Below are 61,761 nucleotides of genomic sequence, written 5' to 3'. Positions count from 1 at the left end.
CCTCAAGCATATGTTTTCCTTCCTACTTTTCATGCAGCAACATATTCTTCAATGAGATCCTACTTTCCTTCTTTTAGCAGCACTTCAAAATGCATTCTCTAATTTCCTTTTCCTATTCATGGCCTTCACTCAGACTTACGACTGTTAGTCCTGGTCTAGTGTATGACACATGACGCAAAGAACCATATATGTCACTCCCTCTCAACCAAGAAGTACCTCTTTATCCGAACTCCCTTTTAATCTTAGGGAAATCTCTTTTATTCATGCTTCCTCTGGGAGATCTACTTCTTCTTTTCGACATCGGAGAATCTTTCATAGCTTCCAACCATTTCATCAGAGTTATCATCATCCTCATCATGGTTATCACATTAATGAACATCTTCACCAAGTTGAAAATTGTGTAGCTGCGGAACTTCAATAGATAGTACAACCAAATCTATAAAAGCATGATGTTAGCCATATCAAAAACACGGAAGCATTTCAACTTTATTCATATCAGATACCCAAACTCAATTATAAACAAGAGATATACTCTACAACATCTTGCGAGGGACTTTATCATAAACCTTAAACTACTTTCTAGGATTTCAATGTGTCTTCCAAAAGTATAACATACTTTACTACAACATATAGCAAAACCTAAAACCAGTTCAGACAAATAGATCTACAAAACATCTATCATCCTTTCAAAATACATATGCCAAACTTTTCACTAGGGATCCATACAACTCCTAGACTTCATAAAAGAATCAATCAAAGTCAATCACAACTTAGTCATTAATCTGACCAGTGTCCACTAGGGTTAGTTTGCAGACCCTAGATTTCTGAGCAATCATCAGATTCAATAAAAAAATTCAAATTTCAACAATCTTTCACAAATATTAAATTATCATATAATCAATACGCAACAGAGATTTCTCCTTCAATGAAGGTTCAACTCCAAAACCCTATAACTCACAAATTCACCAAAACTTTATACAAATATCAAATCATCATATTCTAGAGATTTTACTTTGACTAAGGTTTAATTCCAAAACCTTAGAATTCCATTTTCACAATCTCAACAATCATTACATACATATATCTCAGATTGTTACATTTAGACAATGTCACTATTACGATTTATCTGCTAAACCCTAGATTTTCATATATAATCATCCTAGAATCTTAGACAAGGACTTTCATTAAATCATAAAACTCATGACCATCAATGACAAGGTCAACACATATCTAGGAATTCATAACCATACATAAGCATATCATATGTCTGCCAACATTAATACATCTGGACTTAGACCAACCTAGGATTTCAACCAAAAGAACATATCTATATATCCCTAGATTTCATCATCATGGAAATATATTTCATATCATGTGTTAGTCAAACCCAACTTCACAACAATATCAAATAAGAGTTAGACACACAATCATTTTGATTACACTAGGGTTTGATTAGATAAAACACACACATACCAAGGAAAACATTTCAAAGTTAATATAAGGGTCTTGCTCACACATTCCACCAAACCCTAATGAGCTAGGGTTCCAATGTAGAACACACATTCTACCAAACCCTATATTACCAAAACTTCAAAGGTACCAGGATTTTAGACCTTATCACTCAACCCTAACAAGTTAGGATTTCCGGATCATACCAAAATCCTAAACATGACTTCATCAATAAGACTTCAACTAACATTTCACAATATCCCTAAGAAATTTAGGATTTCAGACATTCACATTAGCATACCCTTTGGTTAGGGTTTTCCAGAACTTGTCTAGGGTTCTTTGTTTCTTGACTAACCTTAACTTGAGAGATCCTCCTTCTTGCATATGTTTTTCCTAATCAAGACAACAGAGGGAGAAAGGTGATTAGTATTTGATATAATCAAAACTAAATGAGTACATGAACCCAAAACTGAAAAGACATGAGATACTTATCTTTGAGAGTTGTTGGGAGCTCCCTCCAAAGCTTGAGGGAAACCTACAAACTTAAAGCAATACAAAAATGTCTTTTCCAAAGATATGTTGAAAAACTATAAATTCTAAAAATATAAGAGAAATGACTTAATAGTGTAAGTCCTTAATATCAGATTCTTCAGGCTCGACTTTCTTTGAGTCTCCTTCTTCAACAAAGTTGGCTTGATCTCTTCCTCTCTTCTTATTCCTTGGATTTTCGGGACAATCACTCTTGTAGTGACCTTTCTTATGACATTGATAGCACTCTAACATAGACATGTCAACTTTCTTCCTTGGTCTCTTCAATCTATTTCCTTTATGATGAGCAACATAAGCATTTGAGACTCCTTTAGGATTTGCAACCATTGAGATCCTTAATTCTTCTTGACTACATGTGGTCCATAATTCTTCAAAGGTGGGAGCTACCTTCCAACTGTTGAGACCTAAAGCAAATGCACCCCAAGAGGGTGGAAATACTAATGTCACATTGATCACCAATTCTTTATCCAGAACAATCTCATCGATGGCCAAAAGATCATCCCTAAGTTTCACTATCTTCACAAAGAAGGTTGCAACAATATTTTCTTTAGTCATTTTCGTAAGTTCCTAATGTCAGATTCTTCAGGCTTGAGTTTCTTTGAGTCTCCTTCTTCAGCAAAGTTGGCTTGATCTCTTCCTCTCTTCCTATTCCTTGGATTCTTGGGACAGTCACTCTTGTAGTGACCTTTCTTATGACATTGATAGCACTCTAACTTAGAAATGTCAACTTTTTTCCTTGGTCCCTTCGATCTCTTTCCTTTATGATGAGAAACATAAGAATTTGATACTCCTTCAGGATTTGCAACCATTGAGATCCTTAATTCTTCTTGACTACATGCGGTCCATAATTCTTCAAAGGTGGGAGCTACCTTCCAACTGTTGAGACCTGAAGAAAATGCACCCCAAGAGGGTGGAAATCCTAATATAGCAGTGATCACCAATTCTTTATCCGGAATAATCTCATCGATGGCCAAAAGATCATCCCTGAGTCTAGCTATCTTCACAAAGAAGGTTGCAACAATATCTTCTTTAGTCATTTTCGTATTCCTCAGCTCATTCTTCAAACTTGCTACTTGACCAATGTTCTTAATAGTGAACAACTTCGAAAAGGCTTCATACATCTTTTGAGCATGATCGATGTTAGCAATGAATGGGACAAGATTGTCTTTTATCCCGTCTACCATTAGAGTCATAGCCACCAATTCTAAATCCTTGAATTTCTCTTTGTCGGCATCACTAGCTTCTTCTGTAGGCTTCTTTACATTTCCTTTTACCAAATCCAACACCTTGTTCTTCTCGAGGATTAGGTCAATCCTCTTCTTCCAGGTTCTAAAGTTAGAAGCTCCTTCAAGCTTGTTCTCGCCCTTGATTGAGTTATACATCTTCCTTGAAAATAATATACTCTTTCCTTAAGATAGTGCCTATCAATGGATGTGTCTTTTTCTTATTTCTTCACTAAAGCTTTGATACCATGTTGGAAAATCAGAAAGGCAGTAAAGATTTTCTTCATCTTGATAATTACTTGTGATGTTCTTATTATTACGATTCTTTATATCTTCTTTCTTTAGTTCATTAAGCAATTAGCAAAAGCAGCAACACATAAAACAATGAACACAAGATGTAGGCACATGCCAAGGAAAAGCCCCCCTCGAGGGGAAAACCTAGTCAAAGTAATTCTTCATTTCAATAGTATTCTTTGAGACTCTTCACCCTAGACCAGGACCAAACCTTCCCTCCACAGCGAGTCAGCCTCCAGAAGATTTACCTCTTCCCAATAACTTAGACTATGCAACAACTTGCAACAGCTAACAACTTTCGGTAGCAGTCCAACTTGGAAGACTTCAATCTTTCAATCCAGAGCACGAAACAAAGAGAGACCACCACCAAAATTTTGATTTTCCTTGACTCCTTAGACTCACCCAAACTCGCATTCACTTTGGCTTCCCGGAAACAGACTTTTCCAGCGACCCACTTTGCAATTCTGCCCCGTAGAGAGAATTTGAACTTGATGAGAAGTGATATTCTAAATGAATTCAATTTCCTTCCTTTTATAGGCTTCTTATGGGGTAGAATAGGGTCTTAGGCCGACTTGATCTTCCCTTAGGCCAACATGGTGTGGAGGTTCCATAATTCATATTTGACTCAATATTAAAAAAATTTACATGATTCAAAAGCCCAAGAAGGGTCTATTTAAATGTACAATAATTCTTTAGACTCATAATACATCTTAGAAGTCCTCAATGGGGACTTTGACTTAAAACAAGGTGACCCAAGCATGAAACCCATGCGTTAGTAAGTACATTATTGAAGACCGAACATAGTTACTTTTTCCAACAATAGAAAAGATGTAGTATACAAAATTGACATTTTGCTAGAGAAGTATCATTCAAAATGCCTATCATGTTTGTTTAGATATGCTTATCTTTAGTATTTTCCAATACAACATTTTGCAAAATTTTCTAGATGTAAAGAAACAATATAAAACATCTAAAATTTTAATTACTAAGTAAAACGTATTTGGGTGTGGATATCACTAATTGCATTCTTGCTTTCTCCAATTTCTTTTCCGATCTTGATTAATGAGGGCTAGTTTAAGTTAACCAATGATTGAGGACACTGATGAGAGCTTGTTTGTAACAACCCTTTTTGCTAATTCCCATGTAAAAATCACCTAGTGTATTTGTTTATGTAAATACATGTGAAAATTTAAATATCGTTGATTTGGAGGAGTGGACATAGTTTTAGAGGTTTGAGGAGTTGTTTGTGCTTTGTGTAAACCCAAACCCAACCCACTTCATTTATTTTTCCCCACCTATTGCCCCTGACAAATTAATGCTCTGTTGGTGCAAGCATTGAAGTTGTGTATGGAGCCTTGAATGAAGAACAAGCTCCATAGTGTCCCTGTTCTTGGGGGGCATGTTGGGAAAATCAACGCGCAAAGAGAAGGAACAAGGGAGTGAGTAGAGGTAGAGAACACAAATAGACAAAGAGAACGCGCATAGTAAGCAAACCCGAGAAAACACAAAAAAATATGCATAACGAGAGGATAATGCGAAAGCGAAAGAACACTTAGGAGCAACAGAAGAGAAGACAAGATGTTGTTCCCTATAAATTTTGGTGTGGCTAGCGTTGTTTATGGGTTTATGATGGGTCGGTGAAGACTTGGTGGAGAAAGAGACTCATTAGTGCTTCTTGTCTCAACTGAAAAAACGCATGGTTACCTTGGGGCTGATAAACCACTTAGAGCTTGTTGAATGGGTTGATAAACTATTATGGTGCTTGTTGCAAGGTCGATAAACCACTTGATAAGTGGAGACACTTGGGTGCTTGTTATCTTAGCCACTAAACCTTTAGGTGCTTTTCTTGGGGATGATAAACCACCTAGAGCTTGTCGAATGGGCTAATAAATCATGTGGATAGTGTGCTTTCGATCCCTGTAGTGCTTGCTTTGAAAATCAAGCGATAACCCACCCTTAGTGTGAGATCATACTCTTGGACCGAGTAAAACTTCACTGAGTCTTGGGTGAATCCCTGTGATCCTTTACAAAGTGGTGTCAGTTACTGTGGAGCTTACTACGTGAGGAAATTGATAAACCACTTGGATAGTGCACCCCCTCTCTAATCTGGTTTACTTGAGTAAATAACTCCTCAAAGTTTGAATCTGTCTTGGATTTGGTCAGTTGTAAGAAAGACTGCAATGTAGCTGACCTATGGTTGGGTGGAGAGTTGAAGTCCTTCTCTTAGTTTCTAGCCATTCGTGTTAATTAGATAGTTGTATCTACTCATGTAGTTACGTGTACCATGAATGGTTAATAATGTCTAAGGTGTAATATGAGAGTGCATGGGTTAATGCTAGCCATAGAGGAATGCTAATATTTTTGTGTGCTTACGATGAATGCTTGCTTATTTGTTCACATAGTTATGTTTGTTTCATAGAACTATGTGTTGTTGTCATGGTTTAAGCCATAGTGTAGTCTACATGAATTGGCTAGAATGTCTAATTGATGTTGTTCACTGATTTTTCTCATGACTAGAATATGAATTTGCGTGGTTATGTTCATTAAGACATGAATTCTGTGATGTGAATCTGGGATTTGTGTCTCAGTGTTTTATTTTGGATGAGTTATAAATTATGTGTGATCTTAGCCAATTGCTGCTGCAGATTCTTTGAATGAGTTTCATAGTAGATCATGATAGTTTCAATATCTGGCATATTTCTTCATTGAGTCATGAATGTTGTGTGATTTGCTATTGGGGAATATTACCGCTTATTCTTGTCTCTGAATCCATTGTCTTAGAGGGTTATGAGGTGCTTGCTCTGTTGATGTTGATTGTTCACCATTAGTGACCTTTCGAGCTTAGGCCCTTGTGCCTAAAGCCAGAGATTTGAAATTTAGCTTGTTGCCTCTTCATGATCGTTGTGCGTAAATGAAGTTGATTGTTTTGCGGGCATGCAGCCTCGAAGACTGCAAGTCAATTTGGATATGGGGCGTGGTTTAGAATCAGTCGGGGTTGGGACGATGTAATCGTGGCTTCGAGGATTTCATTTCAAATGAAATATGCAGATAGAGGAGCTAGGGCAAGATGACATGTGCACGCCCCAAACTCTCAACGCTAAGTTCTAGAAAGGTGTAGTTGAAAATACTCGCAATCAAGATGATGTACGCATGGGTGGAACCCACAAGGCTATTTTCCTTGTGGTTTGGTGGAAGATATTAATTAAAGCATGCAGTTGGGATTAGTCTTAATCCTCCATTGCACAACCTCGGGTGTGTTAAGCGTTTAATTTTTTGAATGGATCGGGGACCCGGGACAGTGATGGCGTGACTATGTGGATTAAGATTAGTGGAGAATGGACATAGATGCAATGGGGTCAAGCTAGTGGAGCTCACACTCCTAAGTCCACATGGAGGATGCTTATGGTAGTAGATGATGTTTATGTGGATGCCACACAACAACTGTGAGAGGTGTTGGACGACCATGGGTGACATAGCAAGTCAACTTGGGTCACATATGGGTGCCACGTGGTGGTTATTTGCTGATGTGGCACACTCTGGTTGGTCAAACTTTAAAAGGGTATAACTTTTGATCCAAGAGTGGGATTGAGATAAAAATTATATTGTTGGTCAATTATTGACGAGTTAAATATGATGGTGACATTAGAAGTTAATTTCTGCAAGCTTCGAAGAAAGAGGATTTTTGTGTGACCCCATGATAAAAACCACAAGGATCGAATTAATTCAAAATAACACTTCCCTCAACCCGAGAAGAGAAAGGGGGAGGGGGGAGAGTTACGAAGTGGTATCAGAGCATAGTTCAATACTCAGATTGATTGGGCCTAGAGAGATAACATTAGAAGCTTTGTTTGGAATTTCTAGAAGTAGTATTTAGATTGATAGTCAATTGTGTGTGTATATGTGTGTTGATTTCGTAACGATATCTGTTGTGATTTCTAGCATGATAAATTGCTTATATGTTAATTTGCTTTCTAACTAGCATTACTAATATGATATTGGATGTCTCAGTTTTCTCCACGTATATGTTCTTAGTGAAAACATCCCAAGGGGATGGATAAATATATATATTTGTATTTGTTTCGATTAACATACATGTGTATGACAACACATAAGAAGACATTGAGATACAACAAGAAAATAAAGAAATGAGCAGCAGGATGGTGCAATACAACACTAATAGATCCCCACATTGTTAGAAAGAGTCAGTTGGGAAAAGGAGAGAGGAGGACTCCCATGATTGGATGGATACCCTTAGAAGTTGTTGTAGCGGCTACAACCACCCTCCAAAATTTTCCCTTAGCTTCGTTTTAGAGCCTCCCTACCAACCATCCTAACAGCATGTCTTGCACTATCAATTACATAGGCTTCATTGATTTTTCAGTAGCTTGCCAGCCTATGCATGTCAGTTTGCTTCACTCCCCTCACAGGTTGCCACTCCGGACTTGGGCTAGTTGTTCGCTGAGCAACTCCCTCAAAAAATTGTGAAATTCTAGAGGGGAACCAACCTTCCCTCTAAAAATTGCGTAAATCTGTTGGGAAGCTTGATGGGCTTAGAAATTGTGCAATCTGTCCCAACATTGCAACTCAACTCAGAAATTGCGAAAATCAGTTGGTCAGACTGCTGAGCTCCAAAATTGCGCAGAGAAGTCAAACAGGCTTCCTTGGAAAAACTATGCAATTTGGCTAGCACTGCAACTCAGCCTAGAAATTGCACAATTCTGGGCAGCAGCCACCTGCTCCTCCCAGAAATTGCACAATCCCTCTGGGACATCCAACCTAGCTCCTCCCAGAAATTGCGCAATTTTGGGCAGCAATCACTTGCTCCTCCCAAAAATTGCGCAATCCCTCTGGGACAGCCAGCCCACTTCCTCTCAGAATTGCACAAATCCCTCTCTTAGTCAAGCAGGTTATTGCATGTGCCTTCAAGTTGATTGGTTCCCTCTAGGACCAAGCAAAACTGATTTGCATGCATGGGCTGCTCTTCCCGAAATAGAAAAAGGCAGCATGCAAAAGGCATCCCTAGATCTAGGGATCTATTCTTAGTAGCTGGAGGTTACATGCAAAGCTCATTTTAGGAACCTCTTTCCAAGTGTTGTTTTTTCCTAAATTTGTGGCATGTGCATCATAACCTCGATCTTATCAAAACTCATCAATCGGACATTGCAGAGCTCATTCCTCACATCGATCTTACAACTCTGACATCCCACATTTCATCCAAGAGTCTTCAGCACTTTCAGCTTAGTTGTTTCAGGATAAGTCTGCTTTTCATGTCTTGCGTTGCGCTTCTGTCGCTTTTTGTGTTTCGTTTTGTGTGAGTGTTGGCTGCTTGATTTCAATGAGCGCTTGCTGTCATTTCAATGTATGTTAGCTTGTAGAAGCACCATTTCAGTTTTCATTTGCATCTCACTATTGTCGCATGCATGACATTGTTTTTGCACCGACGGTCGCCGTTACAACGACTCGCATCACACACATGCATGCTTTCCCGTTTTCTTGAATCCTTCACTTGTTGTTTGCATGCACAATCATTCACTCTTGTTTAAACTTAGTATCACCATGCATTTAGACTTCTCATGTTTTCAGTCGCCCGTCGGCGGGTCTAGGCTGCCTTGGCCCGAATCTTGCCTTGCCTGGCTAGCATTGCACATTTCTAGAAGTGAAGGCTCTACCTTCCCTCCATAAATTGCGCAAGTATGGCCCAAAACTGATCTCCAGGCTTGCATTGCACAATTCTGGGAGGCAGTGCCTTGCTGGCCCTAGAAATTGCGCAATGTAGTTTGTTGGTTTGCATGTCACTACTGAATGAAATTGTGAATTACGTAGTTTTAGTCCTCAGTAAGCCAGGTTGGATTGTGCATTGCACAGTTCCAACAATCTGTCAGCCTCTCGACAGCTTGGATTGTGCCTTGCGCAGTTTTAGCAGTTAGTCTCCTAGCCTCTCGATGAGAATTGTGCAATCTTCACAGACAGACACACAAGTATGTTACAAGTCAGTCCTCCAGTTTGTTTTGGTTTTTGACTGACAGATTGCTTGTCATGAGTGTTTTTATGTCTCCAAGTATCACAAGTGTTCATCTGCCTCTCAGAAACACAGGTACAATGGCTTCCAGGTGAGCAAAGTCGATGACACCGTTTAGAGCACAACTAGGGATGCAGTCGATCAAGTGTCTATGAACTTGCTTATCTATGAAGACATCAAGTTGGTCATGGACAAGGATATGAAGATGAAATGGTAGTGGCATCACAGCGAGCAACACCATCAGCAGCAGCAGAAGGTAGCACATGTGCATGCGACAAATGCAAGAGGAATGTTGTTGATAGTGCAGAGGCAGAACAAAGTTGCAAGCTCAAGCAGATCCACTTGTGATGAAAGCAGCTTCGAAGATTGAAGCTATGAGGCGAAGTCGCGTTGAGAAGATCGCACGAAGGCAAAGAGAGAAATAGAGAAGTAGTTGTAGGTGCTGAAGCGATAACTCAAAGAAGAATAGGAGTTGCACCAACAAGAGAAGGAGTTGCAGCGGGAACATGCACAAAAGGAGGCGCAACATGCACAGACTAATGAAACTGTGCACATACAGGTTATGGATCCATCCAACAGCTGGCACGAAGCAAACAAGGTGAGCAGTGCTGTCGATCGCATGAAAGGGTATTCAAGAGCATGGATGTCATTATGTGCACGCATGCGATCCCACCTGTTTGGCACACTCACCAAGGCGAAGACAAGAAGCAAGTCCGACTAGAGCTAAACATGTATTATAACAAGTTGATGTGCATGTTCACCAACACACACTTGGAGATCAGCACAAACACTATGCATTAGTATGTTGTTGGTACAACTGCACTCAAGACATGATGTGCATGTTATCAGACGAGTTGGACAGAGGAGCTATATCTGTGTACCCAAATGCAATGGAGGCAAGAGTTCGCTTTCAGCAGGATGTCACCTTTGAGCGCACGATGACCAAGCTTGGCATTAGTCTGCCATCGTCGATCATCGCAAGGATGTCGAAGAGTTTGTCTTCCCACAAGTGTTCGAGTCTTAGTGATGTCTTACATGGATTGCTCAAGCCTATTTTGTCTCGAATGGGTACATGTGTATATTGTATGTAACATCTTATCAAGTGGAAGTTCAAGTGTCAATAGCTGAATGTAACAGTCATAGAGTAGTTGAAGAGTCATGAGGGTAGATGAACAATCAACAAAGGGGAATGTCAAGGATCACCCCACCCTTTTCTATATATAGTACCTCATAACTCATTGTAGATGATTTTGTTCAACCAAGTTTCCGTTAGGAGCATTTTAGAGAAATCTTGGAGAGTATTGTAACGAACCTTGGCTTCTCCACAATGTAGAGCTAGTATATCTCTTTGGAGGAGCAGGCGGCAGTGATTGTAATGTTCCGTTATCGGGACTAGTGGTTGGTCATGGTTGTACTATATGATTTGAAATTTAACTTCTTAATATAACAGAGCTAGCATGTTTCATGCATATGTTATTATTGTATTTCAGCTATCTTGGTTACTCTAATGATATATGTATATGTTTGCTTACGCATGCATGTATGGACTCTTTTTGTATAAGTATGTATGAATCTTACTTAAATGTGTTGTTGGTTTAACCATCACTTTGGATTATTAGCTTACTTTCTTTCCAGTTTGTGATGCATCTTCACTCGTGTGTTCCCTTCCAAGCCGCGTGCTTCCACAGGTTTCCAAACGACGCACTCACCTCACTTTTTGTGCGTTATAATCGTTCATACATCTTCCTTGGCTTGTTGCACATGTCACACCCTTTCTACCAACATGGACATTTTACTTGCCTCTGCGCACAACCGCGGTCAAGGCGATACCATATGACCCACGGCTGGGACTCCTACACCAAACGGTCTGAGGTCTAGTTGGGACTTCTTACCGGGGAGATCCCCTGACATGTTGGCGGGTCCAACACCATCAACAGAAGTTAAAGGGTTGAGTTGAGAGAAGTTGTAAGGTCGATAATGAAAAGATTGTTAGAGCTTAGGGGAAGTAAATGCAGCAATATTACAGAACCTATCAAACTTTCAAAGAAAGAAGCAGCATGAGCTAGGTTCCAGCGACCTAGGAAAACATAAATCCAAGCAGATCCCATCTGAACTTTGGGGACATGAATTAGAGGCTAATAGAGTAGAAGGTAGCAAATCTAAGAAGAGACATAGGTAGGCAAGTGAAAATACAGTGAGAGGAGAAACTCCACTTAGTACTCTAGAGAGAAGGGCAAATAGTCATGAGAAACTATCTAGCGCTACAACTAAGAGACATCACCAGTAGAGGAGGAATGAGGGAAACTTAATGTCAGAGGAATTTAAGAAGGAAAACCCCATACCTTTGATAGAGAAGTCAAGAAAGCCGAAGAGGCAAAAGCATGGTTACTGGGAATGAAGTACTTCATAGTACATGACTACTCTGAGAATATGAAGGCAAGGGTAGCCATTTTTGGCTTGAAAGAAGAAGTTGATATCTGGTGGGAAGACATGAGGAATGTCAAAGACTAGCGAGAAAGGGTTGTCCTAAAGGATGTTTGAGAGATATTTCCAGGAGAAGTACCTATTTGAAAGGTATTGTGATGACAAGGTTAAAGATTTTCATGAGCACACATTAGGGCAACTCATAGCTAATGAGTACACTAATAGATTCTTGGAGTTGTTGAACTATGTGCCTTATATCAAGGATGAGAAAGTACAGATTCAGAGGTACCTCAGTGGATTTCCAGAGGCTTACATGGATAGAATTGATTTTGATGAACCAAAAACATTAGAAGACACAATCTGAGAAACAAGGCATTGCTATGAATAGTCCAAGCATAAGACTGAAATTCGAGTTGATTGGAAAGCAAGAGGTAGACTAAATTTTAGGAGAAAAGGGTAGAAATATTCAAGACAACAATTAGGAGGAAAGAATGTGAATTTCACTACCACTGTCAAGTATGAATTTTGGTAAACATCTGCTAATACCAATCGAGATTAGTTCTCTAAGCCAACAAGAGAGGAAATCAATGGCTTCAGAAGAGGACTCATATAGCGTTGGACATGTTGAGAAAGAAACAAAGAATGACATGGCTTAGGACATGCCACGAATCTATGTTGCATTGGACAAAAAATAGATCGATCATCAATATTTCATGATCGAGATAGAAGGTATGGTCATTAACCAATTTGTTTCAATTCTCATTGACCTAGGTTCTAATTTCATTTATGTTAATCTGAATTTCATTGAGAAGTGTGCATTGTAGAATAAATCCCATGTCAAATCTTGGTTGGTTTAGTTAGCTACTAGAACCAAAAAGCGAGTTGCGGACATGGTGGAATCATGCTAAGTGGTGATAAACGACATGCCCGCATTGGTCAATTTGAATTTGTTGCCATTGGGCTCATATGATGTGCTATTTGGCATGGACTGGCTAGCAGCCCACAAGACAAAGATCGACTGCTACAACAAATTGATAGAATACCTCAATGATGGGGGAGGAAGAGTGATGCTGCAACGGATAAGAAAGCATCTGGTTGTCATACAAATATAAAAACTACAAATGAAAAGATGTAGCCAAAAGGGATGTGCATTATATGTAGTCCAAGTAACCATCTGAGTCAGAAGATGGCAGGGACATGATGGAAGAACATCCAATATTAAGACAGTTCAATGATGTATTTATTGAGAAAATAATAGGATTGCTGCTAAGAAGAGAAATCAATTTCTCAATCGAATTATTACCAATATCAGCGCCAGTGTCAAAAGCTCCATATCGCATGAGCATGCCATAATTGGTGCAACTAAAATTACAATCGAAGGAACTGCTGGAAAAAGGGTACATCAAACCCAACGTGTCGCCTCGAGGAACCCCAACATTGTTCGTGAAGAAAAAGGATGGCATATTGTGACTGTGCATTGACTACAAACATTTAAATAAGGCCATAATAAAGAACAAGTATCTTGCCCAGGATTGATGATTTGTTTGATGAGCTGAGAGGAGCTACGATACTTTCAAAAATAGACTTAAGGTCTGGGTATCACTAAGTCTAGATTAAATATGAGGATGTCAACAAAACAACTTTTAGAACCAGGTATGGGCATTATGAGTTTGTGGTGGTGTCATTTGGGCTCACAAATGCTCCAACCAAATTTATGTCTAATGAACAATGTCCTTATCCCATATTTGGGCAAGTTTGTGTTGGTATTCATAGAATATATCTTGGTTTACTCTAAAACCAAGGAGGAAAATGAAGAGTATTTGAGAGCAGTGTTGCAAGTACTAAGAGAGCATAAACTCTATACTAAGCTCAACAAATGTGATTTCTTCCAATCACAAGTTTAGTAATTGGGACATATCGTCTCCAAGGAAGGAGTGGTAGTAGATCCAGAGAAGATTAAGGCCATCAAGGAGTGGAATATTTAGAATGTTATATAAGTTAGATCTTTTATGGGGTTGGCAAGATATTACCGAAGGTTCATTCAAAATTTCTCAAGTATTGGGCATCCAATTACAATCTCGCAGAAGAAAGGATTTAAGTTCCAATGGACATCAGAATGTGCAACGAGTTTTGAGCAGCTAAAACACCTGCTCACACATGCACCAATATTGATAATAGTTGTCTCGGAAAAAGATTTGGTGGTTTGCACAGATGCTTGCAAGGAAGGAATCATTGAAGTCATAATGCAAGAAGGACATATGGTTAGATACGAGTCAAGAAAAATAAATGAGCATGAGAGAAATTATGTCATTCATGACTTGGAGCTTGCAACAATAGTGTATGCATTGAAAATGTGGAGGCACTACCTATTTGGAAGGAAATTTATTTTAACGTCAGATTTTGGAGGGTTGAGATATTTATTCAACCATCCCATGTTGAATGCAAGACAAACTATATGGATAGTCTTGATTAGCGAGTTCGATTTTGAAATAAAGTATATTAAAGATAGAGAAAACAAAGAAGCAGATGCACTTAGCAAAAGGGTACAAGTGGCTCATGTGGAAACCATAAGAACTTGTGAATTTTATATTGAAGAGAGGATCAGAGAGGCCTTGCTTTAGGATGAGCATTATTAGCATGTGAAGGAATGCTTGTAGCAAGAACCAAAAGGATAATTGAGTAAAAATTACACACTTGCTAGAGATGCTATGTTGAAATTCAAGGGTAGATGATATGTGCATTACATGGGAGACTTGAAGAAGCTCATCTTGAACGAATCCATAGAATACATAGTTTAGGTCATCATGCTTATCAAAAAATGATAACATATATGAAGAAAATATATTATTGGCCATGCATGAAAAATAAGTCGTTGATTATATTTCCAGGTGCCTGGAAATGTATTAAGTTAAATTAGAATGTAGGCACCGAACCAAACTACTACATCCAATTTCAATTCCTAAATGGAAGTGGGAAGTCATTTCTATGGACTTCATCACAATACTTCCAAAGACGTCTAGACAACATAATGCTATAATGATAGTAGTGGACAAGTTGAGCAAGGCAACTCTTTTCATAGTTGTCAAGTCCACCCACAAGGTGAGTGACATAGCCTAGATTTTCATGAAGGAAGTGTTTATATTGCATGGTATACCCAAGAATGTCATTTTGAATCAAGATGCCAAATTCACCTCAAAGTTTTAGAGAGCATTGTTTGTTGGTTTTGGGATAGAGTTCGGATTTAGCATAATGTATCAACCTCAAAAGGTTGGACAAACTGAAAGAGTAAATAGAGTTCTAAAAGACATGCTAATTATGTATGTCATGCATCAACCTAAGAAGTGGGAAGAGTTCCTACCCTTAGTTGAATTTCCCTATAACAATGGGTATCAAGAGTCACTGAAAATGAGCCCTTTTGAGGCTCTATATGGTAAAAAATGTAACACACCCATCAACTGGAATGATCCAATGAATAGGGTAATTATTGGACCCAATATGTTGTAGGAAATGGAGAAGGAAGTAATTACTATTAGGCATAAATTGAAAGCAATCGAAGACAAGAAAAAAAAGTTATGCAAATCAGCAAAGAATGCATAAAAAAAATTCCAAGCAGGAGAGCATGTATATCTCCACATCAAACCAAGAAAGAGTTCACTGATAATAGAATCTTGTGCTAAGTTGGAACCAAAATTTTGTGGACCATATCATATTTTGGAAAGAGTGGGACCAATGGCTTACAGATTAGCCTTGCCACCCATAGTGAAAACACGATGTTTTCCATAGTTCTTTACTTAAAATGTATGTACATCATGCTAATCATATTGTTGATTGGTTTGTGATACAAGTGGAATACGAGAGAGAAATCCAACCAGAACCATAGTGCATTCTGGAACAGAAGTAGATCACACTCTGGAGTTGAGTAATAGAGCATTTCAAGGTGCAATAGAAGCACTTTGGGCCAGACGAAGCCACCTAGGAAATGGCAGATCAAATGAGGGTATCTTACAATTTTTGTTTACTATGTAAATAAATGTAAATAATTGCATTTATATCGAGCTCACAAATGTACTGTGTTCCATGTATAAAACATCAAGGACTATGTTCCTTTAAGTGGGTGGGGTATGTAACAACCCTTTTTTCTACCTCCCATGTAAAAGTCTCCAGGTGTATTTGTTTATGTAAATAAATTTGAAAATGTAAATATGGCTAAGCTAGAGGAGTGGACATGGATTCAGAGCTCTGAGGAGGAGTTTCTTGTCTTATCCGTAAACCCAAACCCAAACCACTTCATTTATTTTCCCCCACTTATCTCCCTAACAAATTAATGTATACTAATGCAAGCATTGAAGTTATGTATGAGTAGTGTGGAACAAAGGATGAGCCGTATATAGTACCTGTTCTTGGGGGATTTGTTGGAAAAATCAACATGCAAATAGAAGGAACAAGGGAGTGGCCGGAGGTAGAGAACACAAACAAACAAAGAGAACATACAAAGTAAGAAACGTGAGAGAACACAAAAGTATGCAGAATGAGAGGAGAATGTGAAAATGAAGGAGCTCTTAGGAGAAACAAAATAGAAGAGAGTAGAATATCAGACATCATTCCCTGTAAATTCTGGTGGGGCCAATGTCATTTATCAGTTTGTGATGGGCTAGTGAAGACTTAGTGGAGAAAGTGACTCACTAGTGCTTGTTGTCTCATTTGATAAACCTCCAAATGCTTTCCTTAGGGATAATAAACCACTTAAAGCTTGTTGAATGGGTTGATAAACTATTAGGGTGCTTGTTGGAAGGATGATAAACCACTTGGTAGGTGGAGACACTTGGGTGATTTTTGTCTCGGCTAATAAACCTCTAGTTCTTGGCTTGGCACTGATAAAGCACCTAGAGCTTATTGAATGAGCTAATAAACCACTTGGATAATGTGATTTGGATTCCTATAGTGCTTGCCTTGAAAATCCAGTTGATAAACCACCCTTAGAGTGAGATCATACTCTTGGACTGAGAAAAACTTCATTGATCCTTGGGTGAATCCCTCTGATCCTTTACAGAGTGGTGTTAATCACTATGGTTCTTACTGCGTGTGGCAGTTGATAAACCACTTGGACAGTGTACTCCCTTTCTATTTTGGTTGACTTGTCATTAGTGTGAAAATTCTTGAGTAAATAACTCCTCAAACATTGAATCTAACTCGGGGTTGGTTAGTTGTAAGAAAGACTACAATGTAGCTGGCCTATGGTTGGGTAGAGATTTGAAGTACCTCCCTTAGTTTCCAACTATTCAAGTTAATAAGGTAAGAGTATATACTCGTGTATTTACTTGTACATGAATGATTAATATTGTTTATTGTGTAACATGAGAGTGCACGGGTTAATGTTAGCCATTGAGGAATGTTAATAATTTGGTGTGCTTACGATGAATGCTTTCTTATATGTTCTCATGGTTATGTTGGTTTCATAGAACTTTGTGTTGCTATCATGGTTTGAGCCATAGTGTGGGCTACATGAATATGCTGGAATGTCTAAATGATGTTGTTCACTGATTTTTCTCATGACTGAAATATGAATATACGTGGCTATGTTCATTGAGACATGAATTCTGTGTGATGTGAAACTGGGTTGCATGGCTCAACATTTTATTTTGGATGACCTATAAATTATGTGTGATCTTAGCTAATTACTAATGGGGATTCTTTGAATGAGTTTACTAGTAGACTAGGATGGTTTGAATAATTTGTGTATATCTTTACTAAGTTATGAATTTTGTGTGAATTGGTATTGGGGATTCTTTCCCCTTAATATTGTCTCTAAATCTAATGTCTTTGAGGTTTATGAGGTGCTCACTCTACTGACGTTAATCGTTCACCATCAACAACCTTTTGAGCTTAGTCCCTAGTGCCTTAAGCCAAATATTTGAATGTTAGGTTGTTGCCCCTCTTTCCAGAGTTTGCCATCCTCTAAATCTACTGCTTCCCTCACAGTTATGGGATCATCAATGTGATCGTTGTAGGTAAATGGAGTTAAATTTTTTGCAGACCTATGGTACTGAGAACTCTAATTCAATTTGGAGATGGTGTGTAGTTCATAATGAGTTGGGGATGGGTAGATGTAATCATGGCCCTAGGGATTTCATTTCAAATGAAATAGATGGAGAGAGAGAGAGAGAGGAGTCAGGGTGGGATGATGTGTGTGCTCCCTAGGCTCCCAAGGTTAAGTTTGTGAAAGGCGTAGCTAAAAATACTTGTGGACGGGATGACGTAAGTGCGGGTGGGACATCGCTGAGATGATGTATGCATGGGGAGGACCCATAGGGTTCTTTTATTTGTGGTTTGTTGGAAAAGCTTAATTAAAGTGTGTGGTTGGGATTAGTCTTAATCCCTGGTTGCACAACCTCATGTGCGTGAGGCATTAAATTTCTTGAATGGACTGGGGACTCAGGACCTTTATGACATGGCTATGTGGATCGGTCTTAGTAGAGAATCATTGTAGATGTAGTGGGGTCAAGTTGGTGGAGCCCACACTCCTAAGTCCACATGGAATGTGCTGATGATAGTAGAGTATGTATGCGTGGATGTTGTGCAAGAACCATGAGAGGTGTTTGATGGCTAGGGATGACATGGCAAGTCCATGTGGATCACCTGTGGGTGCCACATGGCGGTTCTTTGTTGATGTGGCACACTCTGGTTGATCAAAATTTAAAGGGGCAGAGCCTTTGATCCGAGAGTTGGATTGAGTTAAAAATTATATCTCTAGAAATCTCTTGAGGAGCTAAATATGATGGCGACATCATAAGCTAATTTATGCAAGCTTTGAAGAAAGATTATTTTTGTGTAACCCCATCTTCATAACGAACCATGGGGGTTATGTTAATTAAAAGTAACACTTCCCACAACCCGAGAAGAGCAAGGGGGTGGGGGGAGAGTTACATTGCCCTTTTCTTGAATGGTGATCAATTGGAGAAGTCATGGATGGAGAAGTTCCCTAATATGTAGTAGGTTGTTGCTACTATTTATAGAGCATATTTACTACCAATTCTAGAGTGTCAAGCTATTTTTTTGGCTACAGTAAGATTCTCATAATAATTTCCACTTTAAAATTGTTATTGGTGTTTTGTTGGCCATTTTTTTGGAGGTACTAAAAGGCGAGCTCTAAGTTGCAAATGGACACCTCATACCTCTATAAAGCTTGACAAGTTTCACATAGTTCATTTTAGTTCATGTAGTCATGGTGAGGGGTCAAGGATTACAAGTGTATGTTGCTTAGGGCAGGGAGAACATATTCAAATTTCCAAGGTAAGACATGAGATAAATTAAACCCATGAAATCTGACACCTATGTTCTCTAGGCTTGTCCCAAAATCAACTTGAAGCTAAATAGCATCCAAGATAATGATTGAGAATGAAGCTAACAAAGCCAATTTAGAGCATTGACCAATACATGTAGTCAACTAATTGTTCCCAAAGATGAAGTCTAGGTCTATAATGCCTAACACTAGAATAAAAGGCAAGGAAATTACCGAGATTGCATCCTTGTGTGGAAGGAAAGCAATTGTTAAGATTGAGAATTGCTCATTTGAATCACAGAGTAGAGTGTTAGGAGCTATATTCCATAAATCTATTACAAGATCACCTTGATTTCGGATAGAACCTAACAATTGGAGGATGTGTCCTGAGAAAAATAAGGTCTGCATAATCCCATTATGATGCTTGGACATGAGAGTTGGGTACTCATTAGGCTCCATGGGAGATATATTAAGGAGAGTTCAAAAGTGGGGGGAGTCTTATCATAGGTGTCCCTGCTACATGGGGATTGAAAGCCATTCAATTCACCACGCGCTAATTTGATGTGTGCTTATTTGGTGTTGGCATTGGATTTTGGTATTGATTGGATATAAGTTTTGTTTTTATTTTGTTGGTTAACAAAATGGGGATTTGAACTGGTGACCTATCTCAAGGAGTGCTTTAACAGTGCACCCATTCACTATTAATCAAAATCCCTATAGGAAAATATAAGTCTTGTTGTTAATGCTTAAAGCCCCACAATTTTTCTCAATGCCAAAATTGGCTTGATGATCCGCCATCGAATTATTTTCTCTCAAGACTTGAAACCATTACATCCTATCAAAGGTTCATATCAAAGGTTCCTATCAAAGGTTTGATGAGAATGTTCGATTCTTTCTAGAATATAATCTAAACGGAAATTAGATGAAGGAAAATCCATGTGCATATGATTGATGATTTTTTTGATAATCTTCAATCATGATGAGATTATATAGATTCCTTCTTTTGGCTAAGTTTAAACCTTGAAGTAAGGCATAGCCTTCTGCCATGTTATTGGTCATAACACCTAGGCTCCATGTGTAGGAATATACAATTGTCCCTATATGGCTATAGATAGTCCCCCTCTCACTATAGTGTGTTGAAGAAGAACCATATTCCTTTTTGCAACTATTGCAAGCATAATAGACTTTCTATGTATGAAGGTTGGACATTGCATCAAGAGAAGCACTAGAAGTCATCCAAATGGAGTAGGAAGAGGAGATAATTATGTACTTGATGTTGCAAAGGAACATCTTTCATGATAATCCAACATCGTTTAGCATAGTGTGAGACTATCTTCTATTAAGATCCAAATGAAAGGGAGTCTAAGTTCATAATGTATGACACTAACAATCAACATGATCCTATATTTAAAAGCAACAGTGATAAAGTATAATACCATCCATAATTATACATCTTGAACCCTAATCAATGGGTTGGCTCAACAAAGAACAAGAATTACATGTCCACAAATGCAAAGTGAACTCTTCTTTCTTAGTTGGCTATCTAGATGATGTAGAGTTTGGTGTTGTTTTGCTAAATGATGTAGAATTTGGTGTAGTTTTGCTAGATGATGTAGATAGATCCAACATTATTTATGCCCATTTTAATCTCTAAAGCTCAAACATTAATCAAATCCTTAGGAATTTTTTCTTTGTTAGTCTTGCAACTAGAGAAAGTAAAGAGTCATGCTCTCTAATTAGTGCCATAAACTTGAGGCTTCCCTACATTTAGACACAACACCACAAGGGAATTCAAAAGAGTATTCGTTGGACGAGATATTGTAACACTATTATGAGATGTTCCAGGAATGATGCAAAATGTCTCCACGTTGTCTAAGTGAGCACTCTATTTCTTTGTAACAAGAAGTTCTACTGCGTGAGGCACTACCTAGAACTTAAATGTTGGAAAATGAGAAGATCAAGAAGCAAGTTCAAGAATTTTCAAATAAGGGGCAAACTCGACCCAACTTGTCATCTTGTGGATCTACCATTGTTTTAGTTTTGAAGAGGGATGACATATGGAGAATGTGTGTTTCCATATTGAATCTTGAACATGATCATCATCAAGAATTAGTGTCCATTTCCACATGTTAACAACATGGAAAATTAACTTTAGGCTACTAAATACTTCAATAATATTAACATAAGACAAGTTATCATCATATTTGTATCAAGCCAAAGGATACATGGAATACAACCTTCAAGACATTGACATGCATTGTTTGAATCGTCAATGATGCAATGCGGTCTTAGTAATACACTTGTGACATTTACGGGAATGATTAAATGAATTGTTGTGACTATATCTTATATGTGATTAAGTATTCAATTGAAATATTTGTTTTTAGCAAGACAATGGAGGACCATGTCAGTGAATTTGTTTCCATAAATTTTGTATCATTTTATTATCAATCCTAAGTATGTAAACTTGCGAAATGCAAACATTGTATGTATACATGAAATTATTTGTAGTATGATCTACCTAAAATGTTGAATGCTTATTCTACCATTGCTTGAACTTGTAAAATCAATCACATGAAAGAAAAGACAAATGTATCATTGAATAATACCTTACTATATCCATAAGTGTTGTACATAAGGGTTGTAGTTAAGTATTCAATCTTCAAGATCTGAACATTCTACAATAATACTCCATTTGGTATGTTTTAGAATATAACTCAATGAATAGATATTAACTATGAAAATGAAACACACCACACTTCATCAATCAAAAGCAAACTTAATCATTCTTGGCAATGATCATGTACTTGAACATTGATCATGCTACTAGGATCTTGTTGTCACCACGGTTATCTCTTGACACTATTTAGGTGCTTCTTGTTTCCATAAATCATTGCTATGAAAAGAAAACTAATAGATGAGCTTAAATGGATCATTGTGAAAGGAAACACACTTGTATCAATGCAAAGACAACTATACAATTTACTTGCATAAAGCAAAATGAATTAAAAAACACCATGATCTCGCAAAGTGAGCTTCATCTCCAAAGAATCAAGGCAATGAATTAAATATAACATCATGAAGTTAAACTAAATCATACTACATCTAAAACTAGAAAATGACAATCTATGTGAAAGGATTGGCCATTCGCTCATAGCTTTGATTTTTTGTTAGGATCTATTTTAACACCCTCTTGGGATATAATATGACCCAATATTCCACTTATTAAACCCCAAAGGCACAATTAGAAGAATTTGCATGCAATGATTCTCTTCCAATAATGTTAAGACTTTGTCAACATGTTGTACATGTTCTTCCCAAGATTTGTTGTAGATTAGTATTTCATTAAAAATTACCAACACAATTTTTTTAAAGAAGGGCTTGAAAATAGAGTTCATCAAGCTTTGAAATGTTGAAGGTACATTTGTAAGTACAAATGGCACAACCAAAAACTCATAATGACCTTCATGTATTCTAAAGTTTTTTTTGGGAATGCCTTATTATGATTCTAATTTGATGATATTCAAAATGAAATTCCAACTTGGTAAAGGAAATCACTCCATGAAATTCATCTAATAATTCATCAATGACAGGAATAAAAAACTTATCTTTGATTTTCATTTCCTTGAGTTGCTTGTAATCTAGACACATACACCATGAACCATCCATTTTTATAACCATCACCATTGGTGAAGAGAAAACACTTTGTCTAGGTTGAATGATGCCAATCTCTAACATTTCTTGAACCATGTGCTCAACATCACTCTTTTTATGGATACTTGTAAGGCCTAGTGTTAGGTGGTACACTTCTAGGTTGAAAATGAGTAGCATGGTCATGATATCAAGTATGTGGAAGACCCTTCAACATCTCTCCAAATACCTTGGAATGATTGTTAATAACTTTTTGGAGATCTACTAGAGCAAAGGATATAGATGTTTGAACATCTAATGAACATAGTTATGAAATTACACCCTGGTGTCCCCTTTTTAGAAATGGTTTCATGCTATTAGAGCTTATCACTTTAAAGAGTTTCCCTTGGATACCTATAAGCTCAATTTCCTTTCCTTTGGAGGGGAATATTATGAAAAGATACTGGAAACTAAGGGCCACTATTCACAATGATTGTAGCCATTGGACCCCTAATACAACATCAACACCACCCATTTGGAATGTAATCATGGACTATCCAATAAATACTCCCCCATATTCAACTTCATATTATGGCAATTCCATGAACAATTTATGGATTCATCTGCAATGAAATTATGGTGTTGGATATATATAGTTGTTAAGAATTTTTTCAATTTGTAATTGATGAAGTGATGGATACTAGTTGAATCCAAAAACACTATTACTTTTTTCAATTTTATATATCCTTCTATCTTGAGGGTTTGCGGAGTATTGATGTCAACCAATGCATGACAAGATATTGTTGGAGTAGTCTCTTTTATCTCTAGACCTTGTGACGTTCCCATTCTTGATCTTCTTCATCTTCACAGTCAATGTAATCGTTGTATTTATGCACCCTACTATACTCGTTACCATAGTTGAAACATATCCCCTTTACTCTTCCTTCATCCATTTTTTGAGGTGTCAACCTTATTGATTTAGGAGAGGAACACAATTTCCTATATTGTTATTAGTGGCCATATTTTTACTTTCAACTTTCCTTTCTAGACCAAAATCAAGCCCTATAAATTTAGATTCAAAGAGATGCACCTCAAGTTGGATGATTTCCTTCAAATTTCTCATATATAGGTCTAACAAATTATCTTCTAAAATGTTTTTTACCCTGAAATTCAATTTTTGAAAATGTTGAATATGCTCTATGACTAGACCTTTTTGACAAATATTTACCAATTGGCTAAAGAATGTATTTCTCTTAAATATACACATAATGTGATATCAATTCCTCTATGAAAGCAACATATAATGGAACACTTTTTCTTTTTGCAAAGCCATTGATACCATACAAGTTGATCTTGTTCCAAAAACGTGGTTGCAATATTTATATTTTGTAAGACAACCACTTGGTGTAGACCAATTGTTCCTCCATATGGAATATCCATGTTATAGAATCGTTACCATCAATATTCATTATCTGTCTTCAGAAAGTAGTAGTTCCTTTGTGATAACTTGAAGACCTGATAATGAGGATCTTGGAGTGAAAAATCATGATTATGGTTTTGTGATTTAATATGTGTGCTCTCCAATCGTGATAATACTCCTCATAGGTGATTGAGTTCCAACATAATTTTTCTCCTCATTTTCACGATTTACTTGGATCTCAATATCACTTTTAGGAAGCCTAAGTGTTTCCATGGAATTCATGGAATTTTATTTTTTTCCCTTGACATATTTTTGCATTTCTTCCTTGACAATTTTTTGTATTTCTTCCTTGTTTTCTTCCATGTTCTTTTCCATTTCATCCACCATTTCTATTTTAAGGTTTTTCTTGAGAATATGGTAAATCTACCTTTTCAACATACTAACATCCATTTCATTAACCTTCTTCTCTAATTAGAAGAATCTAAATTTTAAGACTTCACTTTCTTCATGAGACCTAGATGAGCCTTCGAGAGGTTTAATTGGTGTAGTAGCTTTCTTTGGAGGCATGTTGGAAAATAATAATAGTACTCCTGTTTATCACAAGTTTTAGTCACTAAAAAAATATTGATCTTCTAATCCAAAGTTATTCCTCTTGTAAGTTGCATACATTTAAAACCTTAATTTGGAAAGATCTAAATAACTGAAATTTTTCTTGACATATCTACAAGATTTGAGCCCTTTTCAATTTGAATTTTTGGCCTATAATACTTTGATATGTATTTTACACAATTTCAAATATCATACCATAATTTGATGCGCCAAGGGAAAGTTATGGTAATATTCCCAAAACTTGTTGAATTTCAACCTATTCCCTAAAAAAAAAAAAAAAAAAAAACAAACAAACAAACAAACTTGTATGGAGAGCCACTTGTCCAGTTATTCCAATATGGTGGGCTCTAGTATTGCAGCAATAATGCTGCAACTCCTAGGGCTCCCTTCTTTACTTTTATCAACCCGGTAGTTCGTAACAAACTTGGAAGCGACGGTGCTATATGCACAAGTACTAGCTCTTGTCGCGACTGTCGCTTGATCAGCTGGCACAAGTCTACTAGGAGCTTAAGCCAACTTCTATGAGCTCTTAGAAGAATCTTTTAAATATGATGGACGAAAGCTAACTCAAAGGAGGCTAATCTACTTGCAAAAAGAAGCGGAAAGCTGAAAGGAAATGCAAACCCTAGCAAATCCTAGTTTTACCGACTAACCCTACTAGTGCAAGTAAAAGGATGAAAGCTACAGAAATGGATGCCATTGACTTCTAGAAAGGTAAAATGCATGTGACTTAGCTACTTCTGAAGAGAAATATGAAGAAAACATCTTTTTCATTTTTGAGTAATTTCGCAGAGTTATTATGCATGTGCTTTGACTATTTTTTTTGTACAGAGGTTGATTGGCGAAAGGAAATGCTTGCAGGAGGTTGGGAAGGTGAGAAGAGGGCCTAAGCGGTCCCTAGCACCCTTCTAGAGAGTTTCTCAGTGATTGGATCTCAAGAAACCGTTTTCGTGAGATTCTACAGGAAGTCTGCAGGGGTTCTACACGATGTACTGTAGCTTCTACAGGATGTTTCTATAGGAAGAGCCGAGAGAGGATTTTTGAGGGTTTATGGAGGAAAAACTGGTGGGAAAGTGGAAATGGAGGTTGGATGAGGCTGTGAAGAGGTCTAGGACCTGGTGCATGAGGCTGAGGAGTGATTAAGGCGATTGGGTTTGTTCGAAGATAGGAGAAGTAATGTTGCACAAGACTGTAGGGCTTAGGGCAAAGTGAGAAAATGTGTCGGATGACAAGAATCTAAGTTAGAGGACAGAGCAGGTTGTATTGATGGAGTAAGGGTAGGCAAAGAGATATCACAGGTGTTCTGCACGTTATTTTCCAAAACTAATCAACAAAGACTAAGAAAACCAAAGATCTAGCTATTTTGACCTAATTTGACCTAGAAACCATAAGCATGATGAACAGAAGTTTATTGGCAGAAAATCATGTAAAACAACTATGGAAACCAAGCAAGAATGGATCTAAGCATGTAATCACAATTGGTACTAACTTTTGCAACTAAGAATCTAACACTAGAAATTGCATGAAGAAGCAAGAACAATGTTTTTATGGCAGCAAGGACACCTTGGTCTCAGCTCATGGTCCCAAGGAGGGAGAGGTGAGATCAAGGGCTGCTTGATGGCCTTTTCTGAAGATCTTTTCCCTTACCAAACTGTCAAATCAACCTGAAGCATGAAAATCTATTTTAATCATCAAAAACACAAAGTAAGATCTTAACCTAAATAACAGAATTTATTCTAAGAATGCAGCAAAGACACATAAAAGTACACAAAGGAGGTACTAGGCACTTGGGTTGGGCCCAACCCCAAGAGCTACAGCCTCCTAAGAGAGATTAGAGCTAGTGCAAAGCTAGATTCATCTTTATTGAGCAAGAAATAATAGTTACATCCCAAAAACTGTCTACAAGAAAAAGCTTGAAAATGTGTTGAAATGCAGAGCTAACCTACTGACTAAAATCTAACTAACATCTGACTAACTCCTCCTAAAATCGAACTACAAACTGGCTAACTCCAAATGAGGCCCTAAGCCTTCTTATTTATACAAATTGAGGACCCCAACAGTCCTCCTAAACTTTAGGGACTCGGCTGCCAAAACTTGCAGTTAACAACAACTTTACTAGCCCTTGCTCGACTGCCCTTATGATAATCGATGTAGTGGCCCTTGAACTCCGAGCTACTAGTGGAGAATTCGAGATAAGGGCTCATAAACGAAGGGGAAACCTTCCTACAAATCCTCTCCACGAATTTGGCTGCCAAGTGCTCATTTAAACCTTTGATTTTGTCTCCAAATTGACCAAAAAGACTGCATAAGCACACATTAGACTTGTTGGCATAATGACTAACCCAATTCACTCTATTAGCATAAATATAATAAAAAACATGCAATAAACTAATGATAATGGTGGATTAAGTCGAATTACGAGGATGAATGAGCCCATATAATTATCCATTTCTGGGGCTTATCACAATATGATTCTAAACTCTTTACTTGAGGTACTTCATTATGTATCCTCATATATTTAAAAATTTTACGACCTGAAGAGTCTCAATTTCTTTTTTTATAGAAAAATGCTTAAGATTTCTCATTTAAAATTGATTTTAGGACCATTAACATACCCTAACTTCCATAATGTACATCTCAAAAATTATAGAAAACCATAATCTAAATTTGTTATTAGATGTTCCTTATGATGCCTTCTAAAATTCATAGTTTGAAACATCCCATATATATATAATTTTTTCTTTCTCTTTCTGAGATGTCTCATTTCAAATAGGCATAAGGACAAATCAAAAACCCTAAATTCCATAATGTGTATCTCTAGAAGTATAGTGAATGAAAATATAAATTTTAACCAAATGTTCTATGATATCTCTCCTTAACATATTCACAATTTCACCATTTAAAGTGTCATAGGAAAAAGTTATAGTGAACATGCCAAGATGACTCATTTGAAGTAGAAATACCCTAGGATCATATGCTTTGTTACCAACTATTATGAACATTGCACCTTAAAAATGATAAGAAACCAATAATTATTATCCACTTAGAAGGGGAAATATCATTTTACAATTAATACAATATACAAAATAATATTTTATAATCCTTTCGCCAGGTCTACTTTGTGTGTGTGTGTGAGAGAGAGAGAGAGATAAAGGGAACCATTATAATAAATTGGTATAATGAAGTTTCTAGCCTACATAACCATATAATGATAGAAATGTAATTATTCAATATCTAGGTCATAATAAGGGGTTTTAAGGTTAACATGGGGCTTATATAAGGATTAATAATTTACCATTTGAGGACTTAGCTTTATTTCTATTTTGGGAGCATCCTCATATGAACAAGATATTTTTGTTTTGAATTTCTATGGTTTTCCATCTCATCTCCTTTGATAACAAGGATGCGACTATTTCATTGAAACTTAAAATAAATGCACTACTAATTTTGGAAACAACTAGTCTATCTCACTAGTCTAGTAAAGAAGACAATAAAGTGACACACTTATCTTCATATGAGATCTTAATATCAACAAATAATAGTTGATTTACTACACATTGAAGGTGTTCATATGCTCTATCATCGAGTCTCCATATTTCATCCTAAAGTTATGCACCTTTTTTCATAGGAACAATTTATTCACCAGGGACTTAAACTAATACAAGGTCCCTATATTTTCCATAATGCCTTCATTGTAGTTTCTAAAACGTTTAGAAATATTGAATTTGAGAGACATGACCATATTAATTTCTTTGCCTTTTGATCCAACTTGGTCCAATCTTTTGTTGGCATCCTTGTGGTGCAGTACCACATCAAAGTGATCTAATGATCTTTTTCCACCAAACTATCTTCCATTTTGAGATTGCATAACTCAAACTCTACCAATTGAATTTTTAGATCTCCATCTTTGAACTACTCACCATTTCTTTTCCCTACAAAAATCAATTCCGTAGATATCCCACCATATTAGGGTCTATCATAAGCCTACGTTGAAGGATTGTCATTAATGTCAAAGCAAAGATCCTTGATAGGGTGTATGTTTCATCAGACTTCATGAAGTGACCTTTGATTAGGCCTCTTGTTGTTGCACTAAGAAAACTATTTTGGAATCCATCCTCATGGCAAAGGTTTAACATGTTTAACATCCTAAGTGTTAAGATGCTTGAGACGACCTTGATTTGTCAATGGATCTTCAATAGAACCATAAACATTATATCATGTAGTTCGATGCTCATCCGACCTATGATATTGAAGATGAAAGTGAGGTTGGTGTTGATTTGGTGTCAAATTCACTCTGAAAACATCGAAAGGATGAAACTATACAATTGCATTTTAAACAAAGAAAAAAAATATTTGGTATGTTTCATTGTGGTTTGTGATGACAATAGAAAATAAGAAGATAAATTCATTTTTATGACAATAATGAAGGATGTTGAAGAAAATTTGGACTCTTAACAGCAAAATCTTGAGATGCGAAAAACCTCATGCATGTTTGTTGAAGGCATGGTCCTTAATCATGAAGCCAAGCATCCAGACATGAAGAAACTAGTGGATTTCTACATATTGACTTGCAATATATCTCTAGATTTTATGAAAAGAAGTAAACACAAACCCACAAAATTATTCCATCCATCAAATACCATATTTTAGAACAATCAAAATTCATGGATTGTCTGTGTAAAGAAATAATTATGTGTGTTCACAGCTCTACTTCAACATACACAAATCAACCTCTCCTCCCAAAAGGCATGTTGATTCACACTTGGATGAATTAGTATAAATAGAAACTATGCCTCCTTCATTTGTTTATCTAACTTGATCAAGGACAAAATAAGGAACTTGAACAGGGAAAGAAAGATAAGAATAAATTTGATTAAGAGAAGACATAGAAAATTTGTGCATCTGGGTGAAGAAACAAAATTTGGTCAAGGAAATAACTTATGACTGACTTTAGTGGTTGGATCTGGTTTTAACATATATCTAATTATTTCTTATTAGATTCGTTGCTATTGTAGCAACCTTGGTTAAAATTCCTTCTAATAAAGTTAATAAAGGAAAAATAATAACCAAGGTTATGGGACACATATTCCAAGCTGAATGTTGGGCAAAACATAATGGTGGGGGTCACTTGTGATTAATTAATGGCTATGGAAATTGGCAAAGGCAATGGTAAAGGCAAAGTGGGATTAATTGACATTTTATTTATGAAAATAATGTAAAATAGGAGAAAAGGAAGGTGAAAGGTCAGAGGTTGCATGTGAGGATGAAATTGAAGGAAAATAGAAAAAAATGAATAAAATAGAGGCCTCAATGATAAAAATGATTTTGAGGATTAATTCACAACCTTTGTCAATTTTTTGGAGCTCTCTCTCTCTATTCTTTATCTCTCAAACTCTTGCACACTTAGAGTTTCCTAGAGCACTCTTGGAGGATTTTGGGCATACTTTGGATTTGGATAAAGAAGGAAAAGGAAAAGCAGGAAAACACAAGAGGACAGTGGATCAACAACTACAACGGGTTTACTTTGCAGGTACCAAGTTGCATGTATGATTTTCTTGATAGTTTTAACATGCATTGTGTATGCGTGTGGTTGTTTAGTTATGATCTGTCATTGGCACGGAGGATTACCTGGATGACAATGGTTGTTCCTAGCCTTGCCATTTCCTGGATAGCCATGGTGTTGTGGGTTTTCTCTTTTGTTTTTTGATTAGTGTGTTAGTTTTTATAGCTTCGGATATGTTCTAGCCTTGAAATTTTGTGGAGACGCTAGAATGCATGAGATCCCCAAAACCCATAAATCGTTTATGGAAATTCTACCTAGAAATGACTTAATTAGATAATTAGTCAGTTTTTAAATATTCCCTGAGTCTAAACTTAGGGAATATGACTAATTAATCAGAATTAATTATGGTCTGAATGTTCTAGAAACTCACATAGATCGACTTCAAGTTAATCCTATCCATCGATTAAGATCTAATCTTGGTTGTTGAAGTCTCAATAGAGGATTATAAGAAGAAGTCGATGGGGCTTGGAGAAATCACTTTTGCAGCTTGATTTCATGAGTAGATCGATTTCCTAAGTAGCAAGATTCAGTTTACGGAGAGAGAGCTAGAGAAATCGAAGCAGTGAGAGAAGGGTAGGGACAGTGAAGCCAGAGGAAGGATTCTAGTTCCGGTGAGTGCATTTGCAGAGAGGCAGAGGAGCCATAGTGAGGTTGACACAAAGCAGCGCAATAACCTCTAGAGGCAATTTCAAAATTGTTGGGGAGAAGCAAAGTTTCAGTGCCAGAAGTTGGGCAGAGGTTCTAGAGGCTAGGAGAGACATTTTCCCAGACAACATCTGATCAGACGGCTTGAGGAGAAGTTGTTCCAAGCTAAGTGTAGGAGCAATTACGCTAGGGTGATGTAGTGACTACGCAAAGCCAGTTTGGACGGCTCAATTTGAGCTGAGGTCAGAGCCCGGATTTGCCTGTGGAGTGAGGAAATTCCTCAATAGATTTTTCTTGTCATGTTTTCTTTGTAGGGTTGCCAGTTTCAACATCCAGTTGTACTCAAAGTATTTCACTGTTGCATAATAATAAAACCCTCATCTGTTGCACTGATTTTCCTGAGTTGGGTTTTTCCAGGGACATTGGTCCAAAAATAACTGTGTTATTTTATATGTGTGTGCTAGTATTTCTTCCAGCGTTTACTTCTTCTGCAGTTTTATTTGTGTAGGTTGTAGTGTGATTGATTCAGTATTTGTTGTAGCACACAATAAATAAATTGTTAAAAATTAATATAACAATTAGGAGAATTATTTCCATTTGCTGCAATAGGAAACATGTTTCCGATTACTCACATGGTATCAGAGCGCAGATGATCAGCAGGAGAGCTCAATAGCGAAGGAAGAGGGAGTTTCATTATTCAGTGAGGACAACAAGTCAAAATCCCAGAGGCAGCGCAAACACCTTGGCCAAGAGGTCGAATTTTTTTAGGAGAATCAATTTTTCTGAGAAAGGGACAGAAAAATTTGATCTCTCGAGATCGAGGAATTCCAGAGATAGAGGGAGCAACCAGTATTTTTCACAGAGCAGATATCTAGCTAGACACAGTAATTTTGTAGCAATTTCTAGAGCAGAACTAGCGTCGAGTGGAATAAGAGCACACGCTGAGGGAAACTTTTCCACTGGGAACTTCTAATCTCAATAAGTTCGAATTCCCTTGCAGATCAGAAATCATTGTGTGCAGATTTTCTCACTCCAGAACGGAGTACGAATATCTGAGCAGCAGCTACGTAGAAGGGAAGAGGATATTTTAGACATTATCTGAGATGCCCACTATCACACTACGAGATCAAGACAGGTTGGATGGTGCTTCCAACTATGTCATCTGGAAGGCAATGATGTCCTTCCTTCTGGATGAATATGGCCTGAAGCCATTCATAGATGCAGTGGTAGCTAACCCCATGGATGCAGATCAGCTGAAGGAGTTCAAAAAGGAAATGGCGCGAACAAAGAGGTTGATCCTTAATGGTGTTCAGGATCACATTGTATCACACATAGCGGCAAAGGGAATGACCAAAGAGATGTGGGACACACTTTCCAAGTTGTATCAGGGCACTTCCAAGCAACAGAAGATGTACTTAGAGGAGAAGTTGAGATGCACCAATATGTAGAAAGGGGAACGCATAGACCCCTTCCTCACCAGGATTTAGGAGATCCAGGTGTTACACAATATTTTTTCATGCCTCTTGTACTTCCCTGTGTCATACCCCAAAGTGCCCAAACTTGGAAATTATGTAGTGTACCCATCCTGATATGCAGTCCAGATCCTCCCTGAAGACTTAATGAAAACATGCCTTGAGCCTTCCATGAAGAAGTAAGCTCTAAAACCATAATTTCAGGACCAACACGATTGTGACACTGGCAACTAGTGTTGATGGCAAGTTGCATTATACTAGTATCGCGATGCCAGCGCGTTTTTTACTTGGATACTCGCATTGATCACTAAAAGGCAAGTTTTCCCAAAGAGGACAAAAATATTCGTCATCTAGAGGCTTCCAGAACGATGAAGCTAGAGGTTTTTCGATGTGGATGTGGTTGAATTGTCCTTTGATCTTATCCCTATGAGCTACCTCCTTGAGATGAGGGCCTTCCCCTATCTTTGGAGAGATCCTAACTCCCTCTCCTTGCCTATATATTCATCCCCTCCCATTCTCAAATGGTTGGTCTTTGATTATTTTCACCCTTATGCTGAGATAGTTCCTACATGCTACTCATTTGACTTGGAGAAGGAGTGCTTGGACAGCTTGAGCTTGGACTTGGACATTCACTCAAGGAGAGCTTATTGACATCAAGTCTTGGTTGTATGCTTCCTCCTTTATTTCGTTAATATATATAACTGTTGGTTCACTTTCCATAAATGTATGTGTTAATGCATCATTTATCTTAATACTCCTTAAGTGGATTACTTTTGATTATGCTTGTTGCACTTATATGCTTTGTTGTGTCTTTGATCTCTTATGCAGGTATTCAAAGGTTGTGAGAAGTAGAGTTGAGCCTGAGGAGCGAGCGATCGAGATCTTCAACAAAGGAGTGCGTTATAGCATCAGAACGAGGTAGGCCTCCTTCCTCTTCTTTCATTTCAATTGTAATTTAGGAAAGTGTCTTGTAGATTATCATGTAGGTTGCTAGTCCTACTCATTGGGCTAGAGGGATAATCTCTGTCCGCAGAGAGGATTTACCTAGACAACACCTGGACCAATTGTTAGTTGTTGGGGCAACGCCTCAACCCATAGAGCTAGTGTGATTGGCACTAAATAGTGTCTTAGAGGAGTGGCAAGTATTTATCTGAAGTATCTGGGCAGAGAAATCTTGCCAAGGTGGGACAGGATGTGGGCCAGTTTGTAGTAGGAGGATCTAAGATGAGACCTAGTGAAGAACTCCACCAGTGACAACAACATTGCATCAAAGCAGATGAAGGATGAGTAGAATGTGGCCCTCGCATCAAAGGGTCCCATTCAGGGACAAAGGGAGCAATGAAAGAGGAAGAAGGACCTATCAAAGTGCTTCAGATGTGGTGAGCTTGGTCACTACAACACCCAGTTTCCTCTCAGGAAGAAGGACAAGGAGGAGAAGCAGGATTAGTAGGCAGCATTAACAGAGATCGATAATCTATCCTCCCGGTTGGAGGAAGACTTTTCCATGTTTGTTGATATACCCCAAGGGGTTAAATGGGGTGACTTGGTTTTGTAGCCTCGAAGTGCTACAAATTGGTAGGATTCTTGAGGAGGTCCACCTCTTGAATCAATACCCTGCTACAGGGGCCCACAGTATTTTGCAACGGGATGGATCAATGGCAATAGATGTAGTCAGATGCCAGAGTGACAGATGTAGAGTCTAGTTGCAATCAGATGTTGGGTAGCGCAGTGGAAAGTTAGCAGCAGTGCAGAGTTTGCAACAACGCAGATACCTCAACGAGAGTGCATATACTAGCAGCAGTCGGAGACTTGAAGATAGATGCATCATACTGATCACATTTGATTCAATATTTAGGATGTTTTTCAGTTGCATATGTTGCAGTTGCAGGAACAACAAATGAGAGGGAGGTGCAGTGCATAAGCATAGTCAACAACAACACATATTAGAGTGGTGCAATAGTTGGTGGGCGGCTATAGCTAGACATCAGCAGTGTAACAAGAGATGATGCAAAGACAGAGTGTTGCTACAAGGAGTAACAACGCTAGAACATATTCCTCGCTAAGAGGGAGTGTTATTTTTTGTAGCATCATATGTGTTATAATCTTGAAATTTTTTGGAGAGGTTATAATGCATTAGATCTCCAAAACCTAGAAATCGTTTATGTAAATTCCACCTAGAAATGACTTAATTATATTATTAGTCAATTTGTTAATATTTCCTAAGTCTAAACTTAGAGAATATGACTAATTAATTAGAATTAATTAATTCATGGTGTGAATGTTCTAGAAACTCACACGGGTCGACTTCAAGTTAATCTTATCCATCAATTAAGATCTAATCTTGGTCATTTAAGTCTCAACAGAGGATTATAATAAGAAGTCTATGGGGCTTGGAGAATCATTTGTGCAGTTCGATTACATGAGCAGATCGGTTTCCTAAGTAGCATCATTCAGTTGTTGGAGAGAGAGCTAGAGAAATTAAAGCAATGAGAGAGGGGTAGGGACAGTGAAGTCGGAGGAAGGATTCCAGTTCCAGTGAGTGCATTGTAGAGAGGCATAGGAGCCACAGTGAGGCTGACGTAGAGCAATGCAGTAGCCTCTAGAGGCAATTTCAAAATTGGTGGGGAGAAGCAGAGTTTCAGTGCCAAAAGCTGGGCAGAGGTTCCAGAGGCTAGGAGAGACATTTTCCCAGACAATAGCTAATCAGAAGGCTTGAGGAGAAGATGTTCTAAGTTGAGTGCAGGAGAAATGGTGCTAGGGTGATGCAGTGACTGCACAGAGCCAGTTTGGACGGCTCAATTTGAGTTGAGGTCAGAGCCTGGATTTGCCTGTGGAGTGAGGAAATTCCTCACTAGATTTTTCTTGCAAGTTTTTCTCTATAGGATTGCTAGTTTCAACATCGAGTTGTACACAAATTATTTCAATGTTTCATAATAATAAAAGCCTCAGTTGTTGCACCGGTTTTCACGAGTTGGGCTTTTCCGGGGACACTGGCCCAAAACTAACTGTGTTATTTTATGTGTGTGTGCTAGTATTTCTTCCGTGGTTTTATTTGTGTAGGTTGTAGTGTGATTGATTCAGTGTTTGTTGTAGCACACAGTAAATAAATTGTTAAAAGATAATTTAAGAATTAGGAGAATTATCTCTAATTGTTGCAATAGGAATCAGGTTTCTGATTGTTCACATGGTGCTCATGTTCCTTATGGTTGTGGGTTGAGTTATTAGTTCTTGGAGCCTTGGTTGGACAAACGCTTTGGAAGCCCTAGAACAACTTGGGTTGAGTTACTAGTCCTGGAAGCCTTGGTTGGACAAACATTATGGAGCCCTTGGTGGGTTGAGTTACTAGTCCTGGAGCCTTGGTTGGACAAACGCTCTGGAGCCATGCGGTAGTCATGGGTTGAGTTACTAATCCTGGAGTCGGGTTGGAACAAATGCTCTAGAGCCTTGGACAGCTTGGGTATAGACTGATATGGTGATAGTTAGTGATGTCCGACTGTGAGGTGGAATCACGAGTTGAGCATTTAGGTGGTTTTGCCTCTAGAAGCCTTGGTTTGATTTTGGTTGGTTTATTCCATGAGATCCCACATTCATGCTTGGAATATGGCACAGGGGTGATTGGTTGAAAGAGAGATTTGGTTCAACCCAATTTATGGTCGGGTGGTACATGGAAGTCCTTGACTTGGTTGGTTTTGCATATGTTAATAAGAGTTTATTTTCTCTAGTGAATCATGAGTATTTATACTTGTAATTATGTGGCTTTAATGATTGTTCTACCATTGGTATTTCTCTAGTTATATGTTGGTTATAATCATGATTTTATGACAGACTTGAGTTATGGCTCTCATCATGTTTTGGTTAGTAAATGAAATGCTAATGAATGCATGACCTAATAGATGATATTGCATCTATTGTGAGAGGGAATCATAACTTCTTGATGATTCTCAGATAAGTGTGAGACCCCTATGTTTATATGTGTATTTATGACTTGTACATTACTTGTTCATGATGTGTTTGACAAAATGTCTGTCATGGTTGGGATGGGTCAGGTTAAGTACTTGTTCAAGTTTTGCATTAAAGGCTTTTTATCTATGTTATGTATCATTTCTGAGAGTTTCATTAAGTTTCGGGCAGTGGTCTGGAGACTAGCCCTGTAAAAATGCCTTAGATCGTGTGGTCATAGGCATAGAATTGGGTGAAAAAAACTGCATTCGCTCCCTTGTAGGCTATGCATGCCACTAGATGCATAGAATTTCTATTGTACCAGCATCTTGGAGTCTAGACATTGAAAAAGAGGCTTAACTCAAGGTTTGGGCACTTGGAAGGGTGGTTTAGCCCTTGTGTGTCCTATAGCACTTGAGGGAAGTTAGTAAGGTTTTGATTTTGTCAATTCCATTTCCTTAAGGTGATCTAGGAGGTTGAGTCATATCATAGTAACTCTTTGTCACATATTTACCTTGGTGGACCAGTGAACTTGGGTAAGTTTTGGAGGAGGGTGTTACAAAGTGGTATTAAAGCTCCTAGGTTCAAGACTTAGATGGGATGGGTGGAGTGTGTTTTTTATGCATGCATGTAGGTTGTATATGTGTTTTTTATATATGCATGGTGATGGTCATTGTTTTAGTTGTGTTGTCAGGTAGAAGTCGATGATGTTATTGATGAGATGTGTTTGTCATGCATGCATGTCGGTTGCATATGTGTCCATTATGCTTGTGGTCTATGTGTGTGTTAAGTATGCATGGTGATGGTCATTGTTGTAGTTCTTTCATCATGCATAGGTTAATGTTGAGAGGATGAATATGATTATATATATATATATATATATATATATATATATATATATATATATATATATATATATATATATATATATATATATATATATAGATATAGATATACACACACATGTTACGCTAATCTGGATTAATCTTGCAGACGAGATAACCTCCCATGAACTTCGCTGAGGTATGTTGATTATGTTTACATTTTGGTTTAGCTGACATGATATATTTGCAGGAAGAAGATTAAAGATAACAAGCAAAATGGTGGACTACAATTCACATGATTCTCCTTATAGATTAAATGAGTAGCATGGTGATGAGTACTCCCCTCACATAGCAGACACATTGAGAAGTTTGAAGACATAAATAAGAAGTTGCAAAGTAGATAATGACATAATTATTCAGTCACAAGAGAGACTTACCAGAGAATAGGAGAAACAAGCAGAGGTTAATGCAACGATTCTTCAAAGTTTATCGGATTTTCAAAGACAATGACCTCTGAGGATCAGTCATGGATAGGAGGACAGGACTAATGGAGCCTATGGTAGTAGGTCTCATGGAGAGCACATGTTTTTTTTCCCGTAGAAAAAGTCGTAATTTCTATTAAGTAAAGAGAAATTACATTCTGTAGATGCTGAGCATATGCATACTGTGGCTGTGTGCCAATCAAAACTATCAAAATGAAATTTTGACGTTTGTTCTAATACTGAACCGATCAAAAAAGAAGAAGAAGAGAGATCATTCCTTTCCCTGTGTTATTGTCACCACACAGGGAGTGTGCGTCTTCCATGTCGTTTTACATTCAGAATATTTTATACAGCAAGTCTATGTCTTGCTGTCCCAAAAAAAACTGTTATGGTAAGAACAGACTGTTTTTCGCCCCGAGGCGGTGCAAACATATATTTACAGAGTATGTATTTTCAAGCATAGAAAAAACCAAAAATAACTGTGTTATGTTGGAACCCCTTTCATTGTTGTGGATCCCTTTGTGCTTGTTGTTCGACAAAGGGTCTGTGGTAGTGCTGAAAGAAGGTCCCATCCAGCTCCTCCTGAATTAGCCAGTCCGCTTCCTGCCTCTGTGCTGCTTGCTTGGACAGGTGGTCCGCCCGAACGTTGCGCTCCCTGTATATATGGCGACATTCAAATTTTTCAAGAGCTTCTGTTAGTCTGAGGGCCTCTTCCAGAATATGTCTTAAAGAGTATGCATTACAAATTGATTTTCTGTTGAGCCAATTGCAGACAAGCTGAGAATCCCCAAACAATTGCAGATGAGTGCATCCTTTTTCAAGTGCAAAAAAGATAATGTGTTTTGCAGTAGTGAGCTCAGCATAGTTGTTTGTCCCCCGACCCAGAGGAATTTGTAACATGAAGTAATGGGCGTCTCTGAGGAAGAGGAGGGCTCCCCCTCCACAACCCTCCTCTTGGGCTGAGCCATCAAAATAGGCCCATGGGATGGATTTGTCAATGAGTTCTGGGGTGATGGTTCTAGGAGGAGCATGAGGAGGATCATCCGGGATAAGAGCAAGATCTGCAAAGATATGGGTCAGAATGGAAGGCCAGTGTGGAAGCTTTTGTTCAAATATGGCTCTGTTCCTTGCTGTCCATATGGACCAGCACATGAGGAGGGGGATGTTTTTGTCTTTTCCCGAATGTTTTTCCAGCCAGCATTTCCATGCATCAAGGATAGTGGGGCCCTGCCATTGCTGGAGGGTGGGAGAACGAGCAGAAAGGAGAGTCCATTGTTCCTGTACCACCGGGCAAGTGAGAAATAGATGCTCTGTGTCTTCTTCGTTCCTTCTGCATAAATGACACCAGAAAGGCCCATGATAGGAACGTTTTTTTAAATTTGCGCCAGTAGGGATTTTGTTGAACAGGATTGCCCACATAAGCAATCTTGTTCTAGGAGCAGCCTTTAAATGCCATATGGTTCTCCACCAATTTTGTATACTTTCTGGTTGATAAGAGCGCATGAGGTACAGGTATCCTTCTTTTGGAGAGTATAAACCACTCTTTGCTAGAGCCCAAACAATCTCATCTTCCGCCTCCGAGATTCTAATGTGAGCTTGTTTGAGTGCCTCAGTGTAAGATTCCCACTCTTGTCTCCAATGATCCGGGATGAGGAGGTCTGCTGCTGATTTCCAAGCCTGGTGAAGAAAACAGGTGTTTTCCTGATCTGCAATATGAGTAATGTGTGTGACCCCTTGTTCCTGTAGGTGGGCTATGAGCTGTCCAGATAGTCTATGCATGTTGCCGCATCCTATCCAGGGATCTATGCCTATGCGGACTGAATTGCCTTGATGGATTCTCCAGGTGAGACCTTCCCGGATCAGGGGTAGAGAATTTAGGACAACTTTCCAGATGATGGAGTGTCTTCCGGTACCTCTGTGATCCCTACTGATCCAGCTGTAAATGCTCTCTGGGGCAATATATTTTTCCTTTACTACCTTGTTCCAAAGACTGTGAGAGGTGAGAAGCTGCCATCCCAGCTTTGCTGCCAGAGCATTTGCAAATAAATCTAATCTCTTTATTCCCCAACCTCCCCATTGTTTGGGTCTTGCAATTGAGTCCCATTTAACCCAGGCGAAGAGATTTCCCGGTTTGTTTCCCTTCCATAGGAAATTGCAGCAGATTTTTTGAAGCCTGGCTAATATCCCCCTTGGTATCCATGCCAGTGACATCCAGTACACCGGTGTAGCTTCCAGCACTGCTTTAATAAGAGTGAGTCTTCCTGCCCGTGAAAGATATCTATTGTACCATACATTAATTCTCTTCTCCACCTTTGTAATGAGCCAAATCCAGTTTGCAATTTTGTATCCTCCATATTTCACTCGGAAGCCCAAATACTTCAGCCCTTCCTCCATGGGATGGAATTGAAAGGGGAAGCGATTTTTGGTGTAAAGGATTTCCTGTGGGTTGCATCCGAGCGCAGTAATAGTGGACTTCTGAACATTTATAACCATACCTGTGGCTTTCTGGAAAAGTTCAAAGATATGCTGAAGAGTGGAAGAGTCAGCCATGCTTCCATTCAAGAAAATGAGTACATCATCCACAAACAAAAGGTGTGTGAGTGTACAGTTGTCCGCTATTTTGATACCTTTTAAACGGCCTCTCCTGTGTTCTGAAGCAATCAGCCTACTTAGCCCTTCCATAATGAGGAGGAAAAGGAGGGGCGAAAGGGGACATCCCTGTCTGAGGCCCCTTTCAGCAGTGAAAAAAGGGGTGGGGGATCCATTAAGGAGGACACTGAACGGGATATCAGATATGCAGCTCATGAGTCTTTTGATGAAAGGGTAAGGGAAGCCCAGGTGAGTGAGGAGCATTCGGATATAGAGTAGATTAACCCTGTCAAATGCTTTTGAGAGGTCTACTTTGAGAATCATACCTTTTAGCTTCTTACTCTGCATCGAGTGGAGAAGCTCCTGTGCAGTGCCAATAGCTTCATGGATTTGACGATGGTGGAGGAAAGCAAATTGTTCAGAGGATATATTGTTCGAGAGAATGGGCTTCAACCTGTTTGCTAAGATTTTTGCTAAAATCTTGTACAAACAGTTACAGAGCGAGATAGGCCTAAAGTCATTAAAGGATTCCGGCTTGTCAGATTTCGGGATGAGGGCAATGAAAGTTGTCTTCATGCTAGGAGGGACAGAACCGGAGAGGCTACAGTGGTTTATGGCTTTGAGGAGATCCTGGCCTATCAATTCAAAGAAGGCTAAGTAGAACTCAATGGTCCAGCCGTCAGGTCCCGGGCTTTTGTCTTTTTGGAATCCTTTTATTGTTGCTTCCAGCTCCTCCAATGAGATGTCTTTAGTGAGATCCTCAGCAGCTTCATCATCCACAAATCTGGGGAAGAGTTCTGCCACTCTCATTATCTCCAGTAGACTTGCTTGTTCTGGTGCTTTGTAAATGTTCCTGAAGTGAGTTGAGGCCAGGTAGGCAAGTTCCCCAGGTTTACTGACTTGATGTCCTTGATCATCTTTGAGCTCCCAAATGGTGTTGATCGCCTTCCGACCATTTGCAAAACGATGGTAGAACTTTGTGTTCTCATCCCCCTCTTTTAGCCAGATGGCTCTACTTCTAAGTCTCCAAGTGTCTTCCCTGTCTCTGAGGACTTGTGTTCTCCTTTTGATGAGACTTTCATAACTGGACTTCTGGTCTGTGGTCATATAAGTTCCATCTGAGTCAGATTCAAGTGCTTCTATAGCTTGTTCAGCCAGTGAAAGAGTGTGATCATCCTGAATTCTCTTCAATTTTGCCCATTCTCTTGAGATCCCTTTGAGCTCTGAGAGGTTTTTAACAAAAGCAGTAGCTGGGTCTGCATTCTCAGGGATCGGATGTGCCTTCCAGTAGTCTGTAATGAGTTTGATATAACTGGGGTCCCTGAGCCAGGTGGAGTTAAATTTAAAGGGGGCCTTTTGAGTCTGGTGTCTAGACCCCATCTCCAGGAGGATGGGTCTGTGGTCTGAGATCCCCCCACTTCCCACCCACTGCCGAGATCTGGGGTGGAGATTGCATAACCCTTCCTTGATGATGAAACGATCTAGCCTCCTGGCTAAACTTTGATCCCCTGATCGATTGTTCTTCCAAGTGTATTGGACCTTTGCTGAGGGGAGGTCAATCCAGTGGTGTTCCTCAAGCAATTGCCCGAAAAAGTCAGAGAGAGGGTCAATTTGAGCCTGATGTCCCCATGATTCAGAGAATCCCAAGGAGAAGTTTAAATCTCCCCCCAGTATAATATTATCCAATTGTAGAAGAGGGGATTTGAAGAGCTTGTTCCAGTAATTTTCTCTGTTCAAGCATGGGCCGTAGACATTGATGATTCTATAGTTTTCCTCCATTTCTTTTGAGAAGATGTCTGCCCCTATATACCCTCCGCCACCCCAGATATTCTTTAGCAGGATAGATTTGTTCTTGAAGCCAATTGCAATTCCTCCAGAGCGGCCCAAGACGTCGATGGCTGAGAAAGTCCATCCGGGCAGCCATTGACTTAGGATAGAGGTCACAGAGTCAGCGTTGCACAAGGTTTCTTGTAAAAAAATTATGTCCACCGGGTTAGATAGTAAAAGGCGCTTCAGGGCCGATTTTTTTTCCGGGCTGGCCAACCCTCTGCAGTTGAAGGACAAAATTTTCATGGAGGGGGGTGGGGAGGGCCATCCTGCGCTCTAAGGGCCCATGGAATAGTGTTCTGTTTTCCCAGGAGGATCTCATCCTCCGCTTGTTTCTGTGCAATTGTCATAGAGGAAGGACGACCACGACTCTGTTTAGGAGAGAGGATAAGATTGTCCAGTGGCAGTCCAATAGAGTCCGGAGCTTTCATCTTGGTTGTCGAGCGGGTGGGGTATCTCGGAGCAGAGTTAACCGAGGGAGAGGGCGAAGGGAAGGGGGAGAGGGGGATAGTGGGATCCGATGAGGAGTAGGGTAAGCCTGATGGCTTAGGGATTTGGCAGGTCACATAATGTGACCGGGGAGGGTGGGGAGGAGGCCGGTCCATCTTGACCAAGTCCTGTGCAGACGGGGAGGAGGGAGGGGGGACCCTGATGGGGGGGGGACAACCAGATGCTGATAAATTCAAAGACACAGAGAGAGATGCAGAGGAAAGCGAAGAAGAGGACATACCCGACGAGAAGACCGCTCCCTTTGCTGCTCGTGATCGGGTCAGAGGAGGAGAAGGTGGCCGATTAGAGTTTGATGCAGCCTTCTTTCGGCGTGATGCTGGAGGCGCTTCCACCGTGTCGGATGTAATAATGTGGTCCGCTCTTGGTGCCTCTGCTGCCGGTGGATCAGTGTGGCCTCCCGATATGGGCCGATCTTCTCCTGTAGTTGCCTGCTGAGTCTTCTGGAGAAGAGGACAGTCCTTATAGAGATGCCCCACCTGGTGGCATCTCCTGCATCGATAGGGAATGCCCTCGTAGTCTAGCTTCTGCGTCCTTGTGGTCGATTTCCACTGAATAGTAATGTTTGCTGGCACTCCTCCCCTGGTATCCATGTGCACTAGAATTCTGGCATAGGCCAATGCACCCGTCGAGATGTAGGACTTGTCTGTTTCCATGAAAGTACCAAGCGTGTTCCCAATTCTTCTGAAGATGGCGTCGGACCAGTATTGAAGGGGCAGGCCCGGCAGTCTGACCCAGATCGGCCCAATGCCCAGCAACTCCGTCTCAGGATCAAAGAGGGGCGTCCACCGTTTGAGCAGAACCGGGGCTTTTTCAAAGTGCCAAAAAGATGAGAGAACCCAGCTCGTGTGGTCCGCCCTAGCAAATCTGAGAGCAAACCATCCTCGCACGAATGTCTGTACCGATGGGATCTCCACGAGGTATTGACCCCAGATCTCTGAGGCCCATTGCTTGATTTTCTCCGCCGATGCATGCCTGCCGCGGATCCTTCCCACCAGTACCCGGTCTGCCATATCCATGGCGTCTTCCCACTGAATGTCCTCTTCCAACCTCAGGAAGGCGTCCTCAGCCGTGGATTTGAAGCAGCGCTGTTTTTTGGAGGGACGTGAGGACATACGGTCCTGGTTGGAAGGTGCTCTTGAGCCCGTCGGGGGAGGATTAGGGGGGGGGGAGTGGGTTTGACCCCAGAGCGGGGATGGCTTCAGGGAGGGGGGGGATCGCGTGGTAACTGCCTGATGGAGCAGTAAGGGCCGGGGTAGGGTTTGATGTCGCCAGGGGAGGGTTTACCACCGGGTTTGTTGGGATCACCGGAGGGTTTACTGGGAGAGGGGGGATGGGGGGTATCTCCGGCATAAGGGAAGCGTTGCCTATCGGAGAGGACTGGAGGCAGTCCGAGAGGAAGCCAAGCGAAGCCGGGGAGGGGACAGCAAACGTATTCCAAGAGGAAGGTTCTCCAGGGTAAAGGGAGGTGGGAATAGGCGGATCAAAACGGGACGGGGATGGGTGCTCAAAGCTCGCAGACAAGTTGCCACTGTGCAGACCCCCTGAAGAGGAAAACGTTGTGCGCCAGATGGAGGACTCCGCCAGCGGGGAATCCGAATAATCCAGCTCCTCTGTGTCCATGTCGACAGCTGCAAACCTTCCTCGAGAGAAATGTAACCGCTTGTTGTGTTTGCCTCGTGAGCTGGTAACCGTCGGCACCGACCTCGGGGGACCGTTTTGTTAGTGCCGGCTCGCAGGTCGCTCTCGACGGATGGAGAAAAAACAGTAAGACTGCCCAAGACCCCGTGCTCTGATGGTTCCGTTCCAAAGCTGTTGCGCTGTCAGGTAGAAACCCTAGGGTGAAAAAACAGGAGCCGATGAGCTAGGGTAAAAGTGGATTAGGGACCGGGAGGCGGGAGGTAAAAAAATTTTAGCAGCTCGGGAGATGGAGTACGGGGAAGGTACGTGTGGGGGAGGGGCTTACAGGGCCGTAGGACGGCCTGTAAACCCCTGTCAGGTGGGGTTCATCCAATGATGCAGAGCCGACTTCATCTATATATATATATATCGAGAGCACATGTTGGATAGAGATGATACCATTAAATATGGTATGTTCTTGGATACACTTGATAGACGAGGCATTGGACATGGGCTTTACTCCAGTTTTGGTCCATACAAGTACCATGGTCATTGTCGTTAAAATCCTTACAGGAGAAGTGAAAGGGGATTTTTGCCGGATGAGTTCAAGAAAGCAAGGCCTACTACATTTTATGGAGAAATGAAGAAGTCACAAAATGCAAAATCTTGGTTTCTTGGGACGAATAATTTCTCCATATTGCATGATTACTCAGAGAACATGAAGTCCATAATAGCTACATTTAGTCTTAAAGGTAAAACAAACATTTGGTGGGAAGATGTAAAGAATTTCAGAGGAATTCAGGAAGAGGAGTTGACTTGGAGTGAGTTCAAGAGACGTTTCAAGAAAAAGTATCTATATGAGAGATACTATGATGATAGGGAAAAAGAATTCTATGAGTTAAAGATGGGATCTATGACCGATGAGGAGTATACTAGTAGATTCTTGGATTTGTTTAAATATATGCCTTATGTTAAGGAGGAGAAAGTAAATATTCAAAGATTCATTAGTGGGTTGCCAGTATCATTCAAATATCGGATTGAGTTTGATGAGCCTAGATCATTAGAGGAAGCCATTAGAAAGTTGAAGCATTGTTATGAGCAATCAAAGCGCATGTCTAAATCTAAACATGATTGGAAAGGTAATGACAAGACAAAAGGGAAATGGGATAAGAAGTGAGGAAGACTACATGACACAAGTAAAAAATAAAATACAACATCGCACAAGAAGTTCAATGTATCTGACAGAGGATAGGGATTGCACTATAAGGAGAAGAACAAGGGTGACTACAGGAAGCCTTTACAGTGTTGGACTTGTGGAAAGGATCATCACAGGAGATATTGTCCACAACATCAGGGTGGGAGACTGTAGATTTACAGTACTCAAGAGGAACAGACAGTGGGGGATGTTGTACAATGTACTCCTCGGATTTATGCAACATTGGATAACAGGCAGGAAAATCATCAAGCATCTATTATCAAGATGGACAGTAAGCTTTGTGATCAAGTTGTTTCTATTTTGATTGACCCTAGATCTAATTATAGTTATGTTAATCCTAACCTGGTAGATAAGTGTGGTTTGAATAAAGAAGTGCATGCAGAGTCTTGGTTAGTGTAGTTGGCTACATGTACTAAGAAAAGAGTTCATCATTGGGTAAGAGTTTGTGCATTTGAGTTGAATGGTATGCCTACATCAACACATTTGAATGTGATTCCATTGAGATCATACAATGTTCTTCCGAGTGTGGATTGGTTGTACCTCCAATGTACCTCCACAGGACCAAAGTAGATTGCTATGACAAAGCTATTGAGTGCTTGGATGACAATGGGGAACAAAGAACCTTGCATGGTAAGAAGAAGGAAACATCATATAGAATGGTTACAACTATGCAGGAAAAATGCAGTCACAAGAAAGGGTTTGTCTTGTTTACAATGCATATTTCCAGTGACAAAGCTAAGGATGTTGAGGATGTTGAGGTCCTGAACAAGTAGCCAGTTTGGCAGCAGTTTGAGGATGTGTTTCAAGTAGAAATTTCAAAGTTTCCTCCTCATAGGGAAGTGGAATTTTCTATTGAGTTGGTACCATGGGAAACACCAACATCAATGGCACTATACAGGATGGGCACTCAAGAGTTAGTGGAACTGAAGTTACAGTTGAAGAAATTCTTGACAAGGGATACATTAGGCCATGTGTATCATCGTGGGGTGCACTAGTGTTGTTCGTGAAGAAGAAGGATGGTACTCTTAGATTTTTCATTGACTACATGAAGTTGAACAAGCTAACCATCAAGAACAAGTATCTATTGTTGCGGATTGATGAATTGTTTGACCAATTGAAGGGCGAAACCGTGTTCTCGAAGATTGACTTGAGATCAGGATACCATCAGGTATGCATCAAAGAAGAGGATATCTATAAGATTGCTTTCCAGACCAGGTATGGGCATGAGTTTATTGTAGTTCCTTTTGGTTTGACTAATGCTCGAACTAATTTCATGTGTTTGATGAATAGTTGTTGCTTCCTTATCTGGACAAGTTTGTGATTATATTCATTGATGATATACTGATATACTCTAAGAATGAGGAAGAACATGTGGAACACTTAGCAACATTGTTGAGACTGCTAAGAGAGAATCATTTATATGCCAAGTTTAGTAAATGAAACTTATTTCTGACAAAGGTACATTACTTGGGGCATGTGGTATCCAAGGAAGGAATAGCAGTGGATCCAAAAAAGATAAGGGATATCATGAAATGGGCAACTCCTAGGAATGTGGATGAGGTCAGATCATTCATGGGGTTAACAGGTTATTATAGGAGGTTCATCGGGAACTTCTCATGGATTTCCTATCATATTACATCATTGCAGAGAAAGGAAAATAAAATTGAATGGACATAGGAGTGTGCGGCAAGTTTTGAGAAGTTGAAGCAATTGTTGACAAATACTCTAGTTCTCAAGATTGCAGATCCAGATAAAGGGTTTGTGGTCTGTACAGATGCTTAAAAGAGAGAACTTGGTGGGGTGCTAATGTTGGAAGTAGGTAGTAAGCTATGAATCAAGGAAATTGAATGAGCATGAGCATAATTATGTAACACATGATCTTGAGTTGGCAGTTATCTTCCATTCTTTGAAGATGTCGAGACACTATCTTCTTGATAGGAGATGTGTATTGATGAGCGATCACAATGGGTTGAGGTACTTGTTTGACCAAGCGAATCGAAATGCCAAGTAAGCTAGGTGGTTGGATATGATCAGTGATTTTTACTTCGAGATCAGGTACATTAAGGGAAAATAGAACAGGGTTGTAGATGCTCTTAGCATAAAAGTGCTGGTAAATCACATAGAAACTATGAGCTCATATAGGATAGACTTACAGGATCAGACCTTGCAGGCAGGACAATAGGATGACAGGTATAGGGGGCTTAGGCATAGGTTACAATAAGGTACAGGTGAACAAGATGTGGATTATCATCTCACAGCAAATGGTCTAGTCAGATTTAGGGACAATATCTGTGTCGGACAACAGCAAGCTCAATAATATTATCTAACAAGAATTTCATGTTAAGTCGTATTTAGGTTGCTTAGGATATCAGAAGACATTAACAATGGTTAATAAGTTATACTACTGGCCGAACTTGAAGAAAGATATGGTAGAGTTTGTTGTGAGATGCTTAGATTGTCAACACGTAAAAGTAGAGTGTAAGCATCCAGGTGGTCTACTACATCCAATTTTGATTCCATAGTGGAAATGGGAGGTCATTTCCATGGATTTTATTACATGTTTTCCGAGGACATCTAGACAACATGATTCCATCATGGTTGTGGTTGACAGGTTGAAAAAAGTAGTGCACTTAATTCCGGTAAAGTTTATGAATTCAACTAGTGAGGTAGCCCAGGTCTTCATCAGAGATATAGTGAGGTTTCATGGTGTACCGAAGAAGATTGTATCATACATGGATTCTAAGTTAAATTCTAGGTTCTGGAAAGAATTGTTTGTAGGTTTGGGGGCAGAGTTGGCCTTCAACACAACTTATCATCTGCAAATAGATGGACATAGAGAGAGGGTCAACAGGATTTTGGAGGACATGTTGAGAATGTATGTTATGCATCAGTACCAAAAGTGGGAAGAGTATCTTCCACTGGTGGAGTTTGTGTATAACAATGGACACCCTGAATCTTTGAAGATGAGTTTGTTTGAGGCACTTTACGGGTGAAGTTGTACTACTCCTATTAGTTGGGTGATTTAGTGAACAAGGTATTGATTGGACCGGACATGTTGGTAGAGATGGAAAATGAAATGTTGGTAATCAAGAAGAATATAAAGGCAACACAGGATAGATGGAAGAGCTATGCAAATCAACACCGGGTGTTTAAGGAGTTTCAGGTTGGGGAACAGGTGTACTTGTGCATCAAGCCTAAAAAGAGCTCCTTGAGGATTGGTTCATGTGCCAAGCTGGCACCTCGGTATTGCGAGCCTTTAAATATTCTTGAGAGGATTGGACCAGTAGCCTATCGACATGCACTGCCTCCGACAGTGAAATTCCATGATGTTTTTCATGTGTCATTGGTTAAGAAGTATGGGAAATATGTTGATTATGTGATTGACTGGTATGTATTGCAGGTGGAACTAGAAGGAGAATTCTAGCTGGAACCTCAGTGCATTTTGCAGTGAAAGATGCTCATGCTATGGAATCGAGCAAGTTAAAGTGCAGTGGAATAACTTTGGGCCCAATGAATCTACATGGGAGATGGTTGATCAGATGCGGGGTATGTATCCTTCTTTATTCGGTGGTTAATCTCGTGTCTTTTAGTATATGTTTTGATGTTGTTTTTTGGTTATATATGCATATGTTGTAAATACCATATAGATATATGTTATAAAACTTTAATAATTGGTATGGTGTTCATGATATGTTGGTTATGTATTCAATGGTATGATATGATGTAAATGTTGCATCAAGTTGTGTTATAAAGCTCCATGGGGAGCATGCGTTTTGCTGGTTTACAAGTGTCATTGAACTTTGAGGATGGTGTTCCCCCAAGGGGTAGGGTTATGTAACAGCCCCAGTTAAAAATCCATGTAATAAAGTTAATAAAGGAAAAATAATAACTAAGTTCATGGGACATGTATTCCAAGTTGAATGTTGGGAAAAACATAGTGACGAGGATCACTTGTGATTAATTAACGGCTATGGAAATTAGCAAAGGAAATGGCAAAGGAAAAGTGGCATTAATTGGAATTTTATTTAAGAAAATAATGGAAAATAGGAGAAAACGAAGATGAAAGGTCACAGGTTGCATGTGAGGAGGAAATTGAAGGAAAATAGAGAAAAAAGAAGAAAATAGAGGCCTCAATGATGAAAAGGCTTCTGAGGTTTAGTTCACAACCTTTTGTTAGTTTTTTGGATCTCTCTCTTTCTATTCTCTCCCTCTCATACTCTTTCACACTCAAAGATTCTTGGAGCACTCTTGGAGGATTTTGGCATACTTTGATTTGGAGAAAGAAGGGAAAGGAAAAGTAGGAAAGCGCAAGAGGACAGTGGGATCAACAACTACAATAGGTTTACTTTGCAGGTACCGAGTTGAATGTATGATTTTATTGCTATTTTTGGCATGCATGGTGTATGCATGTGGTTGTTTGGTTATGATTTGTCATTGGCATGGATGATTTCCTAGATTGATAGTGGTTTTTCCTAGCCTTGTCATTTCTTGGATAGCCATGGTGTTGTGGGTTTTCCCTTTTGTTTTCTAATTGGTGCTCATGTTCCTTATGGTTGTGGGTTGAGTTACTAGTTCCTAGATCCTTGGTTGGACAAATGCTCTGGAATCCTAGAACAACTTGGGTTGAGTTACTAGTCCCAGAAGCCTTGGTTGGAAAAACACTCTGGAGCCCTTAATGGGTTGAGTTACTAGTCCTAGAGCCTTGGTTGGAAAAACGCTCTGGAGCCCTGCGATAGTTGTGGGTTGATTTACTAGTCCTAGAACCAGGTTGGAAAAAACACTCTGGAGCCTTGGAAAGCTTGGGTAGAGACCGATCTGGTGATGGTTAGTGATGTCTGACTGTAAGGTGAAATCATTAGTTAAGGGTTGAGGTGGTTTGGCCTCTGGAAGCCCTGGTTTGGTTTTGGTTGGTTTATTCCATGAGATCCCACATTCATGCTTTGAATATGGCGCGGGGGTGATTTGTTGAATGAGAGATTTGGTTCAACCCAATCTATGGTCGGGTGGTATGTGGAAGTCCATTACTTGATTGGTTTTGCATATGTCAATAAGAGATCCTTTTCTCTAGCGAACCATGAGTATTTATACTTTTCATTATGTGGCTTTAATGGTTGTTCCATCATTGATATTTCTCTGGTTATATGTTGGTTATAAGCATGGTTTTATGACAGACTTGAGTTATGGCTCTCATCATGTTTTGTTAGTAAATGAAATGTTAATGAATATGTGACCTAATAGATGATATTGCAACTATTATGAGAGGGCATCAGACCTTCTTGACGATTCTCATATAAGTATGAGACCCCTATGTTTAGATGTGTATTTATGACCTGTACATTACTTGTTCATTATGTGTTTGACGAAATGTATGTCATGGTTGGGATGGGTCAGGTTAAGTACTTGTTCAATTTTTGCATTAAAGGCTTTGTCCTTTTGTTATGTATCATTTATGAGAGTTTCATTAAGTTTTGTGCAGTGGTCTCGAGACTAGCCCTGTAAAAGTGCCTTAGATCTCACGGTTGTAGGTATAGAACTGGGTGAAAAAGACTGCGGTCGCTCACTAGTAGGCTTATGCATGTGATTGGATGGTTACAGTCGAACTTTTATAGTGTTGTGCCAATGTCTAGGAGTCTAAGACATTGAAAAAGAGGCTTAAATCAGGGGTTGGGCACTTGGAAGGTTGGTTTAGCCATTGGGGGTCTTGTGGCACCTAAGGGAAGTCAGTGAGGTTTTGATTTTGTTGATTCCACTTCCTTAAGGTGATCGAGGAGGTTGAGTCATATCATAGTAACTCTTCGTCACATATTTACCTTGGTGGATCGGTGAACTTGGGTACGTGTGGGAGAACGTTGTTATAGCTATGTTATCTCTTTTGAACTTATTTTTTAGCCCTATAAAAAGATACAATACATAATTGTGATAAGGGAATTTAGACCCTGAAAAATAGCTTGAAAACAGACCTCGATCTGAGGCTAACTCTTGTAAATCTCGACCATGAGAAAGTGAAATCGAATACATAACATACCTCTTTAACTTCGATAGTTGGGTGAAGAAAATAAGAACAAAATTTGTGTCTCTGACAAGGAAATCCAATGAAGAAATGTACATGAACTCAACTGAGCATACACGAGATAGGTCTGAACCTATGAATGCCATTCATAATAGAGGTCTACACATGTGATTGATATTTTTTATAGAGGGTTGAAGAATTCTAAGATACATCTTCTATGAACACTTGGTAAATGTTGACTTCAGTGGACAATTCAAACAACCTTCGAGCTTGTGTGAGCTGACTCCCAGCACCCTTTTAGAAAAAAATTTAACAAACAATGGAGAGAATATTCAAGCCAATCCTAAATACTTTTTAATGCAAAATGTTTTTTTGTGAGCAATCATTGAAACAAGGTTTTAGGACAATTGTTAAATACATATATGGGAGCAACATGTAGAAAACCTAGTGGGCAAACCTTGAAAACATCATTTATGCCTTGGTGAAGCATATGTTTTGAAGAACTTTACAAACCTTGGAGATTACCATGGAGCATTATTGAAGAATTATGTTGAGAAAACTTGTGGCAGTATTATTAGGCAATGTGAAGTATACCTCTAGTATCATATTTGAAGTATTTATGAGCAAAATCTTGAAGATTTATTAAAGACATCATTGTATCTCATTGAAGAACATGCTAGTGCAGATAATGGAGCATATATATTGAGGACCTTTATTGCAAACAATCCTTGTAGAAGATCTTGTAGCAGAGACCATTGTTGCAGATAGCATTGCAGTCCCTTTGAGGAATATAGTGCAGAACTTGGAGTAGGTCATTGAAGACATTGTTGGAGATCTTGGTGCAGACCTAGATGCAGATCTAATTAGAGACGTATAGTCCAAGTGGCGATATCTAAGATAGAAAGAAGTAACCTAAAGATTTCTTGGAGCATAAAGAACATCAATTGGAGAGAATATTGAAGACCTGAAGACCTAGACATCAGATTAAGTACAACTTGTGGCTATGTTGGTGCTCAACTTGGAGATAGGAGTATTTTGTGGGTTGTTTCCCACATTCGCTAAGTTGATGCTCAGTTTGGGGGATTGGAATGTACCGTAGGTTGGAGCCTACAAAAGGTATAGGTTGGTGCCTATAGTTGTTGTTGAGGATTAATGTCCTTATGATGTAAACCAGGTTGGTGCCTGGAGTTGTATGTTCAGGTTGGAGCCTAGATTTGTTAAGGAGGATTGGTGTTCTCATACATTGTACTCAAACATTCTTATAAAAAGATTTTGAAAATAAGTATTTGTGTTCATTATTATTTATTGTTATAATCATTGATGTCATTGTTTTGAAGTGAAAATTGTTGAGATATTAATTTACCCCCACCCCCCTTCTCAGTATCTATGTGTGTTCCAACAATTAGTATTAGACCCAGGTTCCTTCAAGCACAACCTTGTAGCTGGAAGGTAATCCTTGTTTAATTTTTAACTATGGTCAATATTCATAATGTACTTTTGGGAACTTGATGTAATGATATTTATCATTGTAAAGCATATTTATAAATGCTTGAGTCAAATTCCCATTGCAACTTTTAAAAGATGTAAATTTTAAATTTTAAAATGAAACTTTTGGCTCCAAAAGTGGAAAGTCGGCTTCCCTCCAAGTCAAGTTGAACTTGGTCAAGGGACACGTCCATTCACCCTAGACAAAATACTATATCAAGGCAGCTCGAGATCCTCATTTGGAAAATTCACATTCCTCTCTCAAGACAGTTTCTAGGCAAGTGCGCGAAGGAAAAGAAGGATAAAGGAGGAAGAAGAAGACCAAATTTTCTCTCTCTTATATTTCTCTAGTAACTCACACGTGTGAAGGAATCTCTTTCTCTATGATTCATAGTTTTTGGGGAAACTGTTGTAGGGGGGCGAAATTTTCTAGGTTTCTGGGGCAACCACTGCAAGGTCAAAATTCTAGGGCAACTGGTATTGCAGGAGGGCCGAAACTCTGGAAGTATAGGATCAAGAGTGAAGTAGAAGATCAAATTTGGGTGACTTGACTTGGAGGAGAAGAACATGTTTGACCAAAGGTATAGGTGTGTCTCTCATTGAACAAGAAGATTTCTCTATTGAGAAGGTTGTTCGGTTTTTCCTCGTAGTGGGTTTTCCCAGGGTAAATCTTGTCTCTCTTTTGTGCATTGTGATATCTATTGTTACACTATTCTTTATTGTTGAATTTCTAAAGTATAATTGCTTAATGATATATTTGAACAAGTTAAAAGAAGATCTACATCAAAAGTAATTATCAGAATTTCAGAAACATTGTGTTAACCCTAATTGCACTAGAAAATCAACAATCCTTTGGAACACAGATGGTGAAGTCAAGGAAAAAGGTCTCCAAACCCTCTGAAGATGTCTCCTCCTCAGTGAAGAAATCATAAGACAACCAAATATGCAATGCCCCCATGTTCAATGGAACAAATTTTGAGATATGGAAGAGAAGAGTGCGGGCCTTTCCAATGACCATAGGATTTGAAATATGGGAAGCAATTGTTACCAGAGACACATCTACAAGAGAATCCAATACAAAAGAAATGAGTACCATTCTAAGTAGCTTACCAGATCCTATAAAATTCAAAATGGAGAAATGCTCATCAACAAAAGAGCTTTGGGAGAATCTTCAAGATCTTCACTCAAAAGGAATTTTACTCATGACCTCAAATCTAGAAGATGGTGGCCAAGAGCACAAATATAATCAAGAACCAAAGAAGACAACTGAAAACAAAATTGAAGACACCAAGAGCAAGGAAAACCTAGAAGATGAAGAAGACTCCCAAGTAAAAAATGAAGATGACCTCAAAGGAGATCTTGTAGCTGCCCTTGAAGAAATAACCAAACTCAAAGAAGAAAATAGAGAACTAAAGAAGCAGATACAAGAAGCTGAAGATAAGAACCCAAATCTTACAAAGGAATAATTTGTCCTCCTAAAAGGACAAGTTGATGAAGTTGAAAAAGAAGGAAAAATCATGGCAAGCCAACTAAAGGAAAAAGATGAAGAGATTAACAAACTTGAAGCAGATGTCATCTCCCTTAAAGTCCAAGTAAGAGAAGCAAAAATAATGGAAGAAGTAATGGAGAGTCAACTGACAAAGAAAGAGGAATATTGTGAGAAGTTAAAATAAGAGATTGTTTCTCTAAGGAAAGAGGTTGATCAACTAAACAAGAACTTGAAGAGTTCTCAAGTCTTAGATGACATCCTAAGTTGTCAAAGATCACCACTTGACAAATATGGTCTTAGATATGTAGGTGAGTCTTCTAGAAAAAGTGATGCAAATTATAAAACACCAAAGAATAAGAATGTTGAGAAGATTAAAAGTTGTGTTAATGACCCTAGTTCTAGTAGAAGCAAGGAGAGGAGACAAAATAACATTGCAAGAACCTTTGCTCCAAGAAGATATGTTGATGTTCTAAAAATTGTAAGTAGCAATGAATATCATCAAAGAACCTCAAGGAAAAACAACTTTAGAAGTGCACCAAGACAATCCTCATCTTCCAGGTATCAAACTGTATTTTTTGTTCATTTTTACTCTTGTACAAATTTTGGACACATGACAAATAATTGCAGAGCATATGGCATAGACATCTATAAGGGCCCATATTAGTTCCCTAGAAGTAAAGTTGCAGGAAGATACTCCAATGTGTTCATCAACAAAAAAATATGCTCCCTCATTTAAGTCTAGAACTAAATGCTTCAAATGCCATAATATTGGGCATATAGCTCAAGGCTGCAGCTTGAATTGGGCTCCTAGACAATCCAAAGAGTTATCAACTAGACATGGAGAAAGAGTCATAAGATTTTGGAGAAGGAAGCATGCTGAACCAGAAAATGAACAATTTGAGTATGCCTTGAATTTTCAAGGCGTTAATCCTTGTTGTTGATCAAATGTGGGCATCATAGGTAGAAACCATGTTCCTCCAAGTTTTGATGCTAAGGTTTTTCCTATTAGAAAGAGGAAGATCATGCCTGAAATTGTCAATAAAAGAAATGCATATTGTCAGGGGGAGGACATATTAATGAATATTTGTCTCACAAAATGAAGTGCACATCATTGAAAAAGTACTTGATTGATTATAGCTAATGAGTTGCAATATGGACAATGGCTGAAATATTGGCAAATGATGGTAGTGATTCTCGTCACAAAACATGCATGCTACTTTAATGACAAAGTTGAAGACATTAATATTTTACAAAGAACGTGACAAATTGGATTATGCTTGAATATCAGCTGATAAAATGACCCAGGTGGATATTGGTGGCCACCCACCTATTCGCTTGGACCCCGACCATTATTTCTTTCAGTTTGCTTAATTGTAGCACAATTTTCTATTTTGGGTAGCTTTTTGGGTCCTGAACTTTCGGAGCCGTTTTGAGGCCCTAAACGACATTTTTTTTGGAAAATGGGAAAACATTATTTCTTTATATTTGTGGTCAAAAGTTGTAGTCCTTGGATATATATTTCTAGCGAGGTATCACACGTGTCAAACAGAGATCGTATGCCAAAGTTACAACTCTGATAATTTGATGTACCAATTTACAACAATGGGGCCCACAGGATTTTGGATCTTCATCTCCTAGGGTTGGGTTTTTGGATGTTTTGGGTTTTCCATTGTTTTTCAATAATAAATAGACCTCTGAGCCTCATTGTAATACAATTTAGATAGCATGTAGCTGCTACATCTCTTCTTAGAGATAAGCTACCATCGCCTAAGCTAGTTTATTTCCTTTCTGCATGTAAACAATTTTCATTACTTTGTTATTAATTAATTGAAGTTTTGTTTTCATTGTATCTTTGTGTTTTGTTCATATCTGTATTTCATTTCGTTCATGCATAAATTTGGATCAGTGGTATTAGAGAGGTCTTCTCTTTCTCTGTTTTTCTGTGCATGTCCCCAACAAGGTCGGGGTATAAGGATTTGGAACTTGAATTGGTTGAACCCTTGCAAGGTTGTCCTCACCGACACCGATGACTACCCATGGAGGAAGAAAATAAAGACGATGGAGCAGGAGACCTTATCAAACTACTACTCGAAGAATCCCTCAAGCGATAAAGGAATGAGATTATGGATAACTTTGTTGAGGTCCTTCAGTGAATGCCAAAAAGCAACACATCTTCATCCAATAGTCACTTTGGAGGTGCCACCCCCTTCAAAGTACAAGTTAATTTTGACATCCCTATATTTGAAGATCAAATAGATGCATATGTCATAGATAAATGGTTGAATCTACTAGAAGGATATTTTTTGGTTCATGATTTTTTCGATAGGGAAAATATTACTTTTTCTCTCCTCAAAGTCGCCCCCTGCATGAAGGATTGGTGGGAAACCTACTATGAGAAGAAGGATGAGAGGGAATCCTCACTATTTTCAGTCGCACCCACTTGGAATTCCTTCCGAGATGTCGTCAAGGTACAATATTACCCTGTCAGGATCTATGAGGATAAGTACATAAAATGGACCACACTACAACAGGGAAGGGACCAATATGTTTCAGAGTTCACAATTATTTTTCATACCCTTCACATGAAGTTGGGTATCAAGGATTCTAAGCGACATCTGGTACTCAAGTACTGCAACTGTATCCACAAATATATCCAGGATGAGACGGAGTTCTTGCAAATCTCCTCGCTCGACACCTCATACCAATACGTTGTCAAGATCGAGCAGAAATTCAAACAGAGGAAGCGAGACTTTAGATCTACGAATATGAAGCAAGGACAATGCACCCCCAAACCACAAAACAAAGGGCAAACCCAAGGCGGGGTGACCCAAGACAACCAATCGAAGCCACAAGCAAAGAATAGCACCACGAAGACAAATAAGGACACGAGGAAGTGGTGTGAGTTCCACAAGAGCCCTACTCACAACACAAGTGAGTGTCGTGCTAAATAATCACTAGTGGTTGAGCTGAAGGCTTCAGAGTCAAATGCATGTCCCGAATCTAAGTTAGACCCCGACAAGGGGAATGACAAAGGGAAGCAGAATATTGACTCAAATCCCAATGCCACCATTGCCACCACCAATGTCTAGAAGATTGTGCTCGAAGATCTAGAGGAGGGGGGGGATTCTCTTCCATTTACATATGTGGGTGAAGGGTTCTCCGTTGCAAATCATTGTTGACATCAGGAGCCAAAAGAACCTCATTCAGCAGAGGTCGTGAAGCGGTTGGGCCTACCAACCACACCAAAACTGCATTTGTACACCATCCAGTGGCTTCACCAAGGATGATATCTTTGCGTCAATCAACAATTCCACCTTCCCTACAACATTAAGCCCTTCACGGATGAGGTATTGTGTGATGTTGCTCCTTTTGAAGTTTATGATGTGTTATTAGGCTAGCCATACTTGCGGAAGTGTCATGCTGTGTATGAGTCTAGGCCTCACACTGTTATTATTACTTTGGGAAATAAGTTATACATGATACCAAAGGTATCCCTGCCTAATGCCATCTCTTTAATCTCTATTAAGCAATGCAGTAATATCATCTCCTAGACGAGAAAATTGTGTTCTTTTTTATTCGCTCTCAAAGTAAGGAGAAGATCGTGGCCACATCCATGGTCCCCCGGAAAGGTTCCTCCACACAACAGAATCAGGTGGATAAGGTCATGGAAGAATACAAGGACATCTTCTCCTCACCCACAAGGGTGCCCTTACACTGTTAAGTCAAGCACGTTGAGAAATCTAGAGGCAACAAGATGACTGATTTCTATTTCTTTGATAATTTCTTGTGATGACTTTTTACTTATCTTAGTTAGATTCGTCTTCAACTTGATTATTATTGTGTTTCTTTCATCAAACAATTACCAAAACATAAATAACGATGAGACAAGAGGACACACGATATAGGCGATCAATCAGGGCCATAACCTCTCCAAATGAGAGGAAAAATCATAAGAATTATTCTTCTTATAGAATCTTCAATTAACGGATTCCAAGCCCTAGACCCTTGACCAAGAATCCCTCTAAGAACAAGTCAAAACACTTAATTCAATTAGCACTTCATCCACATAGTCAACGCTGGTCAAACTAATTGCACCCCTACATACTTCAACTCTTTTTCACTTTTTCAGTGACTACCACATGTCTAAAATTTCGGTCTACTTGTGACCTCTAAAATTTCACATGTGTGGACTAAATAGGACAGATTTACAAGACTTTACTTCTTAATTGTGGATGATCTTCCTTCCTTAACAACTCGACTCTATTAATTGATCCTTGACAACTTATTTTTCTCATATTCCTGAGATGACTGTAACTTTCATCTTGCTACCACATAGAGTAGCCCTAACTATCTTGCCCGTGTGAGATGAATAACCCAAAAATAGTCCTTATAATCTATGTTCATCTCCTTTCTTCTTCTCTCCTTTTTCACTGGATTTACATGAGCTTTTGGTGCTTTTATTCTCTCATTGTTGTGGGCCAACTTGTCATTGTCCCTAGGCTGACTTGTTATTGTTTGGTGGGTCGACTTGTTGCTTGGATCTTGACAAGGTCTTGGAGGGTTCTTTGACTCCTTTTGACACAAATATAATTTCTTTTACAATATGTAACATGTCTCAATTGGATCTTTCATATATGACAATGACTTGTAGACTCAATGACAAGCCCTAAGAGCTCACAATGGGAGCTTGACCTAAAAAATAAATTTCCTTCAACATGAAACCCATGGCTCGAGAAAAAAAATAATAAATTTATTTTTCTCATTACATAGAAATCATGATTACATATGTCATTATGAAGACCGAACCCATTTACATATTTCAACACTCCCTTTTAACTAGGGAGGTATTCATAATCCATACAAGGTACTTGGACATTTCCAATTTGAAGAATTCTCATAAGAAGAGTCAGATTGGTAAACCATTTGTTTCGCATCATATCAACCCGCATTTACATACCAAGGCCTTGACTAAAAACTCTATCTCTCCACAAGATCCAAGCATAATGCTGGTGAGACCAGTGATTTATAGACACCATCAACATTGTCTCTCAAGGAACATACCCCACCTAGGTGTTCACAAGGTATGTCCTTCCAAAACTATTCTTACCTTGGATTGCCAGTCCTCAAAGAATATCGATACTCTACAAATACTCTTATCTTGGATTCCCTACCGTAACTTCAAAGAGTATCAGATGCCAGATGCTTACCCAATCCTCCCCTCTTTCTTCCCAAAGTGAAGACAAGAATGATGTGTCTATCTCTCCCTCTCAACTGGGGAGAATATACCCATTCCTATAAAGGAATGTACCCATTCCTATAAAGGAATATACCCATTCCTATAAAAGGAATGTACCCAAGCTCCCTCTTATCTAGGGACTTGTCAAAGCTCCCTCTTAACCAATGACTTGCTTCCAACATATCTCTATTTTAGGTGGAGATCATGGGACTATCAACTGCTTGTGGGACTCCTTCTTTTGATGTCATGAAGTTCATTTTCAACATTATGGAGTATTCATATTTTGGGACTTCATGTAGGGCATCGACCATTCATCACTTTCCTCAAGTCAATCTGTCATCATACCCCTTATTGGAAAATGATCCTCTAGTCCACATCTGGCCATTCCTTCATATAACTACTTCTTCCACATCATGTTTCCTTTAGGATGTTCCATCCAACCACATGTGTGCTTAGTTGTGGATGGCATCTACAACTCTCTTTTGTTAGCCCTGTATCAATCCACCTAGATGATTTTCAAAAATTAGAAATGAACATCAAATCAAAGTTACCCTTTGTGATGGCATTTCATGACATCTTGTTTGTTTACAACATCAACATCCCGCACACATATTGTCACATCTCCAAGATATTCAATGTCAAGGGTCTCCTTTCTTTACAGACCTTATCAGGGTCTTCATGCCTTTTCTATGGATATGTCATGGCCAATTCGTCTAGTTATTGGATGTTGATTTCCTTTTCTATGTGACCATAGTTGCATCTTTCATGATCTCTTCTTTCTTTCACATATTGCTTTCCAGGAATTTCCATCCATAGTTCCTTCATCATTTTCAACCAGCTCATATCCCATATGAGGACATATTATGTTGATTTCATCTAGTCAATATGTGAACCATGCCTTCATGCATATTTTCAAAGAAGGAGATCCATTTTCTTTTATATGCTCATGAGTTAGAGCAGTTACCCATGCAACCATATGATGACATGACTCAATTGAATACATGCATACATACCTCTTTCCTTCTTTTATTCATCTATGCTTCCTTCAACAACTTCATTTTTTTTTATATTGAGAGTATTTCAACCATTTTGACATGCTGCATTCCTTTGTCACCATACCATCATCCTTCTAAACAATGAATCCCATACAAGTTGGAATTCTTAGTGAGACACATGCTTCCTTCAAGATTCAACAGAGGATCTAAATTATCCTCATCTGGCAAACACTCCTTTCTCATGATGATGATATATGATGAATTTCATTCTATCATGCTAGATGACTTTCTTCTATCCATAAGCACCACTTATGATTTTAATGAGGTTACCAAGAGCTACTTATGATGACTACTATAGACTTTTACTTCAACTATATTTCAAGATTCTATAATGATGTCATGAGCTCTTTCTTCAATCGTATGCTATAATGATGCGTCCTGTCATAATGCTTTTCTTCTTGATTACCATGGTGGAGGCCTTTTTCATCCTTCTCTCCATCTTACTATGAACCAAACATCCATAGTTATACAATTTCCTTCTTCCATCATGTTTCTTAAAAACAAAGGCTCAACCCATCCATCTTTACTTCTTGTACCTGCAACATTTATTGACAAGCACCCCAAGCAAAGTATATGATACCAAAACATGATGTCAAGTTTTCTCTCTAGGGTTTTTATGCAATCATGAGGTCATCCTAGGGTTTCTTAAGTTCAAACCCTAGATCAAATTATTTTCCCTCTTCATGTCATGCTAGGGTTCATCCTTTCCCTGGAATACTAACAAACCCTAGAATCATATCTTCAACCCTAAAACATCTTATGATGGATCCTTAATAAAATATACCATACATACCTTATGGTTACTTACCTTTGTCATGATGACTTGCAATTTTGGATGCCATCTTCATTGATCTACTTTAGGGTGTGAGATATTCTTCACTGTACTCATCTGCTCCTTCTTTCAAG

General features: G+C 39.0%; 1 protein-coding gene across 1 annotated transcript; it reads right to left on the bottom strand.

Moving 5' to 3' along the window:
* Positions 1-38,322: 38,322 nt before the first annotated feature.
* Positions 38,323-43,859, bottom strand: LOC149219314 (uncharacterized). Its single transcript, XM_089386784.1, has 3 exons — positions 42,968-43,859; positions 40,865-42,308; positions 38,323-40,372 (listed from the first exon to the last, which is right to left on the bottom strand). Exons 1-3 carry the CDS (start codon positions 43,857-43,859, stop codon positions 38,323-38,325), a joined length of 4,386 nt encoding a protein of 1,461 aa, XP_089242910.1.
* Between the last annotated feature and the right edge of the window lie 17,902 nt (positions 43,860-61,761).

This window comes from Pinus tabuliformis, chromosome Q, assembly GCF_031772625.1.
Source record: "Pinus tabuliformis cultivar Carrire ecotype Pingquan chromosome Q, CPIR1, whole genome shotgun sequence".
Lineage (NCBI taxonomy): Eukaryota > Viridiplantae > Streptophyta > Pinopsida > Pinales > Pinaceae > Pinus > Pinus tabuliformis.
The sequence above is the reverse complement of the archived record's forward strand: the minus strand, read 5'-3'. Positions and strand labels throughout refer to the sequence as shown.

What these genes read in the sequence shown, in the direction of transcription:
- LOC149219314 (XM_089386784.1), bottom strand. Translation starts at nt 43,859, where the DNA reads ATGTCCTCACGTCCCTCCAAAAAACAGCGCTGCTTCAAATCCACGGCT. An exon ending in GGGAGCGGTCTTCTCGTCGG is followed by an intron (nt 42,309 to 42,967) that starts GTATGTCCTCTT and finishes GGACTTTCTCAG; the next exon opens with CCATCGACGTCTTGGGCCGC. An exon ending in GCAAAAATCTTAGCAAACAG is followed by an intron (nt 40,373 to 40,864) that starts GTTGAAGCCCAT and finishes CTTGAATGGAAG; the next exon opens with CATGGCTGACTCTTCCACTC.